The following is a 60,948-nucleotide window of genomic DNA, read 5'->3' as shown; positions in this document are numbered from 1 at the left end:
GACCCTTTGTTTCTGTCTCTGCAGCCAAAGCCCTCCTGCCCCTTCGTGGTGTAAAAAGAAGACACCCCTCTCCCCTACCTTAGCAACCATATGTGGCAACAGGACTGAGGAGCTGCCCATCAGATGCTCTAGGGCTGGAGTTTGATTCATCATTAAACAAATATTTGCTGAGCCCCCACATGTCAGGCAATGGAGACATGACAGTAAACAAGACAAAGACCTTGCCCTCACGGAGCCCACATTCTCGTGGAGAGACAATAAACAACTACCTGTAAGGTGCTAATTAGCGCAGCGTGGAGTCTTAAGATAAGGGAAGGGGGTTATATATTAGACATGGGCGGGGGGCGGGGGGGGCGGCTTCCCTGTAGATGTGACCTTGAATGGAGACCTTGAATGGTGAGGAAGAAAGCCACGTGGCCTGGGACGTGGAGGGAGGGAAGCAAAGTGACTTAGGAATTGTTGCTTGCAGCAGCTGTGCTAGAGCCCAGAGGGCTGGAAGTCTTTGCTAGTCTATGATGGGACAATGCAGGGGTTGTGATGGTGATACTGTGGTAGAACGAAGCGAAGCGTGTCTGTTCCCTTAGGGTTCAGCTGGGAAACCTGAGCTGCTAAAAGCACACTGGGAAGAAGGGAGGAACCAAGACTAGAGGTGGGAGGTCAGAGGATCAGAGAAAGTCGCTTGGAGCAGCCTGGAGCACTGGTGCAGGTGGGCCGGTCTGAGCGCACAGGGAAGTCGGAGGAGCCCTCATGCCCACCACTCTACAAAGGGGCGCCCTCAAAGAGGCCCTGGCTCTGCAGAGACTGGCTGGGGCTACTGATGATGGGCAGGGCCACAGGCCAGGGTGGTATTTGCATCCTCCTACCTGAGCTCATCTTGGGATTGAGGGGTGGCGGGGGGGGGGGGGAACCAAAGGGAAACAGCCCTGAACGTGTCAGACTTGCCTTGCTCCTGTCTTGAGTTCCCCTTGTGTCAGACTTGCCTTGCTCCTGTCTTGAGTTCCCCTTCTGCACTGGGCAGCATGGGAGCTTGCGGCAAGGACCTCAGTGGAGTTCTAGACATAATGGAGGTGCACACCCCAGCTGCATGTCCTGTATTAACAACCCTTGAGACACCTAGGTAGCACTTTGTGGAGGCGCTCACTGGCCGCCAGACCAGTCAGGTGGATTTTGGGGTAAGATGCCAGCGGTATGGATTTGGTGGGTGACACGGTGGAGGCGTGGGTTCCAATGACAGCTGGGAGCTTGTATCTCCGCTTTTGTGGAACTGAACTTCGAGGGTCCTCGGGCCCTCTCACATTAGGTCCTCAGACAGGAGAAGCAACTAAAAACTTAGCTAATAAGCACTTTGAAGGATTTCTCATGCTATCTGAAACCTGCCCACTGGTAGGTTCCAGCTCTCTCCCTCCCGATGGTGATCAGACATGATTATCATGCCCACTGTGTTTCATGCTGCAGAAGCTCTCAAACCCTGTACGCTGGAAAGAGGAGGACTCTGCCACAGAGTGTGCACATCCACCAGCCAGGTGGGAAAGCCACTTGCTTTCCCCACCCAAAACATCCCAGGAGCAGGGACCCCCTTCTGGGAGCATCAGTGGTCAGCATCCTCAAGAGTCCTGCCTGGAGGTCTGGGCCAGACCACCCAAGGCTGTTTTTATCCTTGTGGAAGTCAACACGGACACTGAAAGGGAAATGACCAGTCTCCGAACGAGGTCAGTCGTTCACTCTTATCACAAAAAAGGCTGAGCATTAACCCAGATGTGCGTATTTACTGATAAGTTGTGTGCTGTGCTACATGTACTGATATGCTCATGATTAAATAAATCTTTAAAAAAGTTTCATTTTTTCATGAGAGACACAGAGAGGCAGAGGGAGAAGCAGGCTCCCTGTGGGGAGCCCGATGCAGGATCCCAGGATCACAACCTGAGCCAAAGCAGACACTCAACTGCTGAGTCACCCAGGCGTCCCAAAATGAAAGTTTTAAGGGTAAAGAAAATAAATACAAATAGGTTCTCGTATTTCCTTTCCAAACACCAATGGAGGTTTTAAGTTTTAGCACAAGCTTGGCCACCAGGTAAGTAAGTATAATAGTCACCCATCCAGGCAGTTTTTAAGGTACACTGAAAGGACCCCATTTGGCCTGCAACTTAACAGCCCAGTATCTAGAATTCCATTAGAAATAATTTCGAGTGAGACTGCAGGGTGGTGCTCCCTTGGCATTTAGTGAAGGGATGTGGGAATGATATCCCCTGGGTTTGCATGGGACCCTCACAGAGCCAGCAGAGGAGCACACTGAGCAGAGCCCTGCAGCAGGGAAGGCCTCCTCAGGGCCTCCCCAACTCCAGATGGCTGCTCGGTGGGGATTCAGACAGGGTTCCCTTCCCCTAAGGGATGCAATGCTTCGTCAGAGCACGTGGCTGGGGGAGGAGAGTGCTGCCCGGGCTCCAGGTCCCCACCCCTTCCTGCTGGCAGCCAAGTCCACGTGGGTCTGCAGGATGGGACCCCAGCTGTTCCCATGGGTGCCAGCAGGGAAGCAAAGACAATACTGATGTAGGATGTGCCCAGAGGAAGGGTGGCTGTGGCTGCTGCTCATTCTGGTCCCTCCCTCCCCGGGAGGGAAGGGGGGGTGGGTTGGCATCTGAGCAATTCAGCAGCATCCAATCCATCAGCAATCCGCAGCATCTCCTGGAGGGACTTTCCTCTCCCACATGGCCGTGGCCCCTTGGTTCTCTCCACCTGGAAGCCTCTCTTTACATCCTGTAAAAACAGAACCACAGCCAGCCTGGCAGCATAAGGGGTGGAGATGCCGGAAAAACAGGCAAAGGGGCAGTGGGCACAGGGCCCCAGTGCATGACGGGACAAGCACTGGTGGCGGAATTCAACCAACCTGGCCCTTGGCCTGACCCTGGGACCTAGGGAAAGGTCACCTTCTACCTCACCTGAGTCACTTTTCTCTCATTGCCAATAAACGACAAACACTGTCTCAACAACAAAAATAGTAAGTGTTCTCTACTCACAGATACTGAAATAAAACAATCTCAACACCCTCACATAGCAACCCCACACTTCTAGCTGCTCAGGCCAAAATCCACACATTCTCAGGGGGAGCCAGGCTCCTGGGAGGCAGAGCACACGCCCTGGGGGTGGGGGGAGCTCCTGGGGAAGCAAGGACAGAGGGTTAGAGGGCTGGGAAGGCAGGGGTGGGTGTGATGCCATCACCCTGCGTCCCAAGCAGGCTGGAACAGGGTACAGCCTGAACAACAAAGCAGGGGGAGCCCAGGTCTCCCTGCAGCCTCTCTGTCCCAGATGTGAGGATCCCGTACTTCTCTTTAGGAAAAGGCATCAGGACAAACGATAGCAAATGAAAACCTGTGTGCGTGAGCTGCCACGCGCTGACCCTCGGCAGACGCTAGGGAAGCACAGTGGTTCCAGAGACCAGGCAACAGAGCAGGGGCCCCAGCAGGGACAGTGCGTCACTGCCTGCAAGCCGGGCCTCCACCAAAGCCTACTACCTCGGCTTCACCGTCAATAAGGTTGGGGCACAGACACATACCTGGCTGCACTGCGGTGAGTTAGCTAAGCCAGTGCTTGGTAAATGTGATGCTGGAGAACGTGTTGGGCAGAAAGGATTCTGACCCCAGAGAGGCCCATGTCCTAACCCCAGAACCTGTGATATGGCACCATGTGCGGCAAGGGGACTTAGCATTTATTTTTTAAGGTTTTTTTTTTTTTAATTTTATTTATTTATTCATGAGAGACACAGAGAGAGAGAGAGAGAGAGAGAGAGAGAGAGAGAGAGAGAGAGAGACAGGCAGAGGGAGAAGCAGGCTCCATGCAAGGAGCCCAATGTGGGACTCGATCCTGGATCTCCAGGATCACACCCCAGGCTGCAGGCGGCGCTAAACCGCTGCGCCACCGGGGCTGCCCAGCATTTTAATTATTAAGCTTGCACTAGATTTTCAGACAGATTTATAGAGATGGCATAGAGATGTTTAACGGTTAGAAAGTAACAGACTTTCTTTCCCTAGGAAGTATTCTAAAGTTGATCATGAAGGACATGAATTTTTTTAAGTAGCTTCCATGCCCAGGGTGGAGCCCAATGTGGGACTTGAACTCACGACCCTGAGGATCGAGACCTGAGCTGACATCAAGAGTCAGGTGCTTAACCGACGTAGTCACACAGGTGCCCCAAGGACATGAACTTTTATCTCTCAGAGAAAAGGTACCTGAAAGATCTAAAAAGGCTAATTTTAAGATGACCATTTTAAGATTGCTATTTCCACTCATGATTTTTCTTATGCTAAAACATCTCATCAGTTACACGTAAGATTCAAACAGCCAAAGAGCAAGGACTGGAGTCATGTCAGGAGCCAGAGGGTCACGAGGACATTCTAGGCCAAGGTCATGTGGAGCGACCGTGCATCCTTCTAAACTGCAGAGGCAGAACCATGTCAATTGTGCAGGAGGATACTCATTATTAAGATGCCTCAATGAGCAGCACCCAAGAATTCAAACTGCATTCCAAGTAGCTCAGAGGCTCCAGCACAGGGAACATCAGCTCACACAGACACAGAGGGACCCGCAGGTTCCGTGGACCTGACAGCAGAGAGCCCACCTGTGAGGGGACAGCCCAGGACCTGGCCACACTGTGCTAAGTGTCCTAATAGAGGCAGGAGAAGCCCGACGACCCCTGATGGGGCCATCAGAACAGCAAAGATCCAGAACGGAAAGGAGATGCCAGGGAGGCTCAGAGGCAAGCAGAAGAGGAAGGGTGCTCAACACAGCCTACAGGGCAGGAGCAAGCAGGAAGATCAGGGGAACCTGGCCGCAGAATCCATAGGAGGACTCGGAGCAGGAGAGGCAGGGAGAGGGGAGGCTCTGCATAGCGTTAGTGGACCAGGAGGTCCCAGGGAGGGCAGGCAGCTGGGGGCAGGCTGCCAACGTGGCCACTATGGCCTGTGAGCCAGTTTACAAGGAAGGGAGATGCAGCTGAAAGGAGAAGGGTCCAAGCCACAGAGGGAGGAGGCAGACAGAGGGAAGGGGGGAAGGAGGGGCAGCTGGTTTACATTTTGCTTTGGATTTTTCATTTAATGATGGCAGAAAGAACTACATGAAAAGCACAGCTCTGAAGACCTAGACAAGATAACGAGAAAGCACGGGGAGGGGGAGGCCCCATGACTGGGACCCCGAGCCCACCCAACACCCCGGGGTTCTCCTTGCACTCGGCACTTCTGAACAGCACACAATCAATCGAGAGGCTCCGGAGAACTCGTAAATGGAACCCAAACATGATCAAGGCCCAGCCACCCCCCCAACCACTAGAAGAGCCAGCAGACAGGCAGTGCAGCCAGCGTCCCCACGGTCCGGTACAGACCACTACCGCCAGCACAGACGCCCCAATGAAGGTGCACACAGCAGGTAGGAGTCACAAGACTCCAGTCTCAAAGTCACTTCAGGGTGGGTCCTCACTCCAGAACTACACAAACTAGCTTCTGGTGGTCAGGCCCTGCCCCAATCTTGGAAAGCCAAAATGGTCACTTGGTACACTCAGCTAAGTGTGTTTTTCACTTCTCATGTTTGCTTACTGCATGTGGAGCTCGTCTAATGAGACTGAGCCCCAAAAAGCCCACAAGAGAAAAGGGGAGGGGCACCTGGGTGGCCATCTGCCTTTGGCTGAGGTCATGACCCCAGAGTCCTGGGATAGAGCCCCACATCCAGTTCCCTGCTCAGCAGGGAGCCTGCTTCTCCCTCTCCTCCCCCTCAGCCCTCCACTCCACTCGTGCTTCCAATCTCTCTCTCAAATCTTCAAAAAAACATCACAAATACATATGGACACTTAGCTTCATTTTTTTTTTTTTTTTGCCTCTTTACTAAACTCAGGCTGGTAGAGGTTCCCAACTGGGAAATGGCCTATCGGCCAAAACTTTCTCTCCCAGAAATAACGTAGTCTTTGGTTCACCTGCTGTCCAGCTCCCGTGCTCATGGTCTGTGCAGGAGACCCTCTGGGGGTGGGGTGGGGTCTAGCCTAAATTCCCAGGGGTGGGAACATCTCCCCATTTACAGAAAGAAAAGTTCTGGCCACCAAAGTGCCACATCTAAGGATTTCTTTATCGTTGATGATCATTACAGTATTTCACATTCAGAACAAAGCTTCTCATAAGGACCTCACAGATCGGTCTACATGTAAAATATGATTTATACAAACAAAACCCACAAAGAAAAAAAAAAAAAAAACCCGGCTGGCTGTCCCAGGTTGGTGCAGAGATAGGACAGGGGCTGCAGGCTGCACTCAGGGGCCAGGTCTTCCGAGGAGAAGCGCCAGGAGAGCCCAGGTAGTGACCACACCACAGACCCTGCAAGACAGAGAGCAGGTCAGCGGCTCCACCGACAGCCGTGTGAGAACAGGCAGGTCCAGAGGACAGACAGGCAGGTCCAGAGGACAGACAGGCAGGTCCAGAGGACAGACAGGCAGGTCCAGAGGACAGACGCGCAGGCCCGGCCCCGCTCACCCAAACATCCCCATCTTCCCATCCTTCTCCCCACATGAACTTCTGACTCCAGGGCAGAATGGCCCAAGACACATGCAGACAAGTCATTTTCCTGGTGATTTACATCAAAGGTTGACAGATGGAAAAGATAGCCAAACATTTTTCTCCAAGCATGTGGTTTTCTACAGATAAGGCTCTTAACCAGCAGCCAAAACCCTCATAGAGCAATTCCATCTGTGTCACGCAGGCTGAAAACCCAAACTCGACCCTGCTCCAGGCTGCCCATGATCCCGCCTCAGCACCCCACTCTGCCACCAACGCAGTCCAAGCCCAACTGGACAGGATGCCTGCCTGGTTTCCCGACCACCTCCCTGGCCCTCTGCAGCCTGCCTCACACAGAGCACCTCACCTGGCCGCCCACAGCTCCTCCCAACAGCCCAGGCCCACCAGGCCCACAAACCTCTCCAGCCCCTCTCCGTGGTCTCCTTATTGCCCCTTGGCACACCAGACATTTCCCCACCCAAGAGCCTCGGCCCCACACCCAGGCAGTCTCCCCCAGAGCTCTGCCGGGCTCATTCCCTCACATCCTTTAAGACTTTAATGGGGTTCCCATCTACTCCCTCACCGGCAGCCCCCCTCTAGCCCCCTACTCCCACCTTCTGACCTGCTCTTGTTTTTGCCACACACTTGTCACCTGATCTATAATTCACTTGTTCACAGTTACCTCCCGCTGGAGGGTGAGTTCCAAGAGAACAGGGATTTTGTTTTATTGGCTGATGCAACCTAGAACCCACAATAGTACCCAATATAGCAGATGTTTAATAAATGCTTGCCCGGTGTTACCGAACGACACTCAGGTCACCATACTTGTCAATGACCCCTTCATAACACACACTAGCTAGTGAACTCCACTCCATGCAGAGCCCACCAACATTGTAGTCTTAGTCCGAAAGGCGGCCTTGGTCCTGGTCACTTACTGTAACAAGCAGTTGATGTTCGGGGAGTGTCTCCAGTATCGGTACAGGGAGACTTGCAGGGTGGGGTGGCCCCTGTACTCCTTCAGGATGCTCCGAGCGCTGCCAAGAGGAGTTCTCAGGTCAGGCATGCAAGTATCAGACCTGCTGCCCCAAGAGACCACTAGGAGACAGAGGCTGTGGGGCCCAAGGACAGGCTGGAGGCCAAGGCACCTACTCCTTAAACTTATTGGTCAAGAGCAGGAACTGGCTCCGTGAGAGGCGCCGCACATCAAACTTGCAGACATTCTGAAACTCACGATAGACTTGCTGCTCGCTGACCCCAGGCCACCTACGGACACGCAGGAGGAGGATGGGAGGCCGGATACTGGGGCAATCTGGACCAGAAAAGTTCTAGAAGACAGGGAGAAGAACAGAGATTTTCTGAAATTCCCACTGACAAACTACCTGGTTTGAAAATCCTGAGGCTACAAGATGTCCTGTGTGGACTGGGAGGGGGACGGAAGGAATGTACACATCCGCATTGGTTTGCGCAGGAAGACAAGGAAAGAACAAGCCTATCGGGGTGGAAGCATCCTCTTCACTCTGGTTTTTGGTCGTCATCAGACCACCTCTGAGATATCCCCCAGGAAACCAGGCTGCTTCCCAGCACATGCCTCTGAGTAGGGGAAAGGAACAAAAGAAAGGCTACTCACAATCTTAGGGACCCCAGCTCGGATAAGATTCACCTGGTTCACATAGGGAGCCAGCACGTCAAGGTAGAGAGAAAAGGAGGGCTCAGGCATGGGACCAGCACTGTAGGGACAGAGAAAACCCCAGAGCATTCAGGCAGAGCAGTGATCAAGCACAGGTCCTCAGCCACAGCTAAGAGTCCGCTGATGGAACAGAGGAAGGGGCCGCCTCGGATCACTCTTCCCCCTCCTCCCTCCAAATCACCGTGCTTCCCCCACCAACCAATCTCACAAAGTTCTCTCCAGGGCCCAAATCAAAGCAGGGCTTCCAGGTGGTCACTGCCTGTTGGTGACACTTTTGGTAAGAATTCCTTGACAAATGTTAGCAATGGGCTCAGAGAATTAGTGAGAGGCCATGGTCCAGAGGTGCACTTGACAGGACATCACCCTTGATTCCTAATGGCCGCCCCTCAGCCGTCATTCTACTATGCCCTACCTCCATCCAGACACAACCACACATCTGAGCACAGGTCCGTGGAGAAGCACAAGCCTTGGAGCCAGGCAGGCCCCAGGCCACTATAGAACTTCTCTAAACCTAGGAGGGTTTTTAAGTCATGAGGTTCAGAGCAAAAGGCTGTAAGCCACCCAGGTGCAGGGCACGATGGGGCTCCCCTGCCATTAGCAGCCTTCACTGTCTTGCATGCATGTACCTCCCCAGTCAGCACTCAGATGCTGTCAAAGGAAAGAGTAAGGGGAGGGGGTGGGGACAGACTTCTTATTCAAGCTATCAGCCTCACGTCAACAGGTCATAGAGTATTTCTATGCATAACAGCCATTACTAAAATGGGCAAATGCAGGCAGTACCAAAGTTAAATTAGTCCACGATTATTAGTTTTCTTAGTCAGAAAAGGTTTCAAGTCAGCCTCAAAGACCCTGCTACAATTTTGATTAGCTCCTCCACCAGGCCTAATTCCTACTTATCAAATGCATACACCAAGGACGGGGCTACAGAACACATATTTCTTTTTTTTTTTTTTTCAGAACACATATTTCAAGTGTGGCATCGGTGCCTAGGAGCCTGGTGCCATAGGAATCAAGAATGCTGCTGCCATGGGGAAATGCATTTACGATGCCAACTTGGGGTTAAGAAGCTCTTCCCTACAGCCCTTATTCCAAGCAGCTCCCCTTCTCCCCAGCCTGTACAGGCCCCAAGGAGGTGCCATTCATTGACCAGAACACTCCGTCCTCCTACCTGTGATTTATGCAGTTAGGAGAACCAGGTGGGTAATAAAGCCAGCATACTACACTGGGAAGCACTGAGGCAGGTGCGGGGACCTGCAGCTGACCTCCCTCCCTTGGCCTCCTGGCACGTGAACGATCCCAAAGTGGAGACGAGGGCCCAGGACCAGCAGGGAAGGCCATCCTCCACGGGGTAGGGTGGGGGGGTGGGGGAGCTGCTGCCCAGTCAGGGACCATCCCTGCCCAATGATACTGCCTCCCCCCGTCTTTGGGAGAGCCAGAGGAGCCAGGAGGTCTTAGCTTACAGCGAGGGCTCAGAATGCGGCCACTGTTCCGGGAACAGGACGAAAGGAAGGAATGCTCACCTGTGTACTCTCCATAGGAGCAAGTGTGCCACTTTCAGAAGAACTGGTGGGGGGGGGGGGGGGGGGGAGAGAAAAGCTAGAGATGTAACACGTCCAGGCTCAACCGGATCACCTCCTCAAAATATGCCAACTCCTGCTTTGTGTCCATTACGTGCAACCCACCTGGAAATAAACGGAGACCCTCAGGATGGTGGGAGATTACCACAAGTAAAGCAGGAGCCCCCTTGCAGAGGAAAGCAACTCTCACCTGATCCACAGAGGAAGGCGTCATAGGCGGCCTCATGGGGGTACTTGGTCTCAACTGAAGAGAGAGAGAGAGAGAGAGAGAGAGAGAGAGAGAGAGCGAGCGAGCGCGCGCGCATGGAGCCACCATCAGAACACGGCCTGGACGAGGAATCTCTTCCCCACCCAGCTCCACACCTGCACCGGCCAAGCACACACCACCAGCACCCATCATTCCTCCAGAAAGGTGTGTGTGCTTCTCCCCGCCTGTCTTCACCGTGGGCTCCCGCCGCCCAGCAAGCCAGCCACATGTCAAAGGGGGCAGAGGACCCCCAGGAGTTACGATCCCTTCCAGGATGGCTCCTTCATAAGGCAGAGGGGAGACATAGAGCACCCCATGTGACCTTCCCACACACCTGCCCCTGATCAGGAGAGGCGAGGCCTCATCCCTGGCACCTCAATACTTTGCCAACCATGGAGCAGCATACACTCACAGGAACATACCGTATTTTTCACACTTGCTTGCATGAATAACCACTGGCCCAGAATTTTTGGTAGGATTCAAGTCACTAGTAGAGAAAAGCAGCGTAAGGAACAGTCACTGCAAATAAGCCCTTCTTGGGCTCTCCACACCACGTTAAGTCAATAAAAATAAAAGGGTCCTAGAGACTGGGGTGCCTTTCTAAAAAGAACAAAAAGGCACAAACCCAGGAGTGGGGGGGGAGGTAGGGCCTTGGTAACCAGGCAATCGGGCAGATGTGCCAGAGGCTGCAGCTGGGTCACTCACTCTGAGCAACTGCCATGCACCGAGCCTGATACACTTGGCATCAGGTCTGCCTGGAACTACCCTGTGGTCTAAAGGGCAGGTTGGGAGCTGGTCCCACTACCGCAGCAGCACCCCAGGAGTCCTGAACCACAGGAACTCATACGGTTGGAGGCACAAAGAGGTGTCCGGCAAGTTGAACATGGAGAACAGGCAAAGGCAGCGAGGCCCAAACAGTGCCACTGAGGCATTAAGTGTGGCCAAAGCCCCCATGGGAAGGGCAGGGGCCAGGAAAAGAGCTCGGATGATCGGGGAGGAGAGGTGAGGGGGTATGGAAAGCCCTTTCAGAAACATGGGGAAGACAGCCCAGAAACACAGCCCAGGTGATTCATGTTTTAAAAGATCACACCAGTGTCGATGGGAAACGAGCCAGACAGGCCCTGAGATGCCCACAGGTTGCATGCCTGCAACGAGAGAGGACGGGGCGAAGGCAGGGATGCTAGGCATACAGAGGAAGGGCACACGAGAAAGCCTCCGGGCATGCTCAGGGCGTCAGCCGACTAGGAGTGGCTGGCCTGGCCCGGCTCAGGCACAGGTGGGGGCACTCCACGAGGAAAACTTCCCTTGGTTTTCCAACAAAGCCTCTCAACATGGGTCAGTGCCAAGCACCTCAGAACTGCCAGCTTCTGTCTCAGGTGTGTGCCCATTTGGTTTAGGGCCACTGGCTACCATGCCAGCCGCCAACACCAACACTGCACAGGCAGGGACCCTAGTCCTTCCCTGCATGTGAGCTGTTCACCTCTACTGCCACCTGTGGGTTTCCCGTGGCCACTTACTCGGGTCACAGGCGGGAAGACAGAGGCCCAGAGAGATTCAGTCACTCTCTAGAGGTTGCTCACAAGCCACTGGGTGGCAAAGCCAGACCTTGAACCTGAGGAGTCTCAGTTCAGAGCCTAGGCATTTCCAGTAGAGCCTCCCACATGCACATGGGCCTGGGGCCAGAGGACCTAGCAGGGGTTGCCTCAGGCACAGAGGTGGGCTTGAGGGCCAAGAACAGAGCAGGTTAAAAGTGGTTTGTGGCCATGCGGGTAGGAAGGGCCACCAGACAGGGGGCAAGCGAAGGGGCCCTGGGGGTCTCAACAGTCACAGGTGGTGGCAGTGGAAGCTGAGGAAGTGGATTCAGTCACCCAGGGACATGGTCATGAGCAAGAGGAGGGCTGGGGAGCCGCCCTGAAGGAACTAAAGGGGTGGGTGGAAGAACAAGACCCCAGGAAGAATGGATTAAAAAAAATTAAAAACCCACCAGAAATCTGGGAAAGGATCTTAGGGAAGGCCTGGGAGGGGAGAGGCTGGGAGTGCCAGGCACCAGAGGGTGGGTCATACACCATGCACCTCACACACATCGGCCCCTCGGCTGCGACCATGGCAGAGCCTGCACCCAGCAAGCTGGCAAGAACAAGGTTCATGAAGGAAGAGAACCCGACCTCCGTGGGCCAAGGCTATGTAGAGCACCCCCTCACCCCGCCCTGCATACAGGCGGCGCTCACATGTGCAGGCTGGCAGGAGAGACTCTTAAAAAGGCAACACTGGAGGGCAGGGAGGGAGCGGAGACTCCCCGCATAGGGCCTCTTACTGTCTTCCTGTAACTAGACCAGGGGCGCCGCTGGAGGACCCAGTGCCCAGGCATGGCACAGCAAGGGGTGGTCAGAAGACAGCCACCAACAGAGGCACAGATCTGATCACCTCTCAAAAAGGTGCCACTTTCAGCTGCCGCAATGTGGCACTCTCCCCACCGCTGCTCTGGGTGCTAGTCCTCCCAGCTGGGGCAGAAGGAGGTGAGCTGCCCCTACACCCTTGGGTTCCCAGGCCCTGTGTCCCCACCAACTTGCACCCAGGCCACAGTGGGTTAAGGCCAGGAAGGGAGGTGGGAGCTGCTTCTCCTACAGAAAGATCAGGGTCGTCCCTAGTACTGAGGTCGTTCATTCACTCAAATGCTTGGGGGCACATCTACCAGCTCTGCTGTGGGCCCAGGAGAACCACCATCAGATGAAAGGAGACGAGCCTGATCTCATGGAGATTATCTCCAGTAATCAGAAACCAATCAAAAGAAATTAAACCGGGGCCAACAGAAACCACCACGTAGGGACACTTGGGTGGCTCAGCAGTTGAGCGTCTGCCTTTGGCTCAGGGCATGATCCTGGGGTCCTGGGATCAAGTCCTGCATCGGGCTCCCTGCATGGAGCCTGCTTCTCCCTCTGCCTGTATCTCTGCCTCTCGCTCTGTGTCTTTCTCATGAATAAATATATAAAATCTTTTTTTTTTTAAAAAAAGGAAGTATCAATATTTTGGGATGCCTGGGTGGCTCAGTGGTTGAGTGTCTGCCTTCAGCTCAGGTCAGGATCCCAGGGTCCCAAGATCGTGTTCCACATCAGGCTCTCTGCGTGGAGCCTGCTTCTCCCTCTACCTGTGTCTCTGCCTGTCTCTCATAAATAAATTTTTAAAAATCTTAAAAAAAAAAAAAAAAAAAAAAAAAAAAAATCACATAATCCATCAGCCGTAGGTATTTTACTGGATTCCTGGCCCTCTAGACAGGGTTAACCTCAGCACTAGAACATTTCGGGCTGGAGAATCCTCTGCTGTGGGGGGCTGTCCTGTGCCTCTACTCAGCAGATACCAATCCAAAGTCTCAACACTGCAGCCATGTCCTGGAGAATAAAATTCCCCCTGCCCTGGACTGAGAATCCCTGCACTGCTTTTTAAAAAAAAAAAAAAAAAAAAAAAAAAAAAAAATTTCCTTACCTGTTTAGGACTTCATAAACTTCTGAAAGGTTTGAAACTCTTGGAAAATTCAGTTCCTAAAATTATGGAAAACAAATGAGGGAGATAAAACTTGTGCTTTTGTTATCTACTTTGAGGATTACCAAATGGCCATTAAAGAACCTAGAAAATAATCCCTATAAGCCCCTCTTTCTATTCAAACTTAAATCTCCTTATTCTTTGATATCTGGGCACCTACTAATCTTGGGTTTCCTAGAAAGTACCCAAAGACCTAAACTAGAAGAATGGCAACAACTACTACCTTCCTTCAAAGACAAGTGTTTAAGAGGTTCCATAAATGTATGCCTCCAAGGCTCCCGGCCATGGCCAAGGACATACATGTAGAACACCAGGTGCTTTGAGAACTAGCAAGCCTTGGGGAACTCCAGGTTGCCTTAGAGCTCATCAACTCTTGTGTGGCAAAGGGTACACACGGTCCCCTCAGATCAGCCCACATCCTCTCTGCTTCACCCTAGGACTCCACCACATGGACACAGACAACATCACATTAGCGTGTTAAGAGCTAGGAACTGGTGAGGTGCAAGTAGTGAACACAGCTCCAGGCAAAGATGTACCAAGTAACCCAGTGCCATTTCTGTGGCTCCCTTATTGAGTAATTCATCTTAAGTGACCAGCTTGAGGCTTTTAAATGTTGATCTGAGGGACACCTGGGTGGCTCAGTGGTTGAATGTCTGCCTTCGGCTCAGATCGTAATCCCAGGATCCTAGAACAGAGTTCTGCATCGGGCTCCCTGCAGACAGCCTGCTTCGCCCTCTGCCTAGGTCTCTGCCGGTCTCTCTGGGTATCTCTCATGAATAAATAAAATCTTAAAAAAAAAAAAAATGCTGATCTGACTCCTCTTCTCTGTTCTTCAGTTTAATTTCTAAGAAACATTTAAGCTAGCTGGTGGGTCCCTTCTCCAGGTGTAGTTCACGCCCTAACTGCACAACAGAAGCCATCTGGGAGCTTTTAAAACACTCGCCCATCCCTCTAAACCACAGGAAGCTGGCAGTGGGACCCAGGTGTCAGGACTTGGTTTCCCAGGTGACTAATGTGCTCAGGGTGGAAAACTCATGACCTTATGGCTCAGTAAAGATTTTTCAGAACCTCCTCCATCCTGATGCTCTTGAAGTTGGCTGCAAATACTCATCACTCATATCAAGCTCTAGAACAAGCTGTTCCATGACATGCTTATTTAGATCAGACAAGCTAAAGAGAACTCATTCAAAACATGAGAACTTGAAGGAAAAAAAAAAAAAAACAAAAACTCGGAAGCTAATAGGATAACCCAACGCTAAAATACAAATGAAAAAATAAAATAAAATACAAATGAAGCCAATATTGGTGGTAAAATAGAGAAGGGTTCCAGGAAAAACTTTTAGAAAGAGACAAAGTGAAGTGTGACTGGGACAAAGCACTCCTTAACCCAAAGCAGTCCCGTTCATTACCTTCCAGATGTCCTTGGTCACATTCTTGGTGTCAATGAGAATGGGAAATAGGTTGTGGATATTCAACTTAAATTGATCATAGCTTTCTAAAGGGAAAGACCAGACAAAAGAGGGTACGTTGGTAAAAATGGGGAAGAAGATTCTCCAATCTAGCTTGTCACCAACGCTAACAAATAAAGCAAACAAAACGAGAATTAAAAACATCCCTGCTCTTAATCATTAAGAATTGACAGATCTCAAACCAACCTGCCATTCACCATTCGTGGTGGTGAAAGCCAATGACTATTAAATTCAGGATATTTTCTATGGTCAACATTAATGTAGTTTGCAAGGTTTTAGCCAACGGGGGAAAAAAAAAAAAAGGAGAAAGAAATGCTATTGGAAAGGCAGATATGAAATTGTCATTTGTAAGGGACTGTTCAGAGAAGATTCAAGAAAAGTCAACTAAAAATTATAAGTGCCCTGATAAATTAAGCTACTGATTGGTATATTCAGATCAAAGGCCTACCTGCATATAGTTTAAAGAGGTTTGTTGCGAAACCAACCAACACCAAGCCTTGCTCTCCTCTTCCCACTCCCCACACACTTTCCATTCCTTTTCTCTGGGTGTTTGTTCCCAGATCTCTCAACGGGCAGCACCATGCTGCTGCCAATTTCTCCAGTTTTAGGCATCTACCTGTGATTTCCTACAACGTAGGAGGACGGCTCAACTCATGACTCATCTCCAGCCCACACCTCCTCGCGCTCTCACAGGGCCAGGCCATGTTCCCCGACCTTTCCTTACCCAGCTCTTGTTCTCCTAGAAATCTTGTCTTAGCTCTTCTGGTGAATGCTTATTAATTTTACCCCTACTCCTCCCCCAATTTTCTTAGTATGCTCAAAGTAAGGTGTTTTATCAATACATTTCTTGGGGAAATCTTAGCACCATCTTGCCCTCCTTGTCTAGATAGTGTACAGGACTTCATTTAATCCCTGTATCAGGATGTTGGTTCTATTTTTACCCTCAATTTTATGGGCAAGGAAATGGAGAAAGTAGCTTGCTGGAGCTCACACAGGTAACAGGGGTGGAATGAGGACCCAAGCATGGCTCTCAAGTCCGTGCTTTAACAGCAGCACTACCCGGTTGTATATCCAAGCAAGGGCATCAGTCATAGAAAAGCACGGTCCAGCCATAAAACAAGGCCACACAGCCACCGAATTGGCATTTATTGAGTGAATGACATACATGCTTTGGGTAAGTGGGGTGGTGGTGGGGAGAGCCAAACAGCCAAACATACCATCAACTATGTAGTGCGACCTAATTTGTGAGAACTCAGAGGAAAAAGCCAAGTGTTAGGATTATAGCTGAGATTGAAGGCAGCTTCCCTCCTGCTCCCATTTCTGATTTTGCAAGGTTATATATGAGAATAAGGGACAATTTCCATAATGGGGATCAGAGGATCAAGTCAAATGTAAGCTTTCCTGCCAGAAAAATCAGTCACCTGGCTTCCCCTCTGGGAGGATGGCAACAAGGACAGATGTGCTGGAACTCTGCAGAAGCCCACCAAGTCGTGGGGAGCAGTGCATGTCAGGGCTACTGCAGGAGCACTCTGGACCCAAGCCCCTTGCAAGGGTCGAGAGAAGCCCGGAAAGGGAACGGAAGGTGTACCCGTACCTGGGAGCGGCCTGAAGAACTTCTCGTGGAGATGCAGCAGGTCCATCATCATGTTGTGGCCCACTAGGGGCTACTTGGACGAATCGACAGGTGCACAGAAGAGGTGTAAGAACAGACATCCTAGGTGAACACCCTCTCACAGAAGGGGTGGCTTTAGAACCCACTGTGATCTTTCACCCCACCCTCATGACACTCGACGCAACCGCTCCACGGCCAGGACGACAAGCAGGGTGTAGGAGGATGTGGGACAGGGTCCACGCTGGGGCTCTGAATGAAACAAGGTTCCCCCAGCAGTTCTAGGTCAGCTAGTAGTGAAGCAGCCGTGTATGTAACAGCGGAAAAGAACCACAGTGTTTTATGCGGACCCTCTGTCCCAGCTTAACTCATCAGTTTAGGGGAAGCAAGGCTAGATCCAGAAAGCCAGTTATGGACAAGAAAGAACCACTTATCTCAAGGAATACAAAGGACTGCTAGAGAGCAAGAGAAGAGATTTTTCTTGCCTACCTTCTGGGCTTTCACCAGCATCTGGAAAAACACCGAGAAGCCCCTCGCAGAGAGAAGAATCTTCTCCTTCCAACAGCTCTCTCGATCACAGGAGGTGTTCTCAAGATACCAGCGGTGTTGTTTACTCACTTTTTTTACTATAATCTGAGACAAAAGTAGAGACAAGTTCTCTGAATCCTGGGTTCCTGGGAACAAAGCCAAAGAAGTGGTTCATCTCACGAGGAGAAGGGGAAAAGACGAAAGAAAGAAAGCCTTTCAGAGGCCAGATTTGGTGGGATGAGAGAAAATGGGGCCACTGAGACAGCCTGCTCGCAGGTAGGAACTCACCCCCTGGTCTCTCAGGACCGTCCAGATGTCAGGGAGGGCCTGCCTCAGCACCAACTGGACCTCAAAGGCCTGGAAGCCTGTGGCAAGGAGACATGAGGCTCGCATAGAACCATCACAGACGGCAGTCTAGCTTCCTCAGGAGGAGTTGAGAGATGCATAGAGCCAACGGAGAGGCAGCGCGGAGGTGTGCCTAAGCCCAGGAGCCCCATGACAGGACAGCACAGCATTCACATCCACATCCATTCTTGAAGTTTACTTCAGGGCCACTCTGAGATGGAGTACCCCGATGGGCCTTTGTGGCCGGCGGGGGGGGTAAGCGGGCGTAGGTGATAGCTTTTGACACTTAGCACGTTAGAACAGCGTGCGGTAAACAACATAAAGAGTTCTCTTTTAAAATAACAAGCCCAGAAAAATAAATAAATTAAATAAAATAACAAGCCCAAGGGCTCAGTCGGTTAAGCATCTGCCTTCGGCTCAGGTTATGATCCCGGGGTCCTGGGATCCCGGTTTCCCCTTCTCCCCACTCGTGCTCTCTCACATAAATAAAATCTTTACAAATGTAATAAACCCATTATATCGCTGCCCATGGTTTTGTAATCTCATGCATTGGTTACGTGAAAGATACTGGTTTGTGGAGGTACTCGAGTCTCCTGAAGTTCACACATTTCGTTAAACGCTATCAACAAGAGACACTTGCACATGTGGCCACCGACCATCAGAAAGGTCTCGGTATTGGCAAGCTGTCAAACTCCTGGTGGCAGAGCCAAGTTTCCCAGAATTTTAGTTTCTGATTGAAAGCTCAAATTTTATCACTAGCAAATTCTGTGAGTTCTTTTTCTGCAAGTGACAGGTTTGCTTTTCTCACTTGACAAAATGGCTGAAAATACCCAAATTGAAATAACCACAGTCAGCACTGTGCCGAGGTGCTGGCAGGGTTACCCACCAGCGCTTCACTGGCTACTATTCCTGCAAAGGCACAGTGACAACGGCCAGTGAGATTCTGAAATACTTTCGAACTTGTGGACGCCCAGGGAAAGGGTTGGAGACCCTGGGGTTGGGAGGAGGTGTCACAGGCCAGGCCTGAGAACCACTAATCCAGGGTATGTTCATTGTGATTCTACACTGTGCCATGAGGGGAAGAAAATGCAGAGATGAACAAGAGAGCCCCACAGGACTCTCAGGATTGGGATGAAAAAGACGACTCTAAACAGAGCTGGACTTCAGTCTGAAAACTCAAAATAGGGGCGCCTGGGGGGCTCAGTCAGTTAAATGTCTGCCTTCAGCTTGGGTCATGATCCTCGGATCGAGGCCCCTTATCAGGCTCCCTGCTCAGTGGGGAGCCTGCTTCTCCATCTCCCTCTGCCTCTCCTGCACCCCCTCCACTTATGTGCCCTCTCTCAAGTAAATAAAATTAAAACACACACACACACACACACAAACAACTCCAAATGGGTCAGAAAACCTCAAGCTTCTGAGTTGAGGTCAGAGCTTTAACCCCAACGACAATTCACCTGCTGAGCCGGTGCCCAGAACATACACTCCCCACAGGGAGCAGAGTGTATGCTCCCCCCAACCCCTGCACCCAACAGTCACCAGCCCCAACACCCCAGGCTGGGGGACAGCCTACCAGCGATACCGGGGAGAGTCATCCAGTCGCCCTCCTCAGCCAAATCCAGCCACCGTGTCACCTCATCAATCACCACCTTGATCTGGTCTTTATCCAGAGAACTGAAAGTGGGCACATGAGAGTGGGATGCTGCAGAAAACCACCAGAACCTTAAAAGCAGAGTTAATGTGACAGCAGTTTTGGAGGACTCCAGTCTTAACACTGCCAACTCAGCAAAAAAATAGATCCAAATAAGACTATATTTTCTGAGTCTTGTTCTACAAGAAAGCGCCAACCACTCGGCCCATACTCTCCCATACATTCGCAGGAGAAGGTCCCATCCCTTTCTCCTGCATGGGAGCTAGCCAGCACTAAGCACTACTGTGAGGCCTGTCTGCTTAATTCAGCGTTTGGGGTGAAAAAGCACCATCTGGTGAAATAAGGAAAAGACAGGAACTTTGGTAAGCACGTCTTCTCCTATGTTAGAAACGTAAGAACACGATGTTATTTTGAGATGAGGAAAGACTTTTCTCCAACATTTGAAAATAACAGAACGTTAAAAATTCAAATAGTTCTTCTCTTACAAAAAGCTACATTTTTGGGTGCCTGGGTAGCTCGGTCGGTGAAGCATCTGCCTTCAGCTCAGGTCATGATCCCAGAATCCTGGGACCAAGTCCCACATCAGGCTCCCTGCTCAGTGGGGAGCCTGTGTCTCCCCCTCCCTCTGCTCCTCCCCTTGCTCGTGTGCTCTCTCTCAAAATCTTAAATTAAAAAAAGCTACATTTTTATATGAAAAGCCAAGAATAAGAATTTCAGAAAAAAACAAAAACTTCCACGGGCACTTGGCTGGCTCATTCAGTGGAATACAAGACTCTTGATCTTGGGGTTGAGTTCAAGCCCCACATCAGGCATAGAGCCTACTTAAAACAAAAGAAAAACCTCTACTAATACATGGTTTTCTGGACCCAGTATTCAAGTTACAACATTCCAGAGCTAAAAATCAGGGTACTTTAACCCTGTCCTGATAAAGGTAAAGAATCGAAAGCTCAAAGAGCTGAAAGGACTAGTTCAGCTCCATCCAACTCTGCCAGCATGTCTTCCTGGGGCCCAGGTGACCACACGATGCTATCACGCCATCACTCCTGGCCCTGTCTACAGCAGTATTGGGTTTTAAGTAGGACAAGTGGCCTCGAGGGGTAAAGAGAAAAGGCTGAGACCCCGCCTTCAGGAGTGCACAAATTCAGGAACATGGGGCAGGATGTCCAGGCGAAGGTACGTGACTGGCATGGTCACCTGTGATTTACTCCCCAAGGTCACACTGAAGGCCAGTGTAACATCCCAGAGTGAGTCCAATACAACCTGCTTCTCCCCCTGCAGCACTGGAATGAAGTTCCTGCTTTTTCATTTGAGGACGTAGAGTTAAGAGTCTGTGTTTTCTCTTTTCCCCCCTTCACTTTTAGACATTAAAGATCGTCCTCAATGCAGTAAGACAGCTCTCATCTGAGATGAGAGAACAGGACCGCCAGGACTCGGAGCTGCGGTGTCTGGCTGATTGTGTGCTGCCAAAGCCACTCAGCTAAAGGTGCTGGCGTGAGGTCACCGTACCCCGGAGCCAGCACGCTAACCCACAGGAAACACAGAAGAACGCCGGTGACAGAGACAAGAGACACCCCCGCCCCCACCCCTACCCCTATCCCCAAAGCACCTGGAGAAACAGGCTCTACCTGCGAACTCTCCAGTTCCCAGTCAGGATGTTGTGTTTGATTTTCTTCTCCTGCTCTTCATTCATATAGGGGATCCCATTTTTGAGAAACTAGACAGGGGACAAGGAGACAAGTGGAGGCAGCCTCTACACACAGGAGCAGAGGGGAAAGAAACCATCCTCGTCCAGGTCACATGGAAGGCAAATGGGACTCCGCCCACCTGGACCAAAGAACTTTTCCAACCTTCCCCTTGCCCTCCTCTGCTGCCATACCTTGTTATAGTCGAAGCCATACTGATTCAGAAACTGAACACTAGAAGCCTGGAAAGAGAATTCGGAATCCAAAATCCCAAATGTCGTAGGGAAGAGAAAGAAGTTACATGAATGGGCTACATACCTATGAGAAAAAAATAAACATAAGGAAAAGCCAAAACGGTCTTTAAAATTCTAGCTCACAAGGGACACCTGGGTGGCTCAGTGGTTGAGCATTTGCCTTTGACTCAGGTCATGATCCTGGATCCTGGGATTGAGTCTCGCATCAGGTTCCCCACAGGGAGCCTGTTTCTCCTCCTGCCTGTGTCTCTGCCTCTCTGTGTGTCTCTCATGGATAAAAAATCTTAAAAAATTCTAACTCACAGTGCAGACTTGGAGCAGGCTCCTCCTTTCATTCGAGGAGTGTTTGAATGTTGGCTGTTCCTAGTACTCCTGCCTGGCTCTGGGTCCAGAGGGAAAAGGCAGAGATCCTGCCCCCTGGGAAGGGTCTACTCCCCATCCCGAGCCTACCGTGTGGCACGCTCTCTGACGGTGCCCAGGAACCAGGTCACCCTCACTAGGACACCATGTTAACTGCTCCCCTGAGGCACAGGTGCAGAAACGGGCGGGGGGCGGGGCGGGGGCTCAGTGCTGGGAAAGGCCCCAGAAAAGATGCTGGGCCAAGAGAGACTTGGAAGAGCCAGAAGCCGCAGAGGACAGTGGGGTAAGAGGGCACAGAAGCAGGTAGAAGGGCAAGAAGACTGCGGAACATCCGGGGCCCAAGTGGTTCAGACCCTGAGGCAGGAGGTGGAGGGCAGCAGGTGAAGAAGATTAGTGGGCAAGTGCCGGGTGCTTTGCAAAAGGTCTTCATACTTACTTGTTTGATTCTCCTTCAATACTGGAAAACACGGACAATCCTAGAAGAACGAGCACAGAGGAAATGAATACCAAAGAAAACCTATCTGAAGTGAGCTTCAGAAAGGCAACATTTTGACCAGTACTTTGCACCTAGGGATATTGTGTATGCTTTAGAATAAGATCATCTCTTAGACTGGAAACAGGAGAACTGTCAAGCTGTAACTCATACCGAAAATACTACAATAGAACATCAAGGGGTTTTTCATGCACAGAATATTGACATTTTTTCTAGTTTTAAAATCAGAGATTTATACACTTAATGGCTTTAAACTGTCCATACTGTTAAACAGACCCTGCACAAAATGAAGAAGGCTTCAAAGTAGAGGAAGACAACAGAAACCTACTTATTTGTTTTGTATACTTTTCACAGAGGTCTTATAATTATGAAAAACACCACAATAGAACAATAGCAGAGAACAAGGATAGAGCACACACACAGATGTGCATCATTCACAGAAAAAACAGGCGTCAGTAAAATCTGCTGGGGGTATACCGAACACATATATACAAACCAAGATAATTAATACAGCTTGTTCTATCACACACAGAGTATCCTAATATGCATCATCAGGAGACTGAGTCAATTGATGCATTCACTTTGTAAGACTAGGGAGTCACATAGTTAAAAATGGAGGTCTGTTTATGCTGATATTGAAATATCTCTAAGCCCCATTATTGGAAAAAAAAAAAACAAACAAACCAGGCTGCAGACAAGATGTTTATAACACAACCTTGTTTCTATAAGTTTTCTGTAAACAAAATTCCTACAGGTCTTCCCTTGAATGATGGTAAAGCCTCCTTAACGTTGATTAACCGTAAGGCATGGCAACGAAGCTGCTAAATTCAGTTTCTGCTTGTTCCACAGCGTTGGCCCCTGCAGGCACAACACAGCCCAAAACGAAACAATCACGTGAAACAATAGCCAGGCTCTCTGAAAGGAGTCCAGGCCGTTTGTAACCAGTGGGAATTACGGAGATGATACAAACACCTCCTTTATTAACTCCTTACAAACAGCTGAAGAGCACACTCACCAATCTGACAGATGGTGAACTGCTGAACACTGTGGCGGGTCTTCAGATACCACTCCGAGGGCAAGTCAAAAAGACTGTGGAAAAACACAGGCATCTCAGTGCCCAGGCAGGGAGAGGGCCGGAGGCACCTGCTGGCTCAGCACCCTGTTACTACTGGGGGCAAAGGCCGGGTCCCCAGGCCCTCTACCCCTCAAAGTGCTGTCCTGCCCCCTCACTGCCCACACGGTGACTGCTGCCAAAGAGCAGGGAGGTGCCAGAGTCACAGGCAGCAGGGCGCAGGTGAGCACACCTCCCTAGCTCAGCTGGAAGGCAGCTCTGGCTTTACCTGATCTGTTGGGGCCGGGACAGGTTGGAGCGAAGGCCCGTGAACTCGATGTCCAGACCTGCAGGCCAAAAAAGAAAAATAAAGGAAGACAAAGGTCCCCGGACGCAGACCATTGCCAGCCCTTCCTGCCGTAAAGGCTGCAGGTGGCAAACGTATCCGGCTCACCGTCGGGGCTCAGAGGCCAGGCGGGGTCAAAACGAGAAGCAGAAAGCCAAAGCAAGGACAAGGCGGGCCACTCACCCCACGGGCTCTGCTCTGCTGGGGCCGCACTGGGGCCCGGGGCCCGGGGGCCCAGGCAGGGGAAGGAATCCCCCCGCCCTCCGAGGCCCTCTGGGCGCCTCCCGCGGCCTGGTGCCCGTCCCCGCGCCCGTCCCCGCGCCCGTCTCCGCTGGGCCGCGCCCCTCCCCCACCCGGCCCACCCGAGCCGCGGCCTCCGCCGCCTCCCGCGCCTCACCCACGAAGTCGGCGCCCAGGACCAGCTCCTGCAGCAGAGGGAGGCTCTGCTCGAACTCGTCGGCGCCCACGTCCATGGCCACGCAGCTCGGCCCAGGGCGCCGGTGCGGCCACGTGCTGCCACGCTCTTCACGCGCTTCCGCCGCGCCGCCGCCTTAAGGGGCTCGCTCCTGATTGGCCGCGTGCCCCCACCTGCCCGCCCCCAGGTGTTTCCACCCCCCCCCCCCACACACACACACACACCTCGCCAACCCGCGGGGCTGCCGGAGCCCCCGCCTTCGCAGCCAGAGCCCAGCCCTCCGGCGGGCGCCGCAAAGATGGCTCTGCGGTGGCCCGAAGGTGAGTCACCTAGGTAGACCCAGGGTACTGAGAGGGGTGGTAGGTGAAAATAATGCCCGGAGGGCACCTGAAGGAACTTCGGTGAGTAGGTAATCACCGCAGCTGGGGCAGCGCGGGGGCAGGGGGCCGCACCTTGTCCCGTTTATATCAGCGCGTCCTTGCACGTGGCCCATAGTGAGCTGTGCCTGAATCTCCGCCACCCCATCCTATCATTTTCTTCACTTTTTCTGGCTCATCATTTAGAACACAGTCTCTCAAACTTGCCACAAAGGCCCTCAGGAACTGCCTATCAAACTTGGAGAATCTTTGGTGCAGAGATGATCTAGGACAATCCTATTCCTTGCAGGAAAAACCCTAGGTCACTTCCAGGTGAACCCTGTTTTTGTCACTGCGGATTCCAAAAATACTAGTCCAGTTTTTGGTCTTTACGTCCTCCTCTGAACACCAGACCTATTTTGAGAAGCCTTCTACAACCACAGTCTTCAAAGTGAGATGCTCCAGTCTTTTAAGATGAGGGAAGAAAATATTAGACCTATATTATACATTTTTAAATGTCCCCACTTGGGGTAGTTACTGATCACAAAGGGGCCACTGAGTCACTGCATCCTGAAGGCCTCTCAGAACCAAGCATACTTTGAAAAAATGGTACATACATATCTTTTAAAAATATCCAACACTCAGATTATAAATAGTAATGTTACTTCACTTCTGTATGAATACATAATTGGGATACATGTTTAAAATTGGGAAGTACTCTAGAAGCCACCTTAACTACTTACAGGTCTTCTCTTCACACCGGTCTTAAATAGCCAAAAATAGTTACTTTGATTTAATCGACTCCTGTAGAGAGCTGCCATGATTCCCACCTAGCCCAGTTTCATCTTAGATTAACATGATTTCAAGCTTCGCCTCCAATTCCACAAACCCTGACTTCAAAGCAAATTTAGCAACACCAATCCTGCTCCTTTCCACTTCCACTTACATTTTTTCACTGCATTCCTTTCTTCTTTCACAACTCGTTTTGCATGTCAGAGTTCAGGAGCCCAACTAAGGTCCCACTCTGCCCCTTTTATCTTCATAGCACTAAGACTGTTAATAGTAAATTGATGGATAGAGCATTTCCTATTTTAAGAAAAGGCCCAAACCCTAAGCAGCAACAAATACCATTTTTTGAGATCACCCACTATGAGCTGGACGTGGTAACAATTAGTTTGCACAAACTTCCTATGTATACTCTTGCCACAGTGAGCTCAAAGGCAAAGAAAACTTCACGTAACCACAAAGTGCTCATAATATGCCTTTATTCATTAACTTATAAACATTTAACTTGTCCTTTGAAAGTTAATTATAATTGGCAACCGCTTTTCCCAGATAATTCTCTCCTGTCCAAGAGAGGGGAAGAATTTAGCCTTCGATTTAACCACCGCCACCCAACCCCGAAAACAGACCTAAGGGGAGGAGGGAGTGATGTTAACTACAGTAATGTAGTTAACTTAACTACAGTAATGTTCCACACTGTTACGGGATTGTACAAAACTTCCCAGCTGGCCCTTCTTCCAGATGCTCTCTTCTGAAGGACGTAGCACCTCACAGCTTCCTAGTTCCCCGTTTGGAACAATGCTATTTCATTCATAGATTCTCCGAGGCTCCTGCAGCACCACACCGCCTTCTGTCATGGCATTCTGTAGTCGTTTCATCTGGTTTTGAAGATCCATAAAAGGGAAAAGATTAAGTCAGCACAAGTAAGCTGATAATAAACAGTTCACTTCCCAAGAGAAATAAAACAGCCGATTTGTTCCTTGCTAACTTCCAAGCCCACACTGGTTTTCCAGAAAGTGATCTTAATAATGACACAGATAAGAAACTGTAGATGTCAAAGATTACTAGTGTTTCATCATACAGACAAGATGTTAACCTGAACGGGGAAGCAAAGTGGTGGTCATTGCAGCGATAGAATCAGTGACCCTGGACTGACTCTGGACAAGCCTGCCTCAAGTGACTTGGGAATACTAATCTTGACCCTCTGGGCAATGAGGATGGAATGAGGTCAGGCATGTCAACCTCATTCCCACCTCAACATGTGCTACATGGAAAGAACTTGATAAATGCAACTATTGTTACTACGTAAGCACCTGTTGTCAAGAATTAATTAACCTTTTAAATAAGTACAAAAACCAAAATACCGAGTCTGAGGCTGCCTCCCAAGGAGTGGGTTGGTAGACCATGAAGTTGATCCCTGCCTCTAAGCATCGCTCTGCCAGCACTCGTCCTATACTCTCACAGGCCACCACATTTCTGGTGCTATAAAGGTGCTTTTTAATAGCCCATTCCCGAGTAGATGCTGAAACCACAACCTTGCCGTTGCGATGCTCAACGAGTGCTTCTACGTGATGCTGAGTCTTTATAACTCGCAACCTAAATGAGATGAGAACAGAATCAAATCAAAACAATCTTAAAGATAAAAGGCCTCAGGTGAATAAACGCCTCCATATTTCTCTAGAACGCTATGTTCAATTTGTTTACTTCAACACAGTTAACCTGGATTTTACTTGGGAAAAGTATTTTTCCTGTCTTTATGACAATATCCTCAATAAATCAAACACTTCCACTTAACCTCAAATATCCAGGAGTAATTTGATATTTCTGAGATGTGAGAATTATTTTTTTTTAATTTTTATTTATTTATGATAGAGAGAGAGAGAGAGAGAGAGAGAGAGAGAGGCAGAGACATAGGCAGAGGGAGAAGCAGGCTCCATGCACCGGGAGCCCGACATGGGACTCGATCCCAGGTCTCCAGGATCGCGCCCTGGGCCAAAGGCAGGCGCTAAACCGCTGCGCCACCCAGGGATCCCAGATGTGAGAATTATTATATAACATCTACTTCAAAAAAGGATTCGAGGAGGCAGAGCTATAAGTTATGACTTTCCAATGAGGAAGGATATACTTATTCTACGCTTCTACTTTCCAGCTAACACCAAAATAAATAAAAGAGCAATCAAAGGTTTAAATTAAAAACTGAAACAGGAATACTAGCAAGCAGGATTTTTTTTTAATAATCTCAGGGTAAGCCTATTTAAATAGGACATCAAACCATATCATCCAGCTTTTATAAAGAAAAAACAGTTTTCTACAGTTTAAAAAACAGTAAACTGAAGTCAAAAGGCAAGCAAGAAACAAAAAATACTTAAAACACATATTATACAAAGGACTAATTTCCATTTGTAAAAAGCCTCCTCTTAATAAAAAACCCCCACTAACTTAGTAGGCAAATGATTTGAACAGACTATTCCCAGAAACAAAATATTAATACTTAGGCCCATGAAAATACACTCAGGTCACTGATGAGATGCATACGCAATTCATTGCAACATGGTTTGGATCACTAAGGTAATCATCAGTATGGAGCTAGCTAACTAAAACATCCATGCAGTGGTATTCTATAGTTACCAGAAAGAATGCTGCTGACCATTTATTGAGTGCCTACTATGTCAGGCACGGTCTTGTTTACTGGGATAGCTCATGTTTCAAAATAATCTCTCTTTTTTTAAAGATTTTATTTATTTATTCATGAGAGACACAGAAAGAGAGAGAGGCAGAGACACAGAGGGAGAAGCAGGCTCCATGCAAGAAGCCCAATGCAGGACTCAATCCTGCATCTCCAGGATCAGGCCCTGGGCTGAAGGCGGTGCTAAACCGCTGAGCCATCAGGGCTGCCCATTTTTTTTTTTTTTTTTAAGGCCACAGAAACTGACACAGAAAGGTTTAGAAACTTTAACAAGATCACAACTAATGGTAAGTAATGGAGCTAGGACTTCAGTCCAGGGTTTTGGCCCCAGAATTAATGTTCCTAAACACCATAAAGGATTTCCAAGATGTATTTTGAAGGGAGCGGAGAGGATTCAGATGAATAACAGTGTACATGGTGTGCTAAGATTTGTAATTTAAAACTATAAGTTTATACCGGTATACACAAATTCTCTCTAAAAGGATACACAAACTATCCCCCCTTTGGATTTTATAGCATATGTTTATATTACACGTTTAAAAATTAAGCTCACGTTAAAGAAAACACTAAAATTAGAGATCACACTAGGATTCTTAGTGTGAAACAGCAGAAAAAGCACTAGATTGAGAAATGTGGGTTCTACACCTGGTTTTGCTGGAAGCCCTAGTGAAAAATCACAATTTCTTAATCAAGGGTCAACAATCCTTTTCCCTAAAGTCTCAGATAGTAAATACTTTAAGCTTTATAAGCCGTAGGGTCTCTTGCAACTGCTCAACTCAGCCACAGTTAACACTAGAACAGCCAGGTGAGAATGAGTGGTGGTATGTTACAATAAAATTTTCTTTGTGGGGAACCCTGGGTGGTGCAGCGGTTTAGCGCCTGCCTTTGGCCTGGGGCGCGATCCTGGGGACCCAGGATCGAATCCCATGTCGGGCTTCCGGTGCATGGAGCCTGCTTCTCCCTCTGCTTGTGTCTCTGCCTCTCTCTCTCTCTATCATAAATAAATAAAAATTAAAAAAAAAAATTTCTTTGTGGATAATGAAATCTGAATTTTATATAATTTTCACGTCACAAAATATTATTTTTTGAAATTTGTTTTCACACTTTAAAAAAGAAATTTTTAGTTTGCAAGCCAACTTTGGCCCATTGGCCATCGTTTGCTGATCTGTGTCTTAAACCATTTGTTGAACCTTTGTCCAACAAAGGCACAGGACTCATCTTCTCTGAGGTCACTTCCCACTATAATATGCCAAAATTCCATACTGATGATAATGTGAATATAGCAGATAGGAAATTTAAAAAAGTGGGAAAATACATCTCTATTTAGATGGTCCAAATATTAAGTTGAAACGGTTGGGTTTCAAAAGAATTTTAGACTTAAGATCCAAATTATTTCAAAAGTGACCTACCTACTCCCTTTCTTTGACTCCTCCTATGAACACTAAGTAAAAACGCATCACAGCAATCGTAAAATTTTATTATCCCTATTCCATCTTCCAAAACAAAACCTAAAATTTTTGCTAACAAGGATGAAATCTACTTTCTTTGCATCTCCTGCATCTAGCACAATGCCTATGAAGTGCCATAGGCCTAATGTTTGTGGAATGAATATATCATAGTTATGACTCTAACTTCCTGTTACAATTTTATATAGTCCTTAGGAAAGGATTCCCATTCCCACCCACCCCAGCCGTTTCTTCTGCTGGGAGTGCTCTTCTCGGCAGGTTACCTTATCTTTCAGAAGGGGCCTTAGCAGGCACCCAGGCTCCCCAACCTCACATCATCCTCTTTAAATTTTCTCCCTGACATTCATTTATTTACTTCCATTATTGTTGGTTTGTGTCCCCGCCCCCGGCCACTGAACCCTCCTCCACCACCAAACGGCGGTTTCCCGAGAAGAGAATCGCCACAAGTATCCGGCCTGTGGACTGAGCTGAGGAACGCTTTGCAGGGCAGCGTGCACTGCTCCGTCGGTCGGCTAACCGGCCGCCGCAGTTACCTGTGCCAGAACTCCCGGGAGGGCCAGGTTGTCCCCCAACCCCGCTCTTTCCTGGCCACACCTAGGAGCTCCAGGTTGCGGGGGTTCCGGTTGGTGAACTCTGGGGCGACGGCTGCGTTTTCCACAGGGTCCACTTCAGGCTTCGCCGCGGGCTCGGCACTCGTTGACAGCGCTGCGACCCCACACCCTAAGAACGGGAACCACCACGCGTATCTTAAAAACTGACACACACGGACAAAACGGGAATAAGGCCCAACCGCTATCCCCGTCCACTCCCCGAATCCTCGCTCCCCGGGAGGGAGGGAGGGAAGTCTGGTCACGGGACGCAGTCATCACAGGTCCTAGTACTGTCGTCACAGCGCTGTCGGCCCGTAAGCTGCTCGGCGGGGTGGACTACAAAACACGACTTGCATGTGCACACTTACTGTGCAGCCCCCGAGGAGTCGTCTGAGAGAAATGGGAATTCCCGGGGTTTCTGCAAACCGACAGGCACTCCCAGAACCGCGAGCGGAGCGCCATCGCTGAGGGATCGCGGGCTACGCCTCGGAAAAGCCTCACGTCCTCCCCTCACCGGCGTCCCAGCCGCTCGCCGGCCGCAGCCATGTTGACTCAGGGAGAAGCACTGGTTCCCCGGGGTCACCGACGCCTCCGCCCGGAACTGGCGAGCCGGGTCGCCGAGTGGCCGACGGAGCGATCAGTCACCTCGGCTCCTCCAATCACTGCCCACGCAGAGGCGCACGCTACGCTGGAGCCCGCCAACCACCTCGCAGCACCGCGCGGGGGGCGGGGCGCAGCTCGCTAGGTCGCGGGCGGCGTCTCGCCGGACCGGCAGGCGCGAGGCACCCTAACTTCACGTTGCCTTATTTGGTCCTGCGGTCGCAAAGCGTCTGCCGACCGCGGTCAGATCCACACACGGCCCCGCTGGGCAACGGGAGGAACCGGCGCAGCGCAAGATGCAGTTTCTCTCCAGAAACCGTGGTGGCCATTTTCCTCGTAGAAAGCACTTGGCCTGTCCCACCCAGGTTCAGGCCCCCAAGCGTATGCTCGTGGGCTCGGAAGTCAGCCCCGACTCGCCACGTTCTCTCTGAAGACCCTTAGGGAACCTGCCGAACTCGCTCAGGAGTGCAGCCGAACCGGGAGAGGCCCGCCCTCTCGTCACACCCCAACTGCAAGCTCCGCCCCACCGTCCACTTTTTCTAGAAAGCACTAGAAGGTGCAAGCGCGCACGCGCAACCCGTTCCCGCAGGAGGGGAAGAGAAGCCTCAACCGTGCACCTCCTTCCTCCTCCAGTGCGCGATCCTGACTTCCGTTCTCCTGCCTTCGCGCCCTGCTCATTCGCTCTCTAATTGGGCGAAAGTGCTGCTCCCGCCTTCTCCCGCCCCCTCACTTCCGGCTCCTTCGCACTCTCGCTCCCCCCGCCCTTTCTTTCCTTCCCGCCCTGCCCCGCGGCCCGGCCGCGGCAGCGGTGTTCCCAGCAGCCCCCGCGGCCTCGCTCGGCCCCGTTCCACGCCGTAGCCGCCGCCGCCGCGCTGCAGTGGCCGCCGCCGGGCCTAGGGATCCAGACGCTGGTTGCCCGCGGTCAGCGTGAACCTCGACGTGCACCCCGCCGCCAAGATGGAGGGGCCTTTGTCCGTGTTCGGAGACCGCAGCACCGGGGAGGCGATCCGCTCCCAGAACGGTAAGCGCGAACGAGGCCTGTGCCGGGCGGGCCCACGGCGGGGCGGGCCCCCGCCCCCAGCCCGCTCGGCTCGGGCCGCCACCGCGCCCCTTCCGTCCTGGAGGGTCCGGGATGCGCCTCGCGGGGCTCCCCGGGGCGGGGCGGGGCGGGGCGGGGCGGCAGCGCCCTCTCGCCGTCCGCAAGGCGTTGCGGAGAGCCCCGCACGTTTGGGGGCACAGCCCTGCCGATTGTGGTCGGCAGCGGATCCCCGGGCCCTGGGCCGCCCAGCCCTGCAGTGACACGTGCCGTCACGCCTCGAGTCCCCTTTGGGCCGGGCGCCCTGCGCCTCCGATTCTAACCTGCAGGAGCGCCTAACTCCATGTTTGGGCCTCGTTTTAGGGCCATTACCCAGGAAAAGACGAGCTTTAACTGCTCGCTCTCCTGATGAGCGAATGGCCGCGACCCGGATGTCTTGCCCGTTGTAGAACCTGCTGGTTCGAGCCTGCGGTGGTAGCCGCCGGTGCCCGCGTCCAGACCCAGTTCTTTGCACGCATCGCTGACAGGTTCTTACCGTACGGTTGACCGGCGAAATTTCGGTTGAACGTTCGCGTGAGTGGTACTTAGGACGAGTTCATCCTGGCAAACGATACGGATTCACACGTTTGCTGCAGTTAAGCCTCTTTTGCAAGCGTGTTCGCTTTGAAGTCATGGATGCCTGCCCATCTTACCCTTTTAAGTATTTCGGATTGATTTGTATATTTGGAAAATGCAAAGGCTGTGGCTGTCACTTTCTTTAGGCCGAAATGAAATGGCCGTCATTTGGAGCAGTGGATTTAATTTTTTTTTTTTCTTTTTCCTGCAGTTATGGCTGCGGCTTCTATTGCCAATATTGTAAAAAGCTCTCTTGGTCCAGTTGGCTTGGATAAAATGTTGGTGGATGATATTGGTGTAAGTACACCTACATGTTGTGTTTGTGACTTTAACAAAAAATAACAGTGCTTAAATATTTAGCGCCATGAATTGTTTTTATCACAATGCTGATATCGAAAGGTGTTGTTAAGGGGCTGGTGGGCTTGTGTTCATTTAGAGGAGGTTCTCTGTTTGTAGTTGATTGTGTTGTCTTTTTTTCTTCCCTGCAAATTCCTTAGGATGTAACCATTACTAACGATGGTGCCACCATCCTGAAGTTACTGGAGGTGGAACATCCTGCAGCTAAAGTTCTTTGTGAGCTGGCAGATCTGCAAGACAAAGAAGTGGGAGATGGAACTACCTCAGTGGTAGGTAGTTTGTCACCTGCTAGATCGCTATAGATTAGTTGTTTTCCTTTTTTTTTTTTTTTTAAGATTTTATTTATTCATTTATGAGAAGACAGAGAGAGAGAAGCAGGCTCCTTATAGGGAGCTCTATGTGGGACTCTATTCCGGGACCCGGGATCAAGCCCTGAGCCAAAGGATGACACTTAACCAGTGAGCCACCCAGGAGCCCCTAGATTAGTTGTTTTCCTAAAACTGAACCTTGACAAAGTGCAGCCAGAAGTAAGTCGTTTGTTTCTCAGTCAGATGAGGTACATACTTGAGAGGGAGAAAATTTAAGTTGGGATAGTGATTTAGAAACAGAATTTAAAATCAATATTTACTGCTAGTTTGTAGGATTTAAAGGAGAGAAGCTTAAGAGGTAATATAGTACAGTCATTTTAAATGTGAGTTTTCAAATGGTTTGTGAGTTTTTCAGCTACAACAATATTTATACATCACATACAGGGCTTTTGTTTGTTTTATATTCTGTTTCCAGGATGTCTGGGTAGCTCAGTCAGTTAATCGTCCAACTCTCGATCTCAGGCTCAGATCTTGATCTCAGGGTTGTGAGTTCAAGCCCCACATTGGACTCTACATTGAGTGTGGAGCCTACTTTAAAAATTTTGTTTTGTTTTCTCCTTACTACCTGAAACTTAGAAGTTCCTAAATTCTTAAGTTAGGGGAGAAATGTTACTGGGCTTTTTTTTTAAGGTGTTTTTATATTAAATCCTGATAGGCAAACTCCTAAGTTCAGAATGATAAGGAACAAATAATTTGCTGTAAAAAAAAAAAAAAAAAAAAAAACAGGCAGTGATTTGCAGGGAAAATGTTTATATTTGTAGATTGAAATTGAACTTCAAACCATGAAAGAATGGAATGGAATCTACCTTTTCTGAAATAATGAAAATAGTTTAAGTAACTTGTTTACAGTAATATGATTTTTAAAATAAAGTGATTTTAATTTTCCCTAGAAGAGCCAGACTGAATTTTTGATTCTTTAATGTCCTTAGAAGAATGATTTTTTTAAAGATTTTATTTATTTATTCATGAGAGAGGCAGAGACATAGGCAGAGGGAGAAGCAGGCTCCATGCAGGGAGCTCAGTGTGGGACTCGATCCCTGGTCTCCAGGATCACGCCCTGGGCTGAAGGCGGCGCTAAACTGCTGAGCCACCCAGCAGTCCCCAGAAGAATGATTTTTAAAGTAAAAAAGTAAACCAAGTAAAAATTTAAAGTAATAAAGATTATCGGAGTAGTAGACTTTTTTTCAGGTTCCCAATAACCAGTTATTCACCATCATTGGCACTCTGATTAATTGTAGGTAGTCATTTTAGTGCTGTTTTTACATATGTGTTGCACATATTGTCAGACTAAAAGCAGTGAATATTTTCTCAACAGGTTATTATTGCAGCAGAACTTCTTAAAAATGCAGATGAACTAGTCAAACAGAAAATTCATCCCACATCAGTTATTAGTGGCTATCGACTTGCTTGCAAGTAAGATTGTTTGCATTCAGAGGAAATTTTACATTATGTGATGTTATAGTTGTAAATAGTCTGTGTTCTTTAAATGTTAATGACTAAATTTTATTTTGAAAAAGTGCTATTTTAGTAATAATATCTGGAGTAAGAATAAGGCTAGCATCTTTTTTCCCATTTGACTACCACATTTTCTCCCAATAATAGATTTTGGTGGCTATGCTTATGGGATAGATTAAAATTGCCATGATCTGAAGAGGGAGGATTTATTTGTGTCCTCCTCCTATATGAAATGGCCAAACAGAAAATTGGTGCCTAAGATATTTTGACACTTTGGTAAAACAAAGTTTGAGTAGTGCATTTACAAATGTTTTCTCCCACACACTTCAAACAGGGAGGCAGTGCGATACATCAGTGAAAATCTGATTATTAACACAGATGAACTTGGAAGAGATTGCCTAATCAATGCTGCTAAGACGTCGATGTCTTCCAAAATCATTGGAATGTATCCTTGTGATAAAATCTTGGTTAGTTTTTATGCTGTGTGATACTGTATTAAAATTGCTCCCTTCCTTGATTTTCTAGGGGGAGAGATGATAATAAAGTGTGTAATAGTACTATGAATTTCAAGTAGTGATAACTCCTGCGTTTTGATGGAGTTTTATTATTAATGCTTGTTTCTTTGATGAATTGCTAAAAGGAAGTGCCTTGGATTACTCTTGATTTTTGTGTGCACCTGTTCATTCCATGTCTCTCCATGTTCCCCTTAACCCTTGTCTTAGAAATGGTGATTTCTTTGCCAATATGGTAGTAGATGCTGTACTTGCGGTTAAGTATACAGACGTAAGAGGCCAGCCTCGCTATCCAGTCAATTCTGTTAACATTCTGAAAGCCCATGGGAGAAGTCAGACAGAGAGTTTGCTTATCAGTGGCTATGCACTCAACTGTGTGGTGGGATCCCAAGGTAAGGCTTAGGATTTAGTACTAAAAGTGAAAATTTGCTTTTTGTGGACTACTTACTTACTATACATCTTTCAGGTGGGCTATCCAAGACTTGCACCTACTTTTCTTCAGTAAAGCCCAGAGTAAAGGAAATCGTATATCCAGGTTTCCGGTTTCCCTTGTGTAACTTAGTACATAAAACTTAGGAGAAGTGCAATGCAAGTTAAAATTACCATTACGTGTGGTAATGGCCCTAAAAATTTGTTTGTAGAGTTAAATATAATAAAAATGTAAGTTTTTGTCTTTAAAGATAATTTAATATCTTTTGCTACTTTTGTGCTTAAGAATAGGTGTATTTTATAAGATGTGACATTGTTACAGTTCTTATAAAGGTATTCAATGTGTTCAATTATAGGCATGCCCAAGAGGATAGTTAATGCAAAAATTGCTTGCCTTGACTTCAGCCTGCAGAAAACAAAAATGAAGCTTGGTGTACAGGTGGTTATTACAGACCCTGAGAAACTCGACCAGATTAGGCAGAGGTATGTTTAGATATTATTTTTGGCTTTTGGAAAAGGTGTTTATAAATTATGCTTGTTAAAGCAGGTAACAGTAAAGAAGTACACCCAAAAGGAGCGGGGCACTGGGGTGGCTCAGTGGGTTAAGCGTCTGACTTGTCTGACTTGGGCTGAGGTTCGTAATGGCATGGTCTTGGTTCTAAAAGGGAGTTCATGGACTCTGCTCAGCAGGAAGTCGGCCTGTGCCTCTGCCACCGCCCCCTCTCATGGTTGCGCGCTCTCAAAGAAATACGATAAAATCTTCTTTTAAAAAAGCACATTATACTTTCTAGAAAACAGCAAGTAAACCAGTTGCCAGGTAGCAGAGGATGATGATGATGCAACTGGATTTTTTTAAATGTGGATGTAAAAAACAGTAGTAACCAAACCTATAAGAAATCTTTGCCAGGAGTCAGGCATGCTTTTTCCTTTTGGATCTGCATGTGTGCTTTTTTTCATTCCAATAAACAAAGTGTCCTTTCTTCCACCAAAGGTCAGGCTCTAGAGTATTATCAAACTGCATCTTCAATTACTAATTCTGTTTCTCATTCCTTTTCTAGATTCCACTTGCAGCCACTTTGTAGCTCTCATACCCAGAAATAAAAGCCTCCTGCTCCAGTTACTCCGTCTTTCCCCATCTCTTCACAGCTGGACGTCCTGGGTTTTTGTTTTATTTTGCTTTGTTTTTAATTTCACAAAATCAGTTTCCTGGTATTTTCCTTTCTCATTTCCTTTTCATCTCTGTTCTTCACTGGAGGGACCATTTGCAAAGGGCACTAGTGGTCCCTAGTGTAAAATTCACTAGACACTTAACAACCTTCGCTTGTCCTTTATCAAGCTGTTCGTTACTTCCTTCTTGAAACACTTGGAAGAGGCGGGGATGGGCTTTGTGATACAGCCCCATCTATATCTGTATGCCAGAGTAACTCCTCCTCACTCCTAGGACATCAGATAATATCTCAGTGCTGGACACTTCCAATTCTGTTTCTTTGCACTCCAGACACCTGTGAATACTCCTTATGCATCTCAAAATCAATATTTAAAACTGAACTTCAGGGCAGCCTGGGTGGCTCAGTGGTTTAGTGCCGCTTTCAGCCCAGGGTGTGATCCTGGAAACCCGGGATCAAGACCCACATCAGGCTCCCTGCATAGAGTCTGCTTCTCCCTCTGCCTGTGTCTCTGCCTCTCTTTCTCTGTCTCTCATGAGTAAATAAATAAAATCTTAAAAAAATAAAACTGAACTTCAGGTGGTACCCATAAATCGACTTGTGCTATTTTAGTGATGAGGATCTTCAGAGAAAACTAGGAAATATCTTTAATGCCTCTTTATAGTTATACCTTTCTCTTTTCTATTTATCTTCAAATTAAATCTCAGCTTCGTCTACTTTTCATTCTCTTGCCCAGACTGTTGTAGAGGAAGCCACGCTGGTCACCTGGGTTCACTCTTGTCCCCTCCCAGACTGTTTTCCCCACAGAAGCCACTTCATCCTCATAACTTCCAAGTCCAGAGCTTTATGTAGGTTTTTCATTGCTCTGCAGTAGGTGTTTTTAATTTCTTATATATCTTTTTTCACTGTGGTCCAGCAACACCCAGTACTAGGACTTACCAAACTCTTCCCCCGGTTGCTTCAGTAATGTTCTCTCTGCCTATGGCCTACTCTCTGCTTGTTTGGTCTGATTAATTTTTTACTTGTTTTTTTTAGCTAATCAATCTCTCAGGCTTATTTTTCTCCTTTAATCTAAATCCTACTTTACCATGAGTTCCTGTACTTGATCTTCCCGGCCCTTAAGCAGTTTTTGTGTGTTTGTAGGACTTCGACTAACCGCAGTTCTTGGTTAGGAACTCCCATTGGGATTGGGGGGGAACCTAAGTAGTAATTTTAAATTTCTTTGCTTTTTCTGTAAATCAATTTAAATTTTGGTCACAGAAGGGAAAGAATGTTTGATATAATTTAATGTGCAATTATTTTGTGGAAAGTACTTAATGGAAGAACTAGATTAACAACATAGAAGATAACTTTGGGTTATTACCCAAATACTTCATCTCTGTAGAGAATCTGATATCACCAAGGAGCGGATCCAGAAGATCCTGGCAACTGGTGCCAACGTTATTCTAACCACTGGTGGAATTGACGACATGTGTTTGAAGTATTTTGTGGAGACAGGCGCCATGGCAGTTAGAAGAGTTTTAAAAAGGGACCTTAAACGCATCGCTAAAGCTTCCGGAGGTAGGGCCTCTGCTGGCTCCCGGTTGTGGTGTGTCACTCACTATACCATTTACACAAACGTGTGTCTTTACATTGGAATGTCCTCACTAAGCAGCTTCAAAAACATAAGTTTTTTATTTTTATTATTCTCCCAATGCTTTGTGCTACAGATAGAGCCATTTTTCATGTTACTGGGAAAGTTTTTTAACTTACTGAATTTTTTTACATCAAAAAGACATAGTTTCACGTTAGGATAAAAGGACTCAGTGGTTTGTCTCATGCTTAACTGTAAACCTTCGATTGTATCTATACATTGCTTTTATCAAATGTTTCTAAATCTAAGTCAGGATATGAAAACATTCATGGGAAAACAGTGTTTATAGGTGTTTGTCATTCTCTTAACAGCAACTGTTCTGTCAACCCTGGCCAATTTGGAAGGAGAAGAAACTTTTGAAGCTTCCATGTTGGGACAAGCAGAAGAGGTGGTACAGGAGAGAATTTGTGATGATGAACTGATCTTGATCAAAAAGTAAGCTGCTTTCTAAATTACAAAGCTGTACAGATTTTATTAATGAGTAGAAATAGATCACCTTCCCATTGATTTGCTGCTCTAGTCTTTCAGTGATAGGAGCAGTTATACGCATGGGAGAGAACAATGTTAGGCCATGGTAGATAGAGATGGAGTAACCATTTCATCTCATCTGCACTGCCCAGACACTGCTGCTCTGAGTGAACCATGTGAGCAGGACTCAAGGTGCTTGCAGTGAATTTCTATGTAGACTAATGTTATAAAATATTGACATAAGAATTCTACTTTATTTTAAATAGCACTAAGGCTCGTACGTCTGCATCAATTATCTTACGTGGGGCAAATGATTTCATGTGTGACGAGATGGAGCGCTCTTTACATGATGCTCTCTGCGTGGTGAAGAGAGTTTTGGAGTCCAAATCCGTGGTCCCAGGTGGGGGTGCTGTAGAAGCAGCCCTTTCCATATACCTTGAGAACTATGCAACCAGCATGGTAAGAATATATAGAAATGTGGTTTCTTTGTTTTTCAAGAAGGGCATGGGACCCCATCTTTAGCATTTGGTTAGTCTACCTTGTCTGAGACCAGTGCTGCTTTGTGAAGACTGTTCATTGTTTGTTCTCAGGGGTCTCGGGAACAGCTTGCTATTGCGGAATTTGCAAGATCTCTCCTTGTTATTCCTAATACACTGGCAGTTAACGCTGCTCAAGACTCCACAGATCTGGTGGCAAAGTTAAGAGCTTTCCATAATGAGGCTCAAGTTAACCCAGAACGCAAAAATCTAAAATGGTAAGCTTATAGTTGCCTTGTCTTTTTCCCTGTCATCTGTGTATCCTATATGGTAGTTTAGCTTTGTTTTAAATTTAAGAAAGGTGATGGCTAGTGCTTACCTCATGTTAGCATGTGTTAGTTAGCACTTCTGGTCTCAGCCTCCCTGCTTCTCTGGGTAGTCCCTGCACCTACACAGATATCTCACAGAGGCAGAGGGGGGATTATTTTGGGGTGATCTGAATCTTCTTAAGCAGTCTCTTTCAGTGATGTTTAGAAACATCTTTGGGATCATCTAATAATCTTTCTATAATTCTTTTCAGTACTGCTAACTACTATAGTCTTAAAGGCTCTACTGTAAGGTCCCAAGGTTTCCCAGGATTCACATTTGAGTGGAATGGCTGGATTCAAAGAGCTGGAATGGGATAGGTATATGTTATCTAAGAAGCCACTTAGTTTTTTTCCTAAATTGCAGGATTGGTCTTGATTTGATCAATGGTAAACCTCGAGACAACAAGCAAGCAGGGGTGTTTGAACCAACCATAGTGAAAGTGAAGAGTTTGAAGTTTGCAACAGAAGCTGCAATTACCATTCTTCGAATTGATGATCTCATCAAATTACACCCAGAGAGCAAAGATGACAAACATGGAGGTTATGAAGATGCCGTTCACTCGGGAGCCCTTGATGACTGATGTGCTTTCTTTTATTTATAACAATGTTGGATGCAATTCTCTTGTTCCTCTAGTATTACACATTAAAAATAACAAGCTGTCAAGCCTTGGGTTCTTATGAAAGATAAGTTTCCATCCTTTTGGTCCTGTGGTTTCATACACTGTAACTTAGTACCATATTAGCTTAAAAAGAGATTAGGTTCCAGTTGAGTTCCAACACAGGTAATTGTTAAGCAATTTCATCCTCTCTGAACACACATTGCTATGCCCATCCCACCCCCTATGCACAGGGCAGCAACACCACGGTGTCCACCCTTTCGCTCCATTGTGTGTAACAGGGTAACAAGAATCCGACAGCCAGATGCTCCAAGAGGATGGCCCAAGGCTATAGCCCCTCCTTGAATGTTGACCTAAGAGGGAAAAGATATATATCATTTATTTTGTGGACATCAGGTAAAAATCCCGAATTACCCTTCCCTTTCTAATGTTCCACCAGGAACTATCCTTTCAAATTCTACTTTGATTTTAAGTGCTTAGGAACTGAGACACCCACCCTACCTTACTAGTTTAGTCAAAATGCTCTGTTTATGTCAAAAGTAGAAAAACAGTCCAGGGGTTTTGCCTTAGGAAACAGAGTAACTCCTGAGTCCCAGAAGGAGCTTCCCAGTGTCTGCCTCTAATAGTATGGCCTGTACCTGGGTTTTGCTATTTATAATCAGATTTGCATTGCAAGCTGTCCTCAGGACTGCTTGCTCAGGTTTACCTTCTCTGGGTTTAATCCAAGTTCTTTAGTTATTGCAACAGAGAGGGCTGCAAAGGCTTCGTTGATCTCAAATATGTCCACATCCTCCAGGGACCAGCCTGCTTTTGCAACCTAAAGGAAAGATTAATGGATTAGAGTCCTAAAAACTTAGATGAAATCTATTCTAGATACTTGAGGATCTCACAGGTTTTTACATGAGTCTGGTGATACCACATTTTGCCTTGGCTACACCAATTCTAAAATGTTAAGGATAAAACATCTGGGTTCCAAAAAAAAGTTCTGAAGCCGTAACGTACATGTGGTGAGATGATCTAGGTGATTTAGCAGTTCCCCTGAAAAGTACATGATAAATGTTCTTGGCTGTTCTTTGTGGCAGAGAAGTAGACTAGAGATAAAACTACATGAATAAGTTCATTGAAAGCTAATGGGAAGACTCACAAAAGGGAAAGCAGGTGAAATGTGACAGGAATAAAAAAGCCAACTCAACCTTGGTATTTTGGAGTAGAGAGGATCTGAGCCAAGGTGTAAGAACGCAGAACTGAAAAGGGAATTACATGGTATTGGCCTGGCCCAAAGAGATTCATTCTACAGAGCAAAGAATAGGTACTAATATTCAGAATTAAACTCACAGCTTGCTTTATTGCTGGAATTGGTCCTGTCCCCATGATGGAAGGTTCCACACCTACTTGTGACCAGGAAACTATCTGTGCTAATGGTGTGAGCCCTCGATTAGCAGCCTCTGACTTCTTCATAAGAACCACAGCAGCAGCACCATCATTTATTCCTGTAAGCAATAGGAACATCTTCATTTTTTAAATGCTCGTTAACTTGAGCTCTAACCTGTGTCTACTTTCTCTTATTACATGTTCAATTATTCTTAATACATCTTGGCAAAATCGTTTGCCCTAATTCCTCTTTTACAGTGTAATTAGAAATGTTAAGTTAGGTAATAGGACATAATTGACCACAGAACATTCTAACCAAGGAAAGTAGAAAGATTAAAAAATACCAGGGGAGGGGAAGAGTGATAAAAAGAAATGGAAGAAATAGCCTCGTGCTCTCACAGAAGGTATGAGGAGTTTCTGGTTTTGGAAAAGCATTGAGGCAGAAGATGAAACTCCACGGTTCCCTATTTTGATTTTTCATCTGTATGTCTAGTTGGATGTGGGGAAGTCCAATCACTTCTTTCGTATATAGGTTAAGCCGAAAATAAGACGATGCTAAGTAATGATGAAGTAGAAACTACATTTTCCCTCCAAATGAAGGCTTTAGCATAATTTTTACATAAATAACGAAAAAGGCATTGATTTAGTAGACCTAGAAGAAGACTGTATTTCCCCCAACTGCCCTTGGGAATTCTAACCTGAAGCATTAGCTGGGGTGACTGTTCCTGTTCCATCCGTAAGAAAGTAAGGCTTTAACTTAGATACGGCTTCTATGTTGCTCCCATGGCGAGGAAACTCATCTGTTTTCACTTCAGTAAGACCTAACAGGAGAATCAATTACTCAAGATTAGTACAGTGACGGCAGTCTGTGCTAGAATGGTGGAGTCCTCAGACACAATGCGTGAGGGTTCATATTTGGAAAGAAGGTTCATTTAGAAATACTTTGATTCCAACAATAAAGTACACACTAAAAAGCTGCATATTCAAACAGGCCTATAAGCCCTGTCCTCAGACACTTTGAGTGTTTTCCACATCCACAGTGCTTTCTGAGGAAAGCAAGTCTTTGTGAGAAAGGTTGCTAGGGTGTGGGGCTTGGCTGGTTACAACTGCCGGATTCATAAGGGCTGGACATATGCATTGTCAGTTATCGGTAACAACAGGTATCAGTAACAGCATCCATATTAGATAACAGCAAAGGACCCAAAAAGATAGACCCTCAAGAAATAGGAAATGTATACAAAAACAGGAAGGAATGGATATTCATTTCTGAGGAGATTCAGCCTGGAGGGGCAAGTCAGCTGTTGCCTCCTGACAACCTTGAGCCAATGCTCCAGTTTCTTAGACAAAACCTGCTGTATCTCCAGAGCCATGTGTACACTGGAACCAGGAGTGCCCAGTGCTGACATAGCATCCCATGTTCTTCACCCTTCCACACCCCATAAACACACCCCCTCCACCCGCCATTTTCAGAGGTATCCAAGATGAAGCTTTTCTTTGCAACCTGAAAGACATAACTAAGATACAATGTACAAACTTTCCTCTATATTATTCTTTGAAGTATTACTCCTACCTATAAATAGGCATGCAAATGTTCAAACCATTATGATCTATAGACTCACCTTTTCTAGAAGATACAAAAACCGGTACAATCTCTTTGTCAAAGTAGCCAGCTTTCTGTGCACTCTCTGTCCTGTTCTGGGACAGAACTGCACACTTGTCCTGATCTTCTCTACTCACTTGCCATTTTTTGGCTACATTTTCAGCTGTGAAAGAAAATAATAATAATAATGATAAAGCAAAAGATATTTTCAGAAACTGGCTTTTGGTAGCTCAAGTTCTGCCCCTGTAAGCAAGCACCGCTTGCCCCAGACAAGCCCTCACAGATGGGAGGAGACCTTGGTCTGTGGCCATCTGGCCTCCCCCTGGTGATGGATTTGGGAATCCTGCAGTGACTCTTTTAAGAAGTCACTTTTCCTCTCTGCTTCCTTCCTAGGTAACTAAATTTTCAGAAATTTCCTTTATGCAGATTCGCCAACAGTTTATATTTTTGCCCCATTTACTTTATCATTCTCTCTCTGAACCATCTGAGAAAAGTTACAATCATGCTTCTTTATTCCCTAAATTTTAATTTCTCTGTATATGTCCCCCAGACAGCCATTCTCTTACATAAGCACAGTTATCAAAATCAGGAAACTGGTACAATCCTGTTATCTAATTTTTGGTCCATATACAAGTTTCACCCACCTCCTGTCCCAGTGATGTCCTTTGTGGCTAATTTGTATGTTCAGCACAGGATCATGCCCTGCACCTCACCATCCATCTCTTTAGTGTCTTTTTATTGAGAACACTTCCTCACACTATCTTTGTGTTTCTTAACCTCAATATTTTTGAAGAGCGGGGGCTAGTTCTTTTATCAAATGTCTCCAATTTAGGCTCGAGATTTCTCAAGATTAGATTAAGATTTTGCAGAAAAGCAGGTATCCTACTGACATGATCTCAGTGAATCTTATCATGATACCTGTGATATTAGTTTATCCCAGGTGTGTGAACTCTGATCACTTGGTGAAAGCATCTCTACACCATAAAGTTACTACTTTTCCATTTATAATTTATATTTGATCAGGAAGTTATGGGGAGTATTTTTGACATGACGAAATGCCTTTTCCCTATTCCCCCTGCTACTCATCAGCATTCATGATTTTCCAACTCCAACCTTCCTTGGCATATAGTAACTGCCATCTACAGGGCTTTTCCCTCTCTCCATTTATCGTACTGACATCAGTATGGACTCAAATATTTTCACTTCATTTAGTAAGTTCTATAACCCATTACTGTCATTTTTATTGTGATGTTCAAATTGTTCAAGATTTGGGCAGTTGGAGTCCTTTAAGTTGGCTCCTGTGTCCTTCTGACATGTCCCCATGTGCTCTAAGCACTTTTTCTTATAGTTTTATGGATTTATTAACACAAATATGATATGCACATAAGCTGTTCATTTTCTTTGCTGTGCAGCCTGGCATTGGGATTGGTAACTCTGATGGCCAGCAGGGCTGCTCCTGCCACGGTGGCTTGGTGGTCCTTGAGGAAACACTATGAGCCGTCTCCATGCAGGAAGATGTGTTGCACATCAGTAGCACTTCAAGCTCCCTGACTAGGAACTTCTGGAAGCCACTGGGCAGCATGTGCTTTGTCATCTTGCTACTCCCATAACCAGTGCTGGGCATCAAGTTCTGGTCGCTGAATCTTCTGTGCACCCTCCTGTCAGTGCCTCTGGGTTTCTGCCAGCCGTGCTTAAATTTGACACATTGGTCTGACTGGTCCTGGGTGAACTTCCTGGCCCTTTCTAATGATCTTGGGCTTTACTAGAGGTCTGAGAGTGGCTGTGATGTCGAGCGGGAGGGGGCTGCCCCATCCACAGGCAGTGCCAGGGAGGAGCCTGATTTTTGTAGCACTTTGCCCTACCCTGGAATGAGCAACTTCTCAAAGGAACCTTAGTTCTCTTTAGTGGAGAAGGTTTTTTTTTTTTTTTTTTTTTTTTTTTTTTTAAGATTTTATTTATTTATTCATGAGAGACAAAGAAAGAGAGGGAGAGAGAGGCAGAGGGAGAAGCAGGCTCCACACATGGAGCCCGATGTGGGACTCAATCCCAGGTCTCCAGGATCACGCCCTAGGTGGAAGTCGGCGCTAAACCGCTGAGCCACCCAGGCTGCCAAGAGAACGTATTTAGAAAGAAAGATCTGGGTGTCAGGACTGCTCACTATTACTGGCATGTCAATGTTTCTGTGCCTGTTCACTAGGAACTTACATACACATACAATTTGCAATTGTATACACCCTCGCGGGATACCTTGCACTGATGTCTCTGGGTGCAATCTAACGCCACTAGTGCACATTTCCCTTTGCCATACTTGAACTCCCTTCTATAATTGTGAGAAGCCTGGTTCCCACTATCCTCAATATATCCACTCCTTTGCTCAGATCTAGAATTTATACAAGATAGTTTCAGAACATGCTGGCCCACATCACTGGGAAAAGCAAACCTAATAACTAGAGCTCAATATTTGTTTACAATTCTTTTCTTTTTTTAGGTAAAACTTATACAGAGTGAAATACAAAAATATTAAGTGTATAATTCAATGAGTTCTGACAAATGCATGCAACTACATATCCCATATATGTAGTATTTCCATCACCCCAGAAAGTTCTCACAAGCCCCTTCCCCATCTCGCCCTCTTTGAAGCAAATAATGTTCTGATTTCTTTCACCATAAATTAGAAATGCAACTCAGTGTCTTTTGCTCAGTATTCTGTTTATCATATTTACCCATATTGGTTCTTTTTTAAAGATTTAATTTATTTGGGAGGGAGAGGCAATGAGAGAGATCACAAGAGGGGGAGTGGCAGAGGGAAAAGCAGACTCTCCACTGAGCAGGGAGCCTAATGATGTGCGACTTGATCCCAAGACCCTGAGATCACGACCTGAGCTGAAGGCAGACACTTAACTGACTGGGCCACCCAGGCACCCCATATTTACCCATATTGTTAAATTGATTACTGTTTGTTCCTTTTTTCTTGCTGAGTGGTATTCCATGGTACAACTTTTTTATTATGTATTCTCCTTTGGTGGATACCTCAACCATTTCTACATCTTGACTCTTACGAATAAAGCTACTGTGAACTTGCTTGTGCAAAGCTTTTAGTGATCATGTCTTCACGTGACTTTGGTAGAGAAATTGCCCAATCTTTTCCAAAGTACATTGTACCACTTTATGCCTGCAATGTAGGAAGAATTCTAGTTGCTCTACATCCTTGCCAATATTTGGTGATGTCAATTATTTTAATCTTAATCATTCTGGTAGGTGTAGAGTAGTATCTTACTGTGTTTTTTGTTGTTGTTGTTTTTGTTTTTGTTTTTTTTAATGGCCCACGCTCTTTCAGGAGATTTCTTTTTTTTTTTTTTTTTTAAGATTTTATTTATTTATTCATGAGAGACAGAGAAAGAGAGGCAGAGACACAGGCAAAGGAAGAAGCAGGCTCCATGCAGGGAGCCCGATGTGGGACTCGATCCCGGGACTCCAGGATCATGCCCCGGGCCAAAGGCAGGTGCCAAACCACTGAGCCACCCAGGAATCCCTCTTACTGTGGTTTTAATTTACATTTCCTGAAGTGACGATGAGCCCCATTTTTGTGCTTATTGGCCATTCATATATCTTCCTTTGTGAAATACGTGCAGGATCTTTAGATCATTTTTCAATTGGGTTGTCTTTTTTATTCTTATTATAGAAATTCTTATATGTATCATGAATATTTTCTCCCAGTTGGTGGCTTATTTTCTTTCTTTCTTTCTTTCTTTCTTTCTTTCTTTCTTTCTTTCTTTCTTTCTTTCTTTTCTTTCTTTCTTTCTTTCGGCTTATTTTCTTAATAGTGCCTTTGATGATAAGTTTTCTTTTCTTTTTTTTTTTTTTTAATTCATAGAGACACAGAGAGAGAGAGAGAGAGAGAGAGAGAGGCAGAGACACAGGCAGAGGGACAAGCAGGCACCATGCAGAGAGCCCGATGTGGGACTTGATCCAGGGTCTCCAGGATCACGCCCTAGGCTACAGGAAACCACTACGCCACTGGGGCTGCCCATAAGTTTTCATTTTTAGAAATCTAATTTATCTAGTTTTTCTTCTGAGGTTATTGCCTTCTTAGTACTGTCTTTACTTATTGCTCTTTGGTTCAGAAGCTATTCTATGTCGACTTCTTTGGTTTTAATTTTAGGTACATGATTCATCACAAGTGACTATCTGTTTAGTATGAGGTAGGAATTGAAGGTCATCTTTCCCATGTAACTCTGGTGGTATAAAAGTTGAGGGTTCTCTTTTCTATATGGGTAACTATGGTGTGAGATAGGAGTTGAGGGTCATCATTTCCACATGTGTAACTATGGTGAAAAGTAGGAATTGAGGGTCATCTTTTCCATGTGTGTAATTATGGTATGAGGTAGGAGTTGAGGGTCATCTTTCCCACATGAGTAACTTGTTCCAGGACCACTCACTGGAAAAGGTTTCCCTTCCCTCATCTCATTACACTGGTACCTTCGTTGAAAATCAGCACAAGTCTATATCCATTTCTGAACTCTACTCCATTCCACTGGCCCACCTACCTGTCCTTATGCCACAACCACACTGTCTTGGTTATCACAGCTTTATACTCAGTGTTTGAATTGGATAATGTAAGTCCTATTTTTCCTTTGTTTGGCTATTCTAGGTCCTCTGTGTTTCCATATAAATGTTAGCATCAACTTGTCAATTCCTAAGAGAAAGTCTGCTACAGTTATGATGGGACCACCCTGAGGCCATAAGTCTTTGCACAGTCTTTAGTGACAATCTAGGTATTACATTATGCGTCCTTAACCTGTTTACTTCGAGTTAATACTGTAGTGCTCTGTTTTAAATTTAAGGACATTGAGACAGTATATGCCCACTTTCTTCCATCCTTAGTTCTCACACAATAGCATATGTTGTAAACCTTACGATACAGTGTTAAACTTTTTGCTTTCAACAGAAAAAAAAAAAAAAAAAAAAAAAAACTAACAGGAAAAAAAAAAAGAACCCTTTTACATTTACCAGCAGAGTTAAAATTTGTGGTGCTCCTCATTCATTCCTGTAGATCTGAATTTTCATCTGCTTTCAATTCCCTCTGGTTTCAGGCAGCCCCAGTGGCTCAGCGGTTTAGTGCCACCTTCAGCCTGGAGCGGGATCCTGGAGACCCAGGATAGAGTCCCACATCAGGCTCCCTGCATGGAGCCTGCTTCTCCCTCTGCCTGGGTCTCTGCCCCGCCGCCCCCCCCCTCTCTCTGTCTCTCATGAATAAATAAATAAAATATTTTTAAAATTTCCCTCTAGTTTCAAGAACGTCCTTCAGCATTTCTGAAAGGAGGGGTGTTGGCAATAAATTCATTTTTCCTCACCTAAGAAAGGTCTTTATTTCACTCTCAATTCTTGAAGGCTATTTTCACTTGTTGCAGAATTCTGGGTGGACGACTTTCTTCCAGCACTTTAGTCCAGCAGCTTCCACTGTTTCTGATGAGTTATCCAGCATTCATATTGTTGTTCCCATGCCCATAAGATAATAGTTTTTCTCTGGTTGATTTCCATATTTTTTTTATCTTTTCTTTTTCAGTAGCTTTATTAAGTTTGCCAGAGAGCAACTTTTATCTTTCTTGGTAAATGAATTGTGTTTTTCACAAAATCTGGACATTTTCTGCTATTATTTCTTCAATATTTTTTTCTGCTTCCTTTCTCTTTCTTCCAAGACTCCTATTCCACGCATGTCAGTTCAGTTTATTTTGCTCTGGACCAGGTCATTGAGGCTCTGTTCATTTTTTCTTCCATCTTTTTTCTCTGTGTTCTTCAGGTCGTATCTGCTACTATAAATCAACCAAGCCTGTCTTCTGTCTCCAGTTTTCCGTGAGGGCTATCCAGTGGGGTTCTCATCTCAGATCGTGGGCTTTGCAGTTCTAATTTTCATCTGGTACTTGTGTGTATTTCCCCTTTTACTACTGAGATTCTCCCCATGTTTTCCTTTATATCTTTTTTTTTTAAGATTTTATTTATTTATTTATGAGAGACACAGAGAGAGAGAGGCAGAGACACAGGCAGAGGGAGAAGCAGGCTCCCTGCAAGGAGCCTGATGTGGGACTCAATCTCAGATCCCAGGATCACACCCTGAGCCCAAGGCAGACGCTCAACCGCTGAGCCACTCAGGCGTCCCCTCCTTTATCCTTAAACACAGGTAAAGTAGCATCTTTAAAATCTTTGTTTCCAAAAACAAAACAAAACAAAACAAAAGAAAACAAAACAAAAAAATAAAATAAAATCTTTGTTTCCTGATTCCAATTATCTGCCATTGAGGATCAGATTCTATTGACCATTTTTTCTCCTGGTTATAGGCTACATTTTCCTACTTCTGTGAGTGTCTAGAAATTTCTTATTGCATGCTGGACATTACATTTGCTATACTATTGAACATCTGGATTTTATTATCTTTAGCAAGTACACTGAGTTTCATTCCCATTAACATACTGGCAGATCTTCTAGATCCTTTTGAAGCTTATTTTTTAAACTTATTAGTTTGGGTCTAGAGTATTCCTTACTGTGGGGCTACAGTGGCCCTGGCCGTAAACAGTGGCCTTTCTGAGAGGTCAATGGAGTGTCCAGCGGGTTCAGTAAAGTTTCTACTCTGAATGATCAGAACACTCCTGTTTCCAAGTAATCAAGTCACAGCTCCCCAGCAGCTATTTCTACTAGACCTTGTAGGGTGTGGTCCTGCACATGCATAGCTGAGTATCTGACCCAAGAGTTGAGGGAACACTTATGGAGATTTCCGGAGCTCCTTTTCTAGCTCCCTTCTCTCCAATACTCTGCCCCACAAACTCCAGGCATCTCAGCAGCTTCAAACTCTGACCTCTGCATCCCTAGCTCAATAGACACCATCCTCCCAGGTAGAAAGTAAGTGAGGGTGGGATTTTCCCCTTCTTCCAAGAATCTTGGGGTGTCTGGGTAGCTTAGTCAGTTCCACATCTGACTCCTGATCTCAGCTCAGGTCCTGATCTCACGGTCAAGAGTTTAAGCCTCTTACTTTAAAAAAAAAAAATCTGTCTTGTGACTGACCACATTTGAGGTAGAGACGGTACTTGTATGGGAGAGTCCCCCTCTCTTATCCAGGGGATGCCTAGAACAGCCCCCAGAGAGGGGACCCCAGAAGAAGGGCAAGAAATTGCCCGGAAGGGGAAGCAAGGCCCTCTGCTAACTGCCCCTCCCTTGCCATAGGATCGTGCAGGGCAGGAGGAGGGAACCCGAGGCCCCAGTGCCCTGATAGGAATCTTCAAGCATCCCTCTCCACCATTTCGGATGCTGCCCAAACTTGGGTCTCTTATTTCCCCTGGGCCGAGACCCTGAAAGGGGCACACTGAGAACATTCAGCAGGCTATGGCTCTGTGACATAATTCAATCTGGAGTGATCCCAGGGATGTAGTCATTCCAAGCCCAGGTGGACTCCCTGTACCTTGTCCCCAGGGTCTCAAGCACCTGAAAGGGAAGAACAACATGTTCCTCCATATTATTCTAGAAAGGAAGATTTCCCAAGGCTGAGAGGAGTGAAGATCTGATAGGCATCAGACAGAGGCTCCGTGGGGAACAGCCCAGGTATTGACTTATGTGGAAAGAATGCATCTACCCTTGTTAGAACAAGCCATCCAGGAGCAGAGGAAATACCAACAAGAGAAGGACAGTAGCCAGTAGGAAATGGTAGATCCTGGCAACCGTCCCTCCCAACCTACTCCTGAGGCCCAGCCCACTAGAGATACCTGCATCATTGTGGAAAAGATGCAGGACCTTCCCCAGAGTCACAGCCTTTGTCTGGAGCCTGAAAGAAGGGGGGTAGAGGGTGGTTGCTAATTTGGACTATTCCAAATAGTCCCCCAAAAGGAGCCTGCGGGCGGCAGGGCTGTGGGGTGCTGGGAATTTGGAAGGTTCTGGAAGGCCCTTGTGAATAAAGGCCCTAGCAGGGGAAGGGGAAAAAAAAAGAATCTCAGTCTTACGTGCTTGTTGGCCAATACCTGAAAACAGCTGCTTGTTACTACAATATGGCCTGAGGCTTTTTTTTTTTTTAAGCAACAGAAATTTATGTTCCCATAATTATGGAGAACAGAAGTTCACAATTAAGGCTTGAGCAGGTCTGTTTTCTCCTGAGGCCTCACTTCCAACCGCTTTCTCGCTGTGTCTGCCTAGTCTTTGTCCTGGGCTGACATCTCCCATATTTCATCCTCTTCTTACAAGGCCACCAGTTAGACAGCATTAAGGGCCACAGTAAAGGCCTTGTATTAACTTAATTACTCCTTCAAATGCCCCAACTACCAATACAGTCCTATTCTGAGGTTCTGGGGGTTAGGGCTTCAATGTATGACCTTCGGAAGATCACAATTCAGCCTGTGACCCTGCGGAAAGGGGCTTGGGAGCTAGATTTTCAAGGACAGCCTATGGTGATGTTGAGACAGTTGGCTGGAGTATGACACTTTGAGGATCTCCGGTTGGGACAGGATGACAAGTAAGAGCCCGGCACGGCATACAGAGCCTCCCGTGGCTTGGCCACCCTTTCCAGCCATCCTCGCTGCTGGTCTCGCTCTTGGTGGCCAAGACACTTCAGCTTCTCACTGCTCCCCATGCCTGTATGCCTCTCCGCCTTTGCCTTGACACATGCTGTTCCCTCTGCTTAGAATCTTGCTCTTTCCCCCACTTTTTCATATGACTTCCATCAGATTTATTATACCTTCACCTAGACCCAGAGCCACTACCATATGCATTTAAACAAGGGTGGAGGGGATTCCTGGGTGGCTCAGCGGTTTGGTGCCTGCCTTCGGCTCAGGGTGTGATCCTGGAGTCCTGGATTGAGTCCCGCATCAGGCTCCCGGCATGGAGCCTGCTTCTCCCTCTGCCTCTGCCTCTGCCTCTCTCTCTCTCTCTGTCTGTCTGTGTCTTTCATGAATAAATAAATGAAATCATTAAAAAAAAAAAAAAAAACAAAAGAAAAGAATTTTTAAAAATAAATAATAAATAAATAAATAAACAAGGGTGGAACCTCTCAGGGCTTATTCCTTTAACTCTAAAGTTAAATGTTCCTTTTGTTCTTAAGCTTTACATTCTAAATGCAGGAAAAGACAGGAGCTCATTTGATCTTCTGGCTGCCCTGCCAGGACACCTGAACCGCAGACAACCTACAAAGACTGGGTCGTGCCAGGCAAAGAAGGCAGTGCAAGGCACCAGAAGCACCTGTTCGCCTCTGATGTTGCCTGGGCCACAAAACCTCTGTTCAGGGGCCCTGGTTTCTTCCAACAGTAAAATGGGACATTGCTCAGAGCTCTGAAACACCACCTGCCTCTAACATTCCACGATGGTCAAGGAGTCAACACTGGGGAGACAGGCTATCTCCCCAGGTTGGCTTATCCAGGTGGACTGAGCCTCACCAGCAGTGATGCAGAGTCATCAGGACATGGTGCCCACCCTCCAGGAGGAAAGCATCTGTAAAGTTAGCAATTACATGATCTTTTTTAAACTTCGTGCAGTTACTGTTTCCAGTGGCGTCGGCCTTACCTGTTATGCCCATGTGATAGTTGTGGAATGCATCAGTGAGCCCGTCACAGAGGATGCTGTCGGCCAATGGCATTTCCCCGATCTTGACTCCTGCCCTCAAGTGAACCAAGTGAGGAGCCTGGAAACAAGAAATACAAATGGACTTAGGACTGGGTGTAACTAGTCTTTTCCTCAAAATCCCACTCAACACTACCTGGTGTTGCTCAGTCTTCACCTAGTTGCCCCTGGGACCTGTCCTCTTCCTCACCCAGGGCCTAGGGCCTGAAGACCCCTAGAATCAGCAGTCTATTCTATCCTGTCTGCTCCTGAGAAGCTGATCCTCTCCTACCTAGCTATTTCCATTTACCACCACATCAACCCATTTTGTGTCCTATTTCCTTAAAAACTTCATTTATTCTTTCCAAAGAGGCAACTAGCTATTTGTTAAATGAGGATCTCATCCAAAGGCATAAAGGATGCTAACAATGTGTCATTTATTTATGAAAGATGTAATGCTGGGACGCGTGGATAGCTCAGTGGTTGAGTGTCTGCCTTCAGCTCAGGGCATGATCTCAGGGTCCTGGGACAGAGTCTCGCATCAGGCTCCCCACAGGGAGCATGCTTCTCCCTCTCCTTATGTGTCTGTCTCTCTCATGAAGAAATAAATAAAATCTTTTAAAAAAACAAAAGATGTAATGCCTATAGTGAGAATAACCAGGTTGCCTAATTAACTCGGGATTTCTGGGTGGGGGGATCTTTTTAACTCCTACCAACTCTATAGCAGCTCTAATAGAATGGAAAGACCTGGAGTCAGAAACTTGGCTCTGGGCCTCAGTTTCCTGACCTGTAAATTGGGAATGATACCACCTACCTTCAAAGGGCTGTTGTGACTGTATGTACAAAAGCATCTCGCAAAGTGCGACACAGACACTAGCACAGTCCCGTCAGGGTTACGCTGACCCTGTTTGATGCCTTCACCTTACCTCCTCCTGGGCCACTGAGCAGAATCAGCCTCTGTCTAGCGGACCTTCAGGTCAGACCTGCAACTGCCTGGAGGAAGCAAGGGCTATACTTTCTCCTTTTCACTGCCATGCCAATTCGAGGGATGGACCTTGGTGAAACAAATCCCACCTGGCAAGCCTATTAGAGAAGGTACCACTCACTGGTCCTCTTTTCCACATTCCAAATGCTTTCAAAAGGGTCGACCAAATTTGGTCCCTGGGGTCCTCCTTGTCAAGTGCAGGACAGTAAGTGAAAACATCTGTTTTTGACTTTTTCCCACAAGGAGAAAGAAATTTAAGATGAACCAACTAATGTAGTAAGTTTAATTCAGGAAATGTTTTATGCTTTTTTATGCTGATAACATTTTAGAAAAAAAAGTATCCTATCCAGGTAGAGATGGAGGTGGAATCCATTGTTTATTTGTTTACTGTTTGGTTTCAGCTCTAAGACGCATCAGTTTACTCTGCTATGGTATGGACAGGAGTTTATTAGGGAGCGGTCAGTGACAGCCTTACCTCCAGAAGCCTCACCTTGCTCATACTTTCCATGCCTCCTGCCACCACAATGCTGGAGTCTCCGATCCCTATTGACTGTGCTGCAAGACACACGGCTTTTAGGCCTGACCCACAGACCATTTGGCAGCTCCACGCTGGAACGGCGTAAGGGATTCCTGCACCCATACTGGCCTGTCGAACAGGATTTTGCCCACAACCTGACAGGGAACACAGAGACCTCTCAGCAAGAAATAGACCACGCACATAATCGTAGCAGAGAAGGGAAGGGAGTTGAAAGTTCCAAATGTTCTCAGTCCCCACTGTCTGTTATCAAAGGATCAATGTTTATACAGTGGTTAATCTGTTGCAAATTTCAGATCTACCCATACCTAGCATCCTTCCTCAATGAGTTTGTTAGCAAAACACTAGCAAATGGGTCACAGACAAAAATTTAAAGATTATCTTCATCATAATGTTCCTTATCTGGGATTAGACTGGTAGCCTTGAGACTGAGACTGAAGACAGGTATAGGAAAAATTATTAAAAAGACAGAATCAAGGATGCCGGGACACCTGGGTGGCTCAGCAGTTGAGCACCGGCCTTCGGCCCAGGGTGTGATCCCGGAGTCCCAGGATCGAGTCCCACAATCGAGTCCCATGCTGGGCTCCCTGCAGGGAGCCTGCTTCTCCCTCTGCCTGTGTCTCTGCCTCAATCTCTCTCTGTGTCTCTCATGAATAAATAAATAAAATCTTAAAATTAAATAAAAATTTTTTAAAAAGAATCAAAGATGCCTGGGTGGCTCAGTCGGTTAGGTGGCCGGCTCTTGATTCTGGCTCATGTCATACATGATCTCAGGGTCCTGAACCTGAACCTCAAGTCCGGCTCCAAGCTCAGTGGGGAGTCTGCTTAACATTTTCCCTCTCTCTCTGCCTCTCCTCCCACTCATGCAGATACTTTCTCTCAAATAAATAAATCTTAAATGAAACACATAGCATGGTAGTTAATAAAAAAGACAATCACTTCAGGCTCGTTTTTGAAGCTACAATTAATTACATATACATTTAAATAAATAACTCCTTCATAAAAATATTATGTGTTTATTTATAACCCCCATCTTCAAGGTAAGAAATGAGTCCTACACATAATTAGATAATATAGTCTAGCATTTAGCAGTATATGAGCTCCACAAGAATGATGAATTCTACCCTTTATGAACACTGCTTATCCCTAGTGGTGCATAGCAGGTGCTTGGTTAATATTTTTACAGGACTGTGAAAGGTACCTGGCTTTAAGGACTAGAACAGATGAGGGTTCAAATGCTAGCTGCACTTCAAACTGTGCCCCTGGAGAAGTGACTTGACCTGGGGGATCCCTGGGTGGCTCAGCGGTTGAGTGTCTGCCTTCGGACCAGGGCCTGATCCTGGAGACCCAGGATCGAGTCCCACATCAGGCTCCCTGCATGGAGCCTGCTCTCCCTCTGCCTGTGTCTCTGCACTTCTCTCTCTCTCTCTCTGTGTTTCTCATGAATAAACAAAATCTTAAAAAAAATTAAAAAAAAGAAGTGACTTGACCTCTCAAAATCTCATTTATTCATTTGCAAAATGGAGATAATACAAGTCAGTGGAGTTATGGATAGGACTCAGTAAAGCAATGAAAGCACTAAGCACAGTGCTTTAAAAGCCCAGCGCGGGATCCCTGGGTGGCGCAGCGGTTTAGCGCCTGCATTTAGCCCAGGGCGCGATCCTGGAGACCCGGGATCGAATCCCACGTCGGGCTCCCAGTGCATGGAGCCTGTTTCTCTCTCTGCCTGTGTCTCTGCCCCTCTCTCTCTCTCTGTATCTCTCATGAATAAATAAATAAAATCTTTAAAAAAAAAAAATAAATAAATAAATAAATAAATAAATAAAAGCCCAGCGCTTATTAGGCCCTCAATGAACACAGCTATTATTTCCATTAAATTATGTAGAGGTACTATCAAGGACAGATGTGTTAGAGATAACAGGGAAACCAGCATGGAGCACCCTATGGCAACTGAGTAAGTCTGAATTGTGGGTAGGTCTGGGAAGGAAGGAGGATGTGGACTGAAGGTGGCCAGTCTGAGGATGTTACTCGTGTATTTTAAAGCCCTTGAGAGGGGAATCCCTGGGTGGCCCAGTGGTTTAGCACCTGCCTTCGGCCCAGGGCATGGTCCTGGGGTCCCAGGACTGAGTTTCGCATCTGGCTCCCTGCATGGAGCCTGTCTCTCTCTCTCTCATTCTCTCTCTCTCTGCGTCTCTCATGAATAAATAAAAATCTTTAAAATATATAAATAAAGCCCTTTCATGAGAAAGCATTAGGCTCCAACTTTACAGCCCGTAAGGACAATTTGAGAATCAGGAAGAGGAACTAGAAAACCATCAAGTGACTTCACCAAACAATGGGCCAGGTCTCAGGGTAAAGACAGAAGTCAGTTGTAAGTGAGCATTACCCAGTACCACTAGGAATAATGAGAATTTATGCTACTGAGTGAGCATGAATCTATTAATAACTAACCAGGAACTTTCAGTGATCGCAGGTCTGTAAACTCAGTGGGAACCAGAAGTGAGGCTGGAGCGCTCTGATGACTCAGTGTCCCCACCCAGGGAGCCAGAGCCCTGTGAGGAGCAGGAAGTGCGGCCTCCCTTCCCAGGTGGGAAGTGAGCCCTTACCTGGGTGGTTGGAGCCCTGGCCCCAGCACCTAGCACGGTGCAGGGCACAAACGAGGAATTCATACATGTTTGTTGAACATGTGGCACTTTAGGGGCATAGGGAGGGCCGTGTACAGTCTCTGGTGGGTGAGGCTGAGCCTGGTACTAAGGAGTGAAAAGACGGTGGAGGGCGGTGGTCTAGCCCGGGCTCACCAGGAAATGCCTGTGAAGGGGCTTGGCACGGGGGAGCCTGAAGAAATCCAACAGAGGGAACCCCCGCGAGCAGATCTCTGGAGGTAGGAACTTAGATTTCGGCAGCTGGGTGGCGGGGTGGGGGAGAGGGGGGTGAAAGGGGGGTATGATGAGTGGCTTCCAATAAACCTCCGCGGTCCCTGAGGAGTTACCTGCCGCCAAAACGTGTCCAAATATGACCTCCGACACCTCTTCGGGAGCCACAGCGGCCCTCCTCAGGACTTCTTTGATGACAGATGAGCCCAGGTCATGGGCAGGGACGGTGGCTAGGGCACCATTGAAGGAGCCTAGGGCAGAAGGGCAGGCAGGGGCGATGAGATGCGCGCCCCGCGCGGCTGGCCCGCGACCGAGCGGACCCGCGGGAAACCCACCCCTCCATTTCCCCGGCGCCAGCAGATGGGGGCGGCCCACGCTCCCCCCAACAAAAGGGGTCGACAGCCCAAGGGCTTTGAAATCTCCACGGCGCTAAGCCACGGGAGGCAAGTCTCAGGAATCCTCCGTTCACCACCCCCGCCCGGCTCAGGCCACCCCGCGACCCCGCCCCTGCCGCCACAGGGCCGACATGGTTCCTCCCGGAGCTGGCCAACCAGAGGACTCGAAAGACAGCGCCTATCTCCGCCAGCCAATAGCACGGCAGGGCGGCGCGATGGTTCTACCCGGGGACCCAATCGGAGCACGCGACGCGCGGTGGGCCTCACCGGGCGAGGACGGGGCGGGGCTGCCGGCCCGCAGGCCCGAGGAGGCGCGAGGTGCGGGGTTCCGAGGGGCTCCGGGGGCTCCCCGGGGCTCCGGGGTCCGCGCGGCCGAGCCGCCGCCGGCCACTTACCTATGGGGGTCCGCGCCGCCGAGACGATGACCACGGGATCAGAGCCTGCACTCATCCTGCCGCACGAACACCTCGCGCTGCTGCTGCCCGGCAATGAGAGCGAGCGAGGCAGTCTTGCCAAGCAGCCGAAGGGCCGCGCCAGGGGGCGGAGCCGCGGGCTGCCCCGCCTCCGGCCCCGCGGGCGCCAGTGCGCAGGCGCGACGGCGGGGCGCGCGGGGGCTGGGAGGGCCGTCAGCGGGCCGCGCACCGGGAGTCGCCCGCCATCACCCAGCCTTTATCCGAAAACCCTAGGGCTGTAGTTTGTCCCGACGTTTTTGGTTTGGGGGGCGGAGGGGAAGACAAGTCTTTTTGAACTTCTTTCGAGTCAGTGAAAAGTGGGGGTGACAAGATAGTACCCCACGTTGAGCCCAGGACTCAAATCCCAGTGGGGAGGATGTGGGTGCGAATCCTGCCAGCTGAAGGCCTGCAGGCGGTTGCGTCCTGCTCTGGTGGCTTGGAAAGCTCCTCCATTCATCAGGGGTTAACTTGGTTCTCTGGGCAAACCCTTCTCCGTGCTCTCCTGTGAGGGTGGCTCATCAGCTCCAGCGCCGAATGGGTGAGGAAAATGTGAAGGGTCTTAATCCCACAGACCAAAAGGATTTCCTCCAGGGAGCAGTCTGGAGAATCTGCAGGAAGTGGGTGCATGGAATACGTTGGGCCACTCTTGTGTTTCAAAGTGTTTACGGCTTACTCTCGCTGTCTCATCGGGGGAAGCTCAATTTTTCAGAGCTATCTAGAACCTTAATACCCACCTCCTTCCCCCCACCCAGTCACTTTCCAGGCTCAGGTCTGGGTGTTTCTCCTGGACACGCCCCCACAGCGTGGACTAGTCTTCGAGAGAGAGCTCTTGCTTTGTCTTCTCTCTAGCTCTCAGGCCAGTGTCAGACCCACAGTAGCGGCTGCTTAATGCATTAATAAATATTAATGAATTTTCAGGACATTCTCTCCAAAAGCTTTAACCATCCCCAAGGGCTGCATAAGACCCCCATACAAAGATTAGAGTCAGCCACAGATATGGAAACAATTCTTATTTGAATAATAATTGGGGAGGCTCAGCTGGCAGAGCATGCAACTCTTGGTCTGGGGCTATTCAGATCAAGTCCCACATTAAGGGTAGAGATTACTTAAAATATTTAGGGGTGAGCTGAGTGAAGTAAGTCAGTCGGTGAAGGACAAACATTATATGTTCTCATTCATTTGGGGACTATAAATAATAGTGAAAGGGAATATAAGGGAAGGGAGAAGAAATGTGTGGGAAATATCAGAAAGGGAGACAGAACGTAAAGACTGCTAACTCTGGGAAACGAACTAGGGGTGGTGGAAGGGGAGAAGGGCGGGGGGTGGGAGTGAATGGGTGATGGGCACTGGGGGTTATTCTGTATGTTAGTAAATTGAACGCCAATAAAAAATAAATTAAAAAAAATAATAAAATAAAATAAAAATATTTAGGGGTGACTGGGTTGCTCAGTGGGTTAAGCATTTGACACTTGTTTCGGCTCAGGTCGTTATCTCAGGGTTGTGAGATGGAGACCCGGGTTGGGCTCCTTGCCAGCACTGCATCTGCTTGAGATTCTCTCCCTCCATCCCTCCCCCCTGCTTACACCACCCATACGCTCTCTCAAATAAATAAAGCTCAGAAAAAATTTAAAACTCCTTAGAAATTTTAAATAATTAACATTTAACAATCACTGATGGTCAATATTGGCAAGGGTAAACACCTGGGTGGAGTAATTGGTGACAGAATATTATGGTTATTTAGACTTGATACTTTTTCACCTCTTTCCCATAATCGAGTTATAGTGATTGATTCCCACTATCCATTTTACTCTATATAATTAACCTTAGCCCTGGGCAATGCTTTCAGAACACTCACGTGACCCAATCTTGGCCTTCGAAGTGTGAAGGGAAGCTTGCTAGATTGGCTGTGGAAACCAAAGATCCCACCTAGGATCTAGAAAGAAGGATGGATCCTTCTTACATTTGGACGGTGTCTTGGTGTGAGGCCTGAAACTGTTGCATCCATCTTTTGAGCATGAGGAGAGACAGCATGACCCTTGCCAAGACCAACACACTGAGGATAGCAGAGCTAATATGGAAAGAGTACAACCTTTGAGGGCATCTCTGAAGTGAACACTAAATTCAGTCTCTAAATTCAACCTCTGATTTTCCAACTATGTGAGAAAAATATCCCTTCTTGTTTAAGCCAGCTTGAATTAGACAAGCTATTGTGTCACATGCCACTGAGAGCATCCTGATATATCCACATGGAATTCCTGAGGAAGTTAAGATTTTTGAATATGGCAGGAAGGAAAGGGGTTTCTAGGTGGGCAGGGCAGCTTGTTGAGAACACTGGGGCAAGAGAATTGTGTCACAATGTGCAAGGGAAATGGTTGCCAAGCCTGGAGAATCCTCCTGAAGTAGACTGAAAACTCATTAGGTCCTCGGAATCTGCATTAAGACTTTGCAGAGGAATATGGATGGGCCAAAGGAACCAGAGAAGAAAGCTAGAGCACTGGCCACACAGGTAGGAAATGCTTGTATAACAGTGTTTTCTTTGGGAGAAATCCTTAAGAGTCTGGAGTAGTGATGGAATCAGCAGTCCTCCCTAAGAATTCAGCAGCAAATCTGTCTGCAATGTGTTTGTTCCCTGTCCGAAAAATACGAGAGTCCAAGGAATGTATGGAACTTTGTGCCTTGGCTTCACGCTCTGTTCTATTTGTGTCCCCTTACATCTTAGGCTACTTAGTCTCCTTTGTGGGCTTACTTTGCCCCTTATTATATATTCAAGGTTGTTACTCTGTACCAGCACTCTGAGTAATACCAGTCACTCCCATGGCTTCAGTTACCATGACATGCTGACCACTCTGAAATCTCTAATCTAGTCCCCTGAGCAGATGCCTTCTCCATTAAAATTTCTCAACACACCAAGTTTAACTCATCTAAACCAAACTCATTAAATCCACCTCTTCCAGGCTTTATTATTTCCTTTCTGTTCAAAATCTCAATTAGGGGCAGCCCAGGTGGCTCAGCAGTTTATTGCTGCCTTCGGCCCAGGACGTGATCCTGGAGTCCCAGGATCGAGTCCCACGTCGGGCTCCCTGCATGGAGCCTGCTTCTCCCTCTGCCTGTCTCTCTGTTTTTAAATAAATAAATAAATACATACATACATACAAAATCTCAATTAGCAGTGCAACTTGTCTTTTGCTGGGTAGCAAGCACTCCACTTAGATTATCACTTCTTCCAGGAAGCCTTCCTATCTCCTGCATTTGGTGCCCCTTGGCATCATCTACCTAACTTTTCTTACAAGATGTTAAAATTCCTGGTTTCATCGGTCTCCTGTACTCAACTACATAAGCTTTGCAAGTTCGTCTTGTTATATTGCTTTATGCACAGGTCCTAATACATTACAGGCATTAAATATGAATGAA

The 60,948-nt window shown here is 47.3% G+C and overlaps 4 protein-coding genes and 2 non-coding genes across 12 annotated transcripts; 3 read left to right on the top strand and 3 right to left on the bottom strand.

The window, feature by feature from the left end:
- Positions 1–3,773: 3,773 nt before the first annotated feature.
- PNLDC1 (PARN like ribonuclease domain containing exonuclease 1) lies at positions 3,774–23,891 on the bottom strand. 5 transcript variants are annotated; one of them, XR_003126343.3, is made up of 19 exons: positions 23,758–23,891; positions 23,304–23,361; positions 22,979–23,052; positions 21,907–21,946; positions 21,051–21,174; positions 20,800–20,888; positions 19,097–19,245; positions 17,470–17,546; positions 17,143–17,286; positions 16,639–16,708; positions 14,985–15,070; positions 13,519–13,574; positions 10,461–10,525; positions 9,982–10,035; positions 9,735–9,777; positions 8,155–8,254; positions 7,759–7,852; positions 7,463–7,561; positions 3,774–6,350 (listed from the first exon to the last, which is right to left on the bottom strand). XR_003126343.3 is itself a non-coding variant. In XM_025422678.3 (19 exons), exons 1-19 carry the CDS (start codon positions 23,831–23,833, stop codon positions 6,287–6,289), a joined length of 1,644 nt encoding a protein of 547 aa, XP_025278463.1. In that variant the 5' UTR covers positions 23,834–23,891; the 3' UTR covers positions 3,774–6,286. The 5 variants fall into 5 exon arrangements, 3 of the variants coding, with proteins under 3 accessions (XP_025278463.1, XP_025278464.1, XP_025278465.1); XR_003126344.3 differs by having other exon boundaries at positions 8,188–8,254; XM_025422678.3 differs by having other exon boundaries at positions 7,677–7,852.
- A 1,488-nt stretch (positions 23,892–25,379) lies between these two features.
- On the bottom strand, positions 25,380–30,873 carry MRPL18 (mitochondrial ribosomal protein L18). 2 transcript variants are annotated; one of them, XM_035709401.2, is made up of 4 exons: positions 30,025–30,873; positions 29,600–29,786; positions 26,450–26,510; positions 25,380–25,792 (listed from the first exon to the last, which is right to left on the bottom strand). In XM_035709401.2, the coding sequence occupies exons 1-4, from the start codon at positions 30,116–30,118 to the stop codon at positions 25,721–25,723; spliced, it is 414 nt and encodes a 137-aa protein (XP_035565294.1). In that variant the 5' UTR covers positions 30,119–30,873; the 3' UTR covers positions 25,380–25,720. The 2 variants fall into 2 exon arrangements, with proteins under 2 accessions (XP_035565294.1, XP_025278461.1); XM_025422676.3 differs by having other exon boundaries at positions 26,279–26,510; positions 30,025–30,295.
- Positions 30,874–31,054: 181 nt separating this feature from the next.
- TCP1 (t-complex 1) lies at positions 31,055–39,803 on the top strand. The gene is made up of 12 exons (XM_025422666.3): positions 31,055–31,277; positions 32,119–32,204; positions 32,405–32,533; positions 33,948–34,045; positions 34,422–34,532; positions 34,810–34,991; positions 35,385–35,511; positions 37,579–37,754; positions 38,139–38,262; positions 38,562–38,754; positions 38,886–39,049; positions 39,504–39,803. The coding sequence occupies exons 1-12, from the start codon at positions 31,214–31,216 to the stop codon at positions 39,718–39,720; spliced, it is 1,671 nt and encodes a 556-aa protein (XP_025278451.1). The 5' UTR covers positions 31,055–31,213; the 3' UTR covers positions 39,721–39,803.
- LOC112645734 (small nucleolar RNA SNORA29) lies at positions 34,198–34,337 on the top strand. The gene has a single exon (XR_003127226.1). It is a non-coding gene; the product is annotated as a small nucleolar RNA SNORA29 (small nucleolar RNA).
- LOC112645731 (small nucleolar RNA SNORA20) lies at positions 38,324–38,453 on the top strand. The gene has a single exon (XR_003127223.1). It is a non-coding gene; the product is annotated as a small nucleolar RNA SNORA20 (small nucleolar RNA).
- ACAT2 (acetyl-CoA acetyltransferase 2) lies at positions 39,714–57,639 on the bottom strand. Of its 2 annotated transcripts, none has more exons than XM_049114109.1 (9): positions 57,481–57,639; positions 56,807–56,941; positions 53,758–53,954; positions 52,262–52,379; positions 42,747–42,890; positions 41,826–41,948; positions 41,092–41,246; positions 40,463–40,573; positions 39,714–40,109 (listed from the first exon to the last, which is right to left on the bottom strand). In XM_049114109.1, the coding sequence occupies exons 1-9, from the start codon at positions 57,533–57,535 to the stop codon at positions 39,939–39,941; spliced, it is 1,209 nt and encodes a 402-aa protein (XP_048970066.1). In that variant the 5' UTR covers positions 57,536–57,639; the 3' UTR covers positions 39,714–39,938. The 2 variants fall into 2 exon arrangements, with proteins under 2 accessions (XP_048970066.1, XP_025278453.1); XM_025422668.3 differs by having other exon boundaries at positions 53,773–53,954.
- Between the last annotated feature and the right edge of the window lie 3,309 nt (positions 57,640–60,948).

This window comes from Canis lupus, chromosome 1 (genome assembly GCF_003254725.2).
Source record: "Canis lupus dingo isolate Sandy chromosome 1, ASM325472v2, whole genome shotgun sequence".
Classification (NCBI taxonomy): domain Eukaryota; kingdom Metazoa; phylum Chordata; class Mammalia; order Carnivora; family Canidae; genus Canis; species Canis lupus.
Note: the sequence above shows the minus strand (reverse complement) of the source record. Positions and strands in the feature narration are given on the sequence as shown.

What these genes read in the sequence shown, in the direction of transcription:
- PNLDC1 (XM_025422678.3), bottom strand. Translation starts at nt 23,833, where the DNA reads ATGGACGTGGGCGCCGACGAGTTCGAGCAGAGCCTCCCTCTGCTGCAG. An exon ending in GACTCTCCCCGGTATCGCTG is followed by an intron (nt 17,547 to 19,096) that starts GTAGGCTGTCCC and finishes TCCTTGCCACAG; the next exon opens with GCTTCCAGGCCTTTGAGGTC. An exon ending in TGCTGGTGAAAGCCCAGAAG is followed by an intron (nt 16,709 to 17,142) that starts GTAGGCAAGAAA and finishes TCGTCCAAGTAG; the next exon opens with CCCCTAGTGGGCCACAACAT.
- MRPL18 (XM_025422676.3), bottom strand. Translation starts at nt 30,118, where the DNA reads ATGGCGCTCCGCTCGCGGTTCTGGGAGTGCCTGTCGGTTTGCAGAAAC. An exon ending in TCCCGGGAGTTCTGGCACAG is followed by an intron (nt 26,511 to 29,599) that starts GTAACTGCGGCG and finishes CATCTCATTTAG; the next exon opens with GTTGCGAGTTATAAAGACTC. An exon ending in GGGAGGCAGCCTCAGACTCG is followed by an intron (nt 25,793 to 26,278) that starts GTATTTTGGTTT and finishes CTTCAAAACCAG; the next exon opens with ATGAAACGACTACAGAATGC.
- TCP1 (XM_025422666.3), top strand. Translation starts at nt 31,214, where the DNA reads ATGGAGGGGCCTTTGTCCGTGTTCGGAGACCGCAGCACCGGGGAGGCG. An exon ending in TGTTGGTGGATGATATTGGT is followed by an intron (nt 32,205 to 32,404) that starts GTAAGTACACCT and finishes CAAATTCCTTAG; the next exon opens with GATGTAACCATTACTAACGA. An exon ending in CTGTGTGGTGGGATCCCAAG is followed by an intron (nt 34,992 to 35,384) that starts GTAAGGCTTAGG and finishes GTTCAATTATAG; the next exon opens with GCATGCCCAAGAGGATAGTT.
- ACAT2 (XM_049114109.1), bottom strand. Translation starts at nt 57,535, where the DNA reads ATGAGTGCAGGCTCTGATCCCGTGGTCATCGTCTCGGCGGCGCGGACC. An exon ending in TGGACACGTTTTGGCGGCAG is followed by an intron (nt 53,955 to 56,806) that starts GTAACTCCTCAG and finishes GTTCCCTGTCAG; the next exon opens with GTTGTGGGCAAAATCCTGTT. An exon ending in GCAAGGTGAGGCTTCTGGAG is followed by an intron (nt 52,380 to 53,757) that starts GTAAGGCTGTCA and finishes TCTTGTTTCCAG; the next exon opens with GCTCCTCACTTGGTTCACTT.